We start from the raw sequence: 69,254 nt of genomic DNA, 5'->3' as shown, positions 1-69,254 counted from the left end.
TTGGAGTTAGTGAGTTATGAGTTGCTCAAAGTGGGTACCAGGAAGTGAAATCTTATTCTAAAGAATATCAAGTGCTCTTAACCTTTGAGCCACTGCTCCAGCCATAATAGATTTAATAAACTATATTTGCATATAGATTTTTTCCAAGTTGTTCTATACCATTGAAGTGCTTGCTTTGGGGTGCATTTGGGTGGTTATATATTGTTATGGAGAATAAGATATCTTCAGTGGTTGAGCTGTTTTGTTGTTGCTTAATTGTGCTTTCATTTTCAAGTAAAAGAGAAAGGATACTGTTTGCAGTGTCCTGTTAGGACATTGTGTTGTATTTACTAGCCTTAGGCTACTAAACATTCAGAAGCTAGATAAGAAAACTTAAGCTACAAATATAAAATTAGAAGTCATTAAGGAGCAGATACTATTTAAGGACCCAGTGGATGGGATCTCCAAAGGAGTGTGGAAAGAAATAGTTTGTGGTCTAAAAGTTCTACAGGCAAATGATGTGTTAGAACTCACCAAATGCTGACAATGAAAAGACATTGTCGAACATTGGGGTTTTAATGTTGCCTGAAAGACCAGCAACCCACAGGAAGTTCTAATAAGTCATAGTTTGGGCAAAAACCACTCAGCGATTCTGAAATCAGAATTGCTGGGAGGGAAAAAGAATCAGCTCTGAAACATGATCTGGTAGCAATCCTGGCTACTTCTGAGGCAGAGGCAGAAAGATCACAGGTTTGAGGCCAGCCATGGCAAACGGAAAAGGTTATGGGATGCTGGTAATGTGGTATCTACAGAATTTCAATCTCCAGCACTCCTACAAACTCAAAACTTTCCTCTATGGCATATTTGTACTCCAGAGCTAGAGAACCAGCTGGTGTGTGTTTGTATAATCAGTTATACAAACTTTTTATTATATTATATTATACTGTCAACTTTTTACGGATCAGTGAGATCACAGAAAAGAACATTGTGTCTTAAGCACAAAGCCAGGAAAATGTAATTTACTAATTAATGTCAAAACTCTCAGAAACTCCAATCTATTCACTGTACACAAAAATATGAAACCTGACCTTTACAGAGTAGGTCACCCATGACAAAGAGATTACTTGTATTCTTGGTGATGGGAAGTTTATAACCCTTCTTGACAAGAGTACAGCGCTTCAAAGAGTTAAGTGGGTGGCCCTGAAAAGGGCCTTTTGTAGAAGAAAAGGGACAAAGACTTAACCGCCGAAGCCGTAGAGTGTGCGGCCCTGGCGCTTGAGCGCGTAGACCACGTCCATGGCGGTGACGGTCTTGCGCTTGGCGTGCTCCGTGTAGGTGACGGCGTCGCGGATCACGTTCTCCAGGAACACCTTCAGCACACCGCGGGTCTCCTCGTAGATGAGGCCGGAGATGCGCTTCACTCCTCCGCGCCGGGCCAGGCGGCGGATGGCGGGCTTGGTGATGCCCTGGATGTTGTCGCGCAGCACTTTGCGGTGGCGCTTGGCGCCGCCTTTACCCAGCCCTTTACCGCCCTTACCTCTGCCAGACATGACTGCACTCAAGACAGCTCAGAGCAGAAATGCTGACAGGGAGCCTGAGCGCCGCCTTTTATACTGCAGTGGGCGGACCGAAATGAGAACCGGCAGGAGGAGGCGGGAAGTTGCGTCCGCAGCCGTGGGGGAGGGGAAGACTTACAAAAATGAAAAAGGGCGCCTTTTGTTTCCCTGTCCGTGCTTTCTAAGGCAACTGGCTCCTTATGCTGTTTTAAGAGTTTGGAGAATCGAGCGCACAATCAGTACACGGATTGTACAAAATACAGAAAGCCAGGCGGCCCCCTAACAATCCGTAACCCCGTCCAGAGAGGATACTGCAGGCGGCTGCTAAGGCGCTTTGGTGCTCAGTACACACTTTCCAACGTGCAAACCGTGCTCTGAATTACCTTGTGTTCCTTCTCTATTGTAACCGCATTTCAATTTTTGTTTTTTAGTTCAAACTTACAAAAAGCCATCATAATATCTGTATTATTCTCTTGAGAATTTTTCATAAAAGCACCAATCGGTATTACTCATTTGCATCGCTTGGTGAATCCTTTTAAGTTTAAAGTCATTTTTCACCGTTAAGTGAATTTTTCATCACTATACTTACGGTCACTTCTGATATTTCTATTGTGACCATATTAAATTTAAGCTTATCTATTTTGACATTTCACCGTTCCTATTGCCAACCTCGTTTCTCAAAGATTTTGTTTGTTTAAATACTTTCACTAATATTTTCAAGAAAATATCCAAGTGGGTTTGTGAAGTCTGAACAAAATATTTGAGGACGGGGCTCCATCTGTGACTACTATGCACAATACTCTCTGTACAGTACAAGTATAATGAAAAACACTTTTTTTTAATCTCCTGAAACTTTTCTGCCACATCTACTAAATTAGAATCTGTCAAGAAAATTCATGGAAAAAGCTATATTTGCAAAGACTGGTTGATTGACAGGAACTACATGTATGAGAGGTATAAAAACTTAACAGTGAAATTGGAGTGTCACAGGTTCTACTGCTGGTTGTCTTCTTGGTCACACTGTATGCTCTGAATGTGGTCCTCTATGTCTAAGAGTTTGTGACTAATAGATAAAAACCTCATTTGTAACCTCAACATAGCAGATCAGTAGTTTCCACCAATCCAAAAGGCAAGAAAGTCATCAGAGAGTGTCTGGGATCTGGAGAAAAGTTTCTCCCACATTGCTGCACATCTCTCCAATATGTTTAAACCTATCTTTACTTTGTTTTATAACTTCATAAGACTCCTTCCATGTTGGAACATGAAATTTGGAGAAACCTCTAGTATACAGTTTCTTATTCTCTTTCAGGTGAGAGGTGTGTGGATTTTTTTGGTTTTGTTTTTCTATCTGTCTCTGTCTGTCTGTCTGTCTCTCTCTCTCTCTCTCTCTCTCTCTCTGTGTGTGTGTGTGTGTGTGTGTGTGTGTGTGTGTGTGTGTGTGTGTATTTCAACTATGCAGGGATGATGACGCAAGTCAAAGTCAGAAAGGTGGGCAAGGATAAACCATGAAGAGTATTAGGGCTGTACCAGAGAGCTGTGAAGAGGCACAGTTAAGAGCCTGTCATCTCCACTCAGTAGAAAACACAAGTACTACACTGAAGACTGGCTTGAGTGCCTGTGAATCCTGGAAGAAAGCCAATGGCTATTTTAGGAACCCAAATAAAATGATGAGTTTGTCTTGAACCCGTATGCTGGGACTTTTCTCCAGATGTCCTGGAGGTGTTCCCATGTCTCTGAGGAAGTCTCATGAGAAAAAGACAATTAACACTAAAAAGTGCCAAAGGAAGGGTTTCTTATTCCTCTGTGTTTCAAATCTGTCATTTGAATACAGTGGAACGTGAAGATTTGACTATAGGATACCAAGCAGGCTGGGAGGTCCAACAGGATGTATAAAGGTTTTTGATTGTTGGTAGATCCTGGCTTCCATCAAGCTCCACATGTCCAAGACTGATGTGTGTTTGGTTCAGTCCGTGTAAGTGGAGTTTGGCACAGGATATAACAAAGAGTGGGTACTCAACCTGTGAGATGAGAGGGAGACAGAGACCTGCAATTCTAGCTTCTCTCTGCCCCAACCCTAAACCTGATGTTAGCTAGGAATTAAACTAGAGAACTCTTACAGGATCAGCAATCATCCTTAACCACTTGGCCACTCCTCCAGCCCCCTAAATGCCTTTTTCAAGGTAACTGCTATCCATATATACTCCAAATTGTTTTCACATAACATAACTCTAGTAATAGATTTACTACATCAATCTTCAACCTTCATTTCCATAGTTCCTTTTCGGCTAATTTCTCCTACTGACTCAGAATAGAAATATACTGAATTGTGTATCTTCGGCATTTAAGTCTGTTGCCAGCAGAGGTTTTTTTTGTTGTTGTTTTGTTTTTAACATTTTCTTTAACCTCAGCCTCCTTAAAGTTTGTGCCACCACGGTAACCTTTATCTTGCATGTAAGTTATAAGGTGTTTACAAAAAGTATCCTCTGCAATGTAACAGAAAAGGTTGAAAGGGGGTATAAAGCTGAAGAGATTCCCAAATTTAAAAAAAAAACGAGACGTCATCCTGTATAGGCTGAGGGAACTAAGTAGTCCATAAACTGTAATTTGCTTTGTCCTAGAATGCACTACAGGAAGATACAAGCAAACTTCGTGGCCTGAAACATTAAAATTAAATTCCACACTGGATTGTATAAGACTAGGACTAGGTTCACGTAATTTCAATGTTGCACTCATTACCCAATAACCAACCAAAGTAGCACAACTCCTCCAAGTGTTTTTGTAGGTGGCTCTGAAAAGAGCCTTTGGTGGTTGTCGAGGGTTGCTTTCTAACAAGGGCCTCACTTCCCCTTGGCCTTGTGGTGGCTCTCGGTCTTCTTGGGCAGCAGCACGGCCTGGATGTTGGGCAGGACGCCGCCCTGCGCGATGGTCACGCGGCCCAGCAGCTTGTTGAGCTCCTCGTCGTTGCGGATGGCCAGCTGCAGGTGGCGCGGGATGATGCGCGTCTTCTTGTTGTCGCGGGCCGCGTTGCCCGCCAGCTCCAGGATCTCGGCCGTCAGGTACTCCAGCACGGCCGCCAGGTACACCGGGGCGCCGGCGCCCACGCGCTCCGAGTAGTTGCCCTTGCGGAGCAGCCGGTGCACGCGGCCCACGGGGAACTGCAGGCCGGCCCGGGAGGAGCGGGTCTTGGCCTTGGCGCGAGCCTTGCCGCCCTGTTTGCCGCGTCCAGACATGGTAGAACCTAGAAAGTAAGCCTGCTCAGTAAATTGTAGGAAGTCAGAGCTGACAGTATTTATAGTCAATGCAGGGCATGAAAAAGTAGCAATTTCATTGGCTACATAGAAGCACTTTACCTAGACCAATAACAGAGTTGCATTGAAAAACCCTTGCTATGATTGGGTATTTGGTGGATGACGACTGCTAATTAGCGATAACCATAGCCACAAGTTTGTTTAAAAGGCAGCCTGTGCAGACACACTTTACATTTCCTTTCTTTCTGTCTCTTTAGATTTGTGGTCAGTTCCCATCATGCCTGAACCCGCTAAGTCCGCTCCCGCCCCGAAGAAGGGCTCCAAGAAGGCCGTGACCAAGGCCCAGAAGAAGGACGGCAAGAAGCGCAAGCGCAGCCGCAAGGAGAGCTACTCGGTGTACGTGTACAAGGTGCTGAAGCAAGTGCACCCCGACACCGGCATCTCCTCCAAGGCCATGGGCATCATGAACTCTTTCGTCAACGACATCTTTGAGCGCATCGCGAGCGAGGCGTCCCGCCTGGCGCATTACAACAAGCGCTCGACCATCACGTCCCGGGAGATCCAGACGGCCGTGCGCCTGCTGCTGCCCGGGGAGCTGGCCAAGCACGCGGTGTCGGAGGGCACCAAGGCCGTCACCAAGTACACCAGCTCCAAGTGAGTTCCTTTAACTCACACTCCTAACCCAAAGGCTCTTTTCAGAGCCACCTACACTTTCAGTGCAAAAGAAGCTGTTGCGCATGTCTGTTCCTTGTAGTCACTTTGGGGTTCCTCTAACTCACTCCAAAAGCAAAGGCTTTTTTTAGAGCCACTCACTTTACTGGAAGGATGTGCACTTTGTGAGATATTTGCTTAGAAATATAAAGGCTTATGGAAGGTGTCCTTTCCAGAGGCTCAGTCAGGTTCATAACTAGGCAGAGAAATGTTAAGTTCCCTTCCACACTAAACTTAACTGGACTTATAACCTATATATATAGGTAGCACCTATTCCAAGCCTATTTGAGTACAGTGTTGTGTAAGCGGTCTTTTTTTCTTTTCCCCTCTTTGCATTAATTTAACAGAAGTAAAACATACACTCATCTTGTCCTTATCAGTTAGTGGCTTTATTAGCCAATTGCTGCGCTGTGCGGTCAATTTCAAATTTAAGCGCCAGAGATAGTGGCGTTTGTTTCTCCACCATTCTTAGGGTGCTTCCCTTATCCACTGTTTCTGATGCTTAGAACAAATTTAAAAGGAAAAGTCAGGCCTTTGCCTGCTGTTTCCTTATTCTCACCTTAATGGGATTTTCAGTTTAAATATTGCAATAGATTAGTTGAAACATTTTTTTAAACTGTAGAATAGAGTTTATTTAGAGACAGAAAGACAGGAGGAGGAGGAGAAAGAGGAGGAGCTAGTTGAAACATTTTTAAATCTTTCTGGAATCTACACGAAATCGCTCCAGTTCTTTTGGTGGTACATTTTTATATGATTAGTGTATTCCAGTGACTCTCAGCTCATAAGCAACAGTTTTGAATTTTTTGTTTGTTTAGGGGACACGGCATTCTTTCAGACAAACTAGTAGAAATAGTTACATGTTTCTTAATTTTTTTAAAATGAATTAATCGAGATAAATTAACAATACATGTCATATACAGAAAAAAACAGCTGAAATAAATTTCAGGCATGTTTTAGGAGGTTCACATACAATATCATTTAATAAAATCAAAACCAAATTAGTTTTGAAGTTCATATAAAAATGTGTGATTACAAACTAATAATATTGATAACTGAAAATCAAAAATATTACACAGAGACTATTTGAGCGATAAAAGTTGGCTCAGATGTCTGGGAAGCACAGAGCCTCTGAAAACTTTTTGGGAACAGAAATTTGCTCTTGCATGTTTGATTGCGTGTGTTTCCTATGTCATCTCTGTTGTCACATACTATATGATAGCATAGATACAATAGAGAGAGAAAGAACCTGTGTAAAAATTCTAAACTTCATGACATTTTTCATAAAGAAAGATTTATGAAAACCTTCTCTATTTGTATTTTCTTTTAGTATGAAGAGGGATAGAGGCCAATAACAAGGCTCATGGGTTTAGGTCTGGGCTAAAATTATGTGTGAAAGATCAGGGCTAAGAAGAGGAAAGGACTCAGCTCATGTGGGAAGCAGAGTACAAAGGCTTTATTCTAAACCATAAACTGTCACAGCTCTGGTTACAAACTAAACAGTGCATAATGCACCAAACTATAATGGTTGTGGGGGGAGGGGGGTTGTACTATACAAAGAATACTTTTTTTTTTTTTTTATGTTACTAATTGAACCTTTTCAGAGAAAATAAATTAGAAAAACATGACACCTTGTCAAGGAAATTCTGGAGTGTGAAGGCAGTAGGCTGCCATAATTATGCAAACATCCTCTTGTTTTCAAAGGATGGCTAGCAAGTGTATTGTCTTGGCCTGACATCAATTCAGCAAATTTTCATTTCCCCTTTTCTGTTTAATCACATTTTGTAATATAATATTGAATATGGATGATCAATATTAAATTACTTTTGATGGTAGGAGAGGTGTTTTGTTTTTGTCAGACTAACAAGCAAATAATCAATATAAACATCCCAGGATAGGAAGAGCTTGCAATCTTAAGTGGATGAAATGGGTTTAATTGACCCAAGGCACCAGTAATTTATTAGGTAGGTATTTATATCTACCAATGATTTATCACCACATAGTTCATACAATGGTTGTACAAATATGTAATATGATAGTATAATTTAATATTTCCTATTTCAGACTACGAAATGTTCTAACCTTATCTCAAGGGAATACGGTCTCATTCCAATGCACAGGAGAAACAGAATTGAGCCACAGTCCAATCACATCTTAATGACAATTGCCTTTGTCACTAAAAATTAGGTCACCTAACATTATCACAGCTAACTCTAAGTCAGTGATTTCAGTGTACATCTACTATCTATCTCTATGACTTTGCATGGTTCAGAAGTTTCCTGAGTCAGAATGAAGTCTTAGAATATAGTGTACTTTTTGAATGCTTTGATGTAGAGCTATGACAGCAGGGGCAGCAGTGGTAGTGATGGCAGTTATTCCTGACACGATGACAATCATCAGCCCTTTTCTTCATTTGATCCAATATATGATAAAGCACAGGCATGAAAGGAGATCCATCTGTACATGTATCCAAGCACCAACCGAAGCTCAAAGTACATAAATTCTCTGGGAGCTCAAATTAACAGTAGTTCTAGCATTTAAACAAGTTTATAAAGAACAACTGAAACAAGACATATTTTTCAAACTGATTTCATGTAATCTTCGAGTCATGAACAAACAAGGAAGAGAAACACATGCCATGGTAAGATATATTCTTTTAAAAAAAGAAAACATAGTCTCATGGTTAATAGTATTCTTCCACATATTTATTTCTAGGCCAAAACTTGTACAATGCCAATAATAATTTCCAAAGATATTCTTGAGTAGCTCCTCCCTCCATATGAGCAGAGGGAGAGGACCCACATGTCATGTTAACCCCTCAAACCCATTACTATGGATGGATGGTGTTGCTGTTATTACTATAGAACTATCTTAATTCTTTGCCTTCCTGTTGGTGTTAGCAAAACCTACAGGGCTACAGTCTATGATACTGCCATAAGAACTTGCACCTCTGGTCCTCTACTTTGTTACCAATGTATCCATTCCGGTAACTCTGAGACAGACAACAGGAGTGTGGCAAGGAGAAAAGGAGGTGGAATGAAAGGTAGTAATGTTTCCTTTAAACCCTTCAGCAACTAAAATGAACAGTTTCTTCCTTTCAGGTTTTGTTCCATTTCAAATAATAGGTAACATTTTCTAGATATATTTTTCTTTTTTTTCTTTTTTCTTTTTTCTTTTTTTTTCTTTTTTGAGACAGGGTTTCTCTGTATAGCCCTGGCTGTCCTGGAACTCACTCTGTAGACCTTGTCTGGCCTTGTAGACCAGTCTGGTCTTGAACTCAGAAATCTGCCTGCCTCTGCCTCTGAAGTGCTGGGATTAAAGGCGTGGGCCACCACTGCCCGGCTTATATATATTTTTCAAACAAGGAACCTCATGTCCAATACAAATATGAACTATTTCCAGCCCTATTTCATATGATGAATTCAAATGTAAATCCTCTTCATTGGGAAATAAGGAACCTCTCCTCTCAGGGTCCTACAATCCAAAAGAGGCGTTAGCTTAGGTGGCCTTCCTGGAGGCCTTGCCCAGCACGGAGAGGGGAGCTTTGTTTCATTCAAGATTATAAACCATCTTTTCTCCTGCATTGGCTAATTTTTTCAACTGCCCCCAGGTAGAGAACATGCTATCCACAATGGAAGGTAGTGGGATTAGCCATGTGTTGAGAAGGCAAGTCAGGGACAAACTGGTTAAATGTGGATTTCTCAGTTTCATCTGCTTTTCTGGAAACCAATGATCACCTGACTCTGTAGAAACATACACATACCCTTCCTCATTTTTATAACAATTTTTTTCCATTCTAAGAGTCTTCCTCATTATACCAAGGAGGTTGTAGTATTCCCCTCAACACTTTCTCCAGTGACAGCCGAGTTTTAGTGAGCATAAGATCATCATTTTTACAATTCAAAAGGTTTAAAGTAAATACTGAATCTAATATGATGTTTCTAGCATTCAGGGCCATCCTTCCCCTTCTGTTGAACATCTCCTTTACTATTCTGTGGGTGTTTCAATGCTGGCCTGTTCTGGAGAATCCCAAGGAATACTCATAATATGCTTAAGATTCCAATGTTGTAAAAATTCTTTAAGGTTCTGGGACGTATAAACTCGTAGCATTCACCATTTTATTTTGTTAAGGATCACTCACAACATTAACAGCTTCTTTTAAGTGTAATATAACTGATAAAGCCTGTTCATTACTTAATGCAGTGGTCCACTGAAATGCGGAAAATGTATTTATAGAATTATGTAAATACTGCAACTTCAAAAAATTTAATGTAGATTACATCCAGTTGCTATATCTTATTTGCTATATTACCTCTAGGACGTTTACCAGAAGGCAATCAAGGCCTATGGAATATTTGACAAGTTTCCCAATTTAAAGTTAATACTTTGACCATTCCTTGAGTTACAGGAAAATTTCTTTGTAAAGCTCCCCAATTAGCATGTGCAGGTTCTTGAAACTTAGTGGCTTCAGGAAGAAAAGTACAAGAATATAATTGATATATATTGATGTACTGGCTGGTTTTGTGTGTCAACTTGACACAGCTGGAGTTATCACAGAGAAAGGAGCTTCCATTGAGGAAATGCCTCCATGAGATCCAACTGTAAGGCATTTTCTCAATTAGTGATCAAGGGGGAAAGGCCCCTTGTGGGTGGGACCATCTCTGGGCTGGTAGTCTTGGTTCTATAAGAGAGCAGGCTGAGCAAGCCAGGGGAGGCAAGCCAGTAAAGAACATCCCTCCATGGCCTCTGCATCAGCTCCTGCTTTCTGACCTGCTTAAGTTCCAGTCCTGACTTCCTTTGGTGATGAACAGCAGTATGGAAGTGTAAGCTGAATAAACCCTTTCCTCCCCAACTTGCTTCTTGGTCATGATGTTTGTGCAGGAATAGAAACCCTGACTAAGACAATTGATTAAATAATCTGAGAATTGATTAGCATTGACCAAAGAGCCAAGGAGATTGTTGCACGCTCTGATATGCATAATAAAATATGGGTTAGTGTGACCATTACTAGTTGTTATAACTGTGAAAATAAATGTTTCTATATCGTCATGGTAAAGAAAAGGAGTGCAACATGTTGGGCAGTGTATGCTGCATACTGTGAGGCTGTAATAATGTTTAAGGGTATGGAAACAATCTGACAAGACCATAATAGCAGGAAACTTTGCCTATTGCACAAATAAGTATGGGCTTTGTTATACTTTAGAAATATCTTTTTTATAAGAATATCCAGCTGGGCAGTGGTGGCCCACGCCTTTAATTCCAGCACTTGGGAGACAGAGGCAGGTGGATTTCTGAGTTGGAGGCCAGCCTGGTCTACAAAGTGAATTCCAGGACAGCCAGGGCTACACAGAGAAACCCTGTCTCGAAAAACAAAACAAAACAAAACAAAACAAAACAAAACAAAACAAAACAAAGAATATCCCATAATTCTAAATTATTAGCATCAGTATATACAGTATTTAAAGTATAGACAATGCTCAATCAAAAGGTTCATGCTTAAAGATAGGACCAAAAATAACATATGTTAATTTTAAAAGTTAAATACACTTGTGTTTGAATATTGATTATTCCTAGATCTGGCAGGGTCTTGGTGGGGACAGAATGACACAGTTCCTGCCCCTAGGACAGGACCAGCAGGCGTGGCCCTCCAAGAGTGTCTGTGGAAAGCCTTTTGGGCTGCGACTTGGCAGGAGTCTGACATTGGCCAAGGACAAGGAAATGGGCTTCCAGCAGGAATCTGACCTTGGCCACAATAAGGAAGTAAGCTCTGGTAGGAACCTGACATTGGCCAAGGACAAGGAAGTAAGAATCTGTTTTTAGGGTAGAACAAAGAAGTAGGCTCAGATATCTCGAACATCGTAGAAACAGCTATCACCAGAGTGATCATGGGCTCTGTGTTTACTGTCTAACTTGTTCCTTGGCTATTGACCTTGTTAGTTCCTTATTGTATTGCTCACCCTAAATACTTGCATGTAATTAAAATGGTATAAAAAGCAGATTGGGAAAATAAAATTGGCCTTCAGTCTCAGAATTGCCTGGAGTCATGCTGCTACAAAGTTGTCTTTTTTCTTTTTAATCCTCAATCACAGCGCTGGAGAACCTGTTGACTGACTGAGCCGGCTTGGTCAAGTGAGATGGCTGGCTGCCTTGGACTTAAAACTCATTTGTATAATAATTGTGCATTATTATATACATATTTCCACATTCCTCCAAGCAAAGTCCTCTCTGTTAACATTAATGAGTCCAGTAGGCAAAGTTGTGGCTAATGTCACAACTTACTTAGCAAAATGGTAAACACTGGGACCTTCAGGACAGCCCTGAAGGCTGTGGAAAAGAACTCTTAAAACATGGATTCAAAAACATAATTTCTCAACTATACAAAAATATAAGCATGCAATGTGGATTGTATGAGGAGCTTCACAGATCTAAAGGAACAAAGGCCACTACTCTAAGAGCCAGCTTGTCAGGAAGATACAAAGACAGACAGATTCCTAAATTCAAGGTCAGCCTAGGACACAACAAGGTTATGCCCAGGTGAGGTAGAAATGGTAATTTCAGGAAGAGATCCCGCCCATCTAGTTTAGCATCAACGTTTAACAGAGGCTTGCAGATCCCTGGATTCTTTTGCAATATTACAAGAAAATGTGTGTTTGCTGTCTCCTAAGAGCCTGGGGTTGTGGGAGGTCGATTCTTAGGATAATCAAAAGGAAACCTGGAGTGAATGACCACATTGAAATACTGGACGTGTGACCTGCAGGAGATGAGCTATCCAAAGAAAGTTTTTAGAATAGCAAGAGAGAAAAGCACTTGGACAACTGTGTCCAGTAGAATAAAAAGAAAGGACTGACTGGAGGTCTCCAGAGAGAAATCTGATCAGAGAGAAAGAAAGCAGAACAGAGAGGAATCAGGCTGGAAAGATGTCTCCAGCAGAACATAGGCTGCTAGCTTGGACCAGCGACTTGACTTAGAGTCGCTTGTTTCGCTGCTCCCAAACACCCTGTCTCTCAGAACCCCTCTCCAAGCCAAAGCTGGTCCTTGTCAGATTATTAACATTTTATATAATCACTTAAAGCTATCTGCCAATTTTCATGAATTTTCCGAAGATCCTTTTGTTACCCTCATAGTCTAAAGAAGAGATGCAATAAAAATCAGAAGATTTAATGGGCTTAATAAGTTAACTTTTTGTTATTGATTTTACAGACTTTTTTTGTTTTCTTTTGTTTTGGGGTTTTTTGGTTTTTTTTTTTTTCAAGACAGGGTTTCTTTGTGTAGCCCTGGCTGTCCTAGAACTCACTTTGTAGACTAGACTGGCCTCGAACTCAGAAATCCGCTCGTCTTGGCTTCCCAAGTGCAGGGATTAAAGGTGTGTGCCACCACCACCCAGCCTACAGACATTTTTAACCATACACAATAAACTTACAAATTCTGAGGTAAGTTTTTATTTTAAAAAGTGTTTTAGAGGGTTAAAGCCAAGAAAATGAGAGTTAAAGACAAGAGTATGAGATAAGCAAAGGTAATTTCTATATAAGGGTCTGAAAATCTCTGAAGGAAGAGCCCAGACTCAGATAGTATCCATAAACAAAGAGTGTGTATTCTGCAGAAACAACCAGCCCTCAGGGTAGAATAGGGGGTATCAACTGATAAGAGAGGTTAACTCCAAGAAAGGCTTCCAATTGGCATTTCAGGAGATTAGGCCTAAAATCCCAGACTCCAGTCAGCTATTGAGAAAAATGCCTCACCACCTAGCCTGAAGCAAGGACAATGGGTCAGCAGTTTCCAGACAGCCCCAAGCCCTTTAATGGAATGTCCTTAGGGATAGAGTAAGACAAAGCCCACCTACCTTGGGATTCCCCAAAGGTGCTTTAAGTCTGGCCTGTGAGCTCACTTTGGGAGAGGGAGGCGCTGGTTTCTATCTTGGTATAGGAGATTCTATACCAAGAATAAAACTGGACTTGTGCAGAATAAAACACAAAAACACTCGTTGTGTTTACATACTATTTAACTAAGGGGTATCATTCTTCAGTGAACCATGGACTCTTACACAACCATTCTTTAAATGGAGACCACAGACCAAGCCACAAAGGCCTTCTTATAGGAAACTGGGGAACTCTCTAGAAGGATGAGGTAATCTAAAATTTCATTGATGGGTGCTAGGGGTCGCAGGTGATCTGTGGTCTACATTCCTGTCATGAACATTCAACCAAGTTTAAAAAAAAAAATAGGGCTACCCAGCTCAGAAGTCCTATCCCAAAATAAGATATTCTCCACCCACCCCCAACACCCCACCCCCGACACCCCACCCCCACCTCGGTTCTGTGGTTCTCCCCAGGCTGTGCTTTGGGAGAGGGTTTTATGATCTTGTTCTGGATTTTATGGTTTGTTCCTGAAGCTGGTGCCTCTTTTGAAATCAGTCCTGGTCCTCAAAATGGAGACAAATGGGGTTTGAGAATAATCTACCATGTGGTTTGGTGTGGTTTGGTTTTGGTTTTGGTTTTTGAAACAGGGTTTCTGCCGGGTGTGGTGGCACATGCCTTTAATCCCAGCACTTGGGAGGCAGAGGCAGGTGGATTTCTGAGTTCGAGGCCACCCTGGTCTACAAAGTGAGTTCCAGGACAGCCAGGGCTATAAAGAAAAACACTGTCTTGAAAAAAACAAAACAAAAGAAAGAGAGAGAGAGAGAGAGAGAGAGAGAGAGAGAGAGAGAGAGAGAGAGAGAGAAAGGAAAAGAAAAGAAAAGAAAAGAAAAGAAAAGAAAAGAAAAGAAAAGAAAAGAAAAGAAAAGAAAAGAAAAGAAACAGGGTTTCCCTGTGTAACTGTCCTGGAACTCAGTCTAGAGATTAGGCTGGCCTGGAACTCAGAGATCCATCTGCCTCGGCCTCCCAAGTGCTAAAGTACATAGTGAGTTTTCCTGGGCTGTTCTGATGTTTTGTTTTGTCTCTGTCCCAGAGTCAAATGGCCTTTTGACCCCAGGACAAAGATTTGAGGAAGCTTTTTAAACAAGCAAACTTAGGTCTGGAGAGAGTGGGCCACAACCCAACTCCAGAGCCACCTTTTTAATAAAATAGAGCTGCATAAAACAATATTATCCATACCCAAAATACACCTGAATCCCTGCAAAACTGAATCAAGTGTCCAGAGAGAGGAATGAGTACAAAGAGAGGACAATGAGGGCTCAGAGATGAGACTTTGTGGGACTTAAACATTTAGACTTGATTGAGCAAGCCAACTAGAGGGACAGAGCCTGATCATGCTTCAGGAGGGAACTGGGAGACGGAACTACAACACTTATCCATACAGACAAATACAGGACAACACAACTACATATTAACAAATACACCTTAACAAATACAAACAGTAATAATAGGACAAGCAATGGCACTGACAACCAAGTGCATCAAGGATTCGAAGTTCCCTTCCCAAAAGTCAACAGGGTGTCCCTGATTTAATCTACAGTGGTAGTAACATTATTTTCTTGCCTTTTCTCCAGCTAAAATACTAGCTTTTGCTACCATGTTTAGAATTGTAAATAGCTCTGGCTTCTAGAAAGGCTCTCATTAACGCCTCCCTGTCATGTGGGGTTAAGCAGTAATTAGAGGTGAGTCCTTGTAAAATTTCACGTAAATGGACTGTACTCCATGAGTAACTACTGCCTGTTTAGAATCTGTAAAAGTTTCATAAGTTAATAGAGTATGACTATAGTGTATTTGTCCTTGAAAATACTGAAAGAGTTTGGGATAATTTGAGTCATAGTTACAGAAAATGCTTTCATAACTTTCGGGAGGAAGGGGGCTTCTTTTTTGTTGACTTTTTTCGTAAGGATTATAAGCACAAGGTCTTTTATTACATTCCTTAGTTTTCGCCGAAATGTGCAAATTATGAGCTGATTATTCAATTTTCATGCTTCTTTCTATTGACTTTCAGATGCTACTATTTCATCTTCTGATTCAGAACTTATAGATTCATTATCAATTTCTGCATCAAGTTAAAGCTTGGCTATTTGCCTGGCTCACGATTGTGGCGCTATCATTGAACTGATGCACACTTATTCTCTTCTGTTCAGAAGAGACTCTGGGAGTCTTTGGAAGAGAAGGTAAAGGCTGCAAAGTAAGAAGATGTCAGCAGCAGACACACGACAGTCACTGTTGCCTCTTTCTCTTCACAGACCCATGACAGTCACTGTTGCCTCTTTCTCTTCACAGACCCATGACAATCACTGTTGCCTCTTTCTCTTCACAGACCCATGACAATCACTGTTGCCTCTTTCTCTTCTAACTATTTAAGCATTTGTCTGATTATTTCTATTATCCCTTTCTTCATATTTAATTTGTAATGGGTTTAAAGCCTGGGATATAAGTGGGCATAGAGGCCATACAGGTATGGAAATGCAGTCTTTTTAGAGACTGTTTAAAGGCTTTCAAAATCTAGTTCCATGTTTTATAATTAAGGACCACCCTTCCACTCAGGTGGAACCAGTAGCAATGTTTATGTGTTTGCTGAAATAATTCTTTAGATGTAGAGTGTTTTACCTTAACACCTAATCCTTTAAATGAGTCTTGTTTGTTTGTTTGTTTGTTGAGACAGGGTTTCTCTGTGTAGCCCTGGCTGCCCTGGAACTCACCCTGTAGACCAGGCTGGCCTCAAACTCAAAAATCCGCCTGCCTCTGCCTCCCAAGTGCTGGGATTAAAGGCGTGTGCCACCACTGCCCAGCCTAAATGGGTCTTTTAATCAATCTATACACTAGTTTGCAACAAAAGAAGAATCCCCATACTTACCTGCCTTTTAAAAACTTTTAAAACCTGTTTCCATATTTTATAATTAAGACCTCATCTTCCATTCCGATACAGCCAGTATCAATGTTTCTTGACTGTTTAAAAAATTGTAGAAACGTTTCATTTTTTTTTTTTTTTACACATCCTCCATGTCTGTTAAGTAAGGCTTTGAGCAATTGTACATATTGATCTTCAACTTATAGAGAATTTCACATTTCTTTTGCCTTTGATGCTGAAAATTGTGCTTACTCTATAGACAGAGTGGAGCATTTACCTTTGCTTTCTGGTGTTTTTCTTTCAGGTGGCAATCTTGGAGGTATTCCTATTTCCTTTTAGGAGGATGAAGAGAAGTAAAATTCTGACAGGCCAGTAACAAGGTTCATAGGCTCTGATTTGGGCTAAAATTAGGAGTTAATGGCAATTTAAAAATATCTCCATAGTCTACAGACTCTTAAGATGCCCCAGGAAGTGCTTGGATTATCCAAACACAGTTTAATTTCCATTGGTTTCTTCACGGTATTTGATGTGTGGAATTTGCGTGGAGGGTATTGAGATGTCTGTTGCTGTAGAGAATTCTAACACAGCTTCTATAGGTGTGCCTGCTCCTGCCCTTATCCTGCAGGCGTCTTTATCCTTTACAGCTCTGTGAAACCTTACGAAACCTTCCAATACAATCATCTTCTGTTCCTGTCTGTACTGGTTGGCTTAGTGTGTCAACTTGACACATGCTGGAGTTATCACAGAGAAAGGAGTCTCCCTTGAGGAAATGCCTTCACGAGATCCAGCTGTAAGGTATTTTATCAATTAGTGCTCAAGTGGGAGGACACGGCCTATTGTGGGTGGCGCTATCCTTGGGCTGGTAGTCCTGGGTTCTATTAGAAAGCAGACTGAGCAAGCCATGGGGAAGAAAGCCAGTAAGCAGCACCCCTTCGTTGTCTCTGCATCAGCTCCTGGTTCCAAGTTCCTGCCCTGTGTGAGATCCTACCCTGACTTCCTTTGGTGATGAACAGCAACATGGAAGTGTGAGCTGTATAAACCCTTTCCTCCCCAGCATCATAATAGTAAAAGTGCCTGTGTCCTATGGCATGCTGCATGACCTAAAAGAGAGAGACATTCCTAGTAAACTAGTGGAACCTCCGAAAGGTCCCAAAACAGGCTGTCGTCTGCTATACCACCACTACTACCCACCTCCCCACCCCCCATCTTTATGGCAGTCCCCTCAGGTGCTGGCAGCCTAGCACACCCCCATAGTGCCAGTGGGATGATTGGCTACTCCAGAGCTCATGTTGATTCCCCAGTTGTCCAAAGGCTGTATAAAAACAAACAAACAAAAAAAAACAAAAACAAACAAACAACAACAACAACAAAAACCTTGCTGCTGTGCAATGAAGTAGATCTGTGCCTCGATGCGAGAGGCTCCAGAGTCTGCCTCCTGGATTTGTGATGCTCCCTCCCTCACCCCCTCCTGGATCCCAGTTCCCACAAGGAAGTAACTGTCAGACTTTGTCCATGCCAGAAGCAGAAAGATGCATGCTGGTATTCACCTTGTTTTCTTCTTTTATTTTTATTCAGTCTAAGACTCAGACCAAACTTGGGTTGGTACAACCCACATTCCAGATGTGACTTTCCTCCTAGGTCAGATGCTAGAAACCCAATCTCAGATAAACATGGGGCAGGCCTCCAAGGCGATTCCAAATGGAGTCCTTCTGAACATAAACAGGAGCCACAAGAATGGCATAGAAGTTCCTTGACATCCTTTAAACACAGTGCTACACAGCTCTGCTGGAAGGCAGTGAACAGAAAGGGGTTAGATGAGAAAGCAGCTGTCATTTGTCACTATTCTAGTGCTGTGGGGAGACACCACAATCAAGACAAACACTTACCAAAGAAAATATTTACTTGGAGGCTTGCTTGTAATTTCAGAGGATGAGCCCATGACCAGAATAGTGGGGAGCACAGCATTGAGCAGATAAGTATGGCCCCAGAGGAGATGCTGAGAGCTACTCACATCTAATCAACAAGGGGAGAGAGAAACAGAGAGACAGAGACAGACAGAGACACACATACACAGAGACAGAGAGAGAGGAGAGAGAATGTGATTCCTCAAAGCCTATCCCCAGTGACACACCCCCCACTCTAAGCCCACATCTCCTAATCCTTCCCAAAATAGGTCCATCAAATAAGTACCAAACACTCGAATATATGAGCCTATGGGAACCATTCTCCTTCCAACCACCATAAAGAGGTAATTTAATTATCAAGTGGTGTTTAGACCAGAATAGTATATAATCAAAATAATGTAAACTCAACATAATTTTAACTAAAAATATTGACACAGAATATGGTCAAGATATGGGGAAGGACTGTAAAAGTGAAATTTTCTTCATTGTAAATTAGTGTACAGCAAATGATTAAATAAGTCAGTAGTAATGGAACTGGGGCATGGTGTCACACACCTATACTCCCAGCATTCAGGAGACTGAGACGAGAGTGTTGTGTTGGCAGGCCTGCTACACTCAAATACCAAACAATGGGGGCTGGAGAGAGCAGTCGACAGTTGACTAAGCATATAATGTTCTTGTAGAGGACCTAATTGTAGTTGCCAGAACCAGGGGATCAGACCCCGTTTTTTCCACTTGCAAGCTCATGAACACACACACACACACACACACACACACACACAATGTAATAATTAGTTACTTTCCTTCTGCTATGATAAAATACCAAGATGAACTCAACTTATAGAAGAAAGGTTATTTTGGCTTACCATTTCAGACGGCTAGAGCCCATAATGGCAGGGACCATGCGTGCCACTTGGAGCTGAAAGCTGGAAGTTGTGACCTCATATATCAACTACAAGAATGAAGCTGAGAGCAAACTCTAAGCAGGGCTGGGCCTTAGGCTCTCTGACCTCGCCCCCAGTGACAACGTTCTCAGCAAGACCTCACCTTCTAAAGTCTGCAGAGAGCATCAGCAACAGAGAACAGGTATACCAGTGACAATGGGGAACAGCTTTCATTTAAAACCACTATAAGTGGTAAGCTCTTTGTCCTTTGTATCTCTATGTCCCATCATTTCTAACTTTTCTAGTTCCCATTTCAACACTTATTGAGTCATGCTCAAAAGTCAGCAGTGGGATCACATAGTCACATCCACCTGCAGCTGACAGACAGTCTGAAATCTAAGGTGGATGCTGCAAGACATGAGCAGAAAGTGACAACGGCTGAGACAGAAATAAACAGGTGCAAGGGAAGGTCTTCTTAGGGCCCCTACATGGTGGCACAGGTTTTGTGAACTCAAGCATGTAAGGTTTGAGGCAAGTCCTGAAGAGAAAGGAGAACTAGAAAGCAAGAAATAGAGGCTCTCCTTTGTGAAGTTGGCCACTTGGCTGTTTGTCTTAGTTAGGATTTTACTGCTGTGAACAAACACCATGACCAAGGCAAGTTTTATAAAAGGCAACATTTAATTGGGGCTGGCTTACAGGTGAAGAGGTTCAGTCCATTATCATCAAGGCAGGAACATAACAGCATCCACAGTGCAGGAGGAGTTAAGAGTTCTAAGTCTTCATCTGAAGGCTGCTAATGGAAGACTCCCTTCCAGACAGCTAGGAGCAGGGTCTTAAAGCCCACACCCACAGTGACACACCTACTCCAACAAGCCACACCTGCTTCAATAAGGCCAAACCTCCAAATACCACTCCTTGGACCAAGCATACAAACTACCACATTCAACAACTCCCCATAGGCTTGTTCAAACACATGAGACTTTGGGGGCCATACCTAATCATAGCATAATAAAATAGTACAAGTAGCCCAGCTTCCAAAGTCTCCATAGTCTATAGCAGTATCACAAAGTTAGAAGTCCAAAGTTCAAAGTCTCTTCTGAGATCCATCCAAACACTTAACTGTAATCCCAGAATCAAGACAGGAAACCAGCTGGGCAAACTCCAAACTCTGCATCTCCATGTCTGATGTCAAAGCAGTTTTCAGATCTCCAGTTCCTTTTTCATCTTTGTTGACTGTCTGGGCTGGTTCCACTCTATGTTAGCAGCTTTCCTCAGCAGATAGGCCATGGCTCTGGCATCTTTAACATCTTGGCATCTCCAAGGCAACTTCAGTGTTACAGCTTCATGTTCCAATGTCTGGGATCCACACATGATCTTCTGGGCTCCTCTAAATGGCTGGCGTCACTTCTCCAGCTCTGCCCTCTGTAGCACTGTAAGCTCAGGTTGATCCACTCCACTGCAGCTGCTGTTTTTGGTGATCATCCCATGTTACTGGCATCTCCAATACACTGGTGTAGCTGTCCAGCAGTCATGGATGAACTGAAAGGGAGGCTGGGAATGAAAAAGGAACTGGAGGCAGGAGGGGTGGGAGGGCAAGAGAAGGATGAAGCCAAGACAAAGTTTCTTATCAAGGCTCAAAGTTTAATTTTCAGCACTTGCAGTTTATATAAGGAAAGCCCACAGACCCCAACCTTTGTTTCAGCAGGATTGAGTTGCAAAGCAAGCTCATCAGGCTGTCTACTCCTCAAAGCTCCTGTGGGAAAATGTAAATGCAGTGAGGCCAGGCAACTCCAATTAGGTTGTAAAACCTTCCCAGGTTTGTTCAGCCTACTCAAGGATGGGGAAAGGGCACACACTGGGGACTTCCACTGCAACTAGGCTTCACCAATAGCCTCTCATAGGCTCTCTTCATGGTGCCAAACCTCAACTTCTTTGCATGACACCTTCAGTCCTGGGCCATCAACTGCAACTGAGGCTGCACTTTCACCAATGGCCTTCCCTGGCCTCTCACAGTACCGAGCCTCACCTGCTCTTCATTACCCCTTCATGCCTTCAAAACCAGTACCACCTGGGTAACTCTTACACATTTTCAAGTACAGGGCTGCAGGAGGTGCAATCTTGGCCATCTCTGAAACACAGCTTCTTTGTGCTCTCAGAAAACACTTCTCAGAAGATTTCACCTCAGTCATGCTGGTCTCTTCTTAATTGCCACTAATTTCTTAGCTCCAGCTAAACAGTATCAGTTGTCCCAGGAGTCCCTTCTGTTCTGGACTCTAAAGCCAGAGACACAATTCCAAAGCTGCTAAGTTCTGCTGCTTGCTGGGGCTGGAACATGGCCCCCTTGTTCTCTTACATAATCACCAGCTTTCTGTTTTCCAACTCCTTCACTGCCTAAGCTTGGCTGTCCTGGAACTTGCTCTGTAGACTGACTGACTTGGAACTCAGAAATGTGCATGCTTGTCTCCTAAACACTGGGATTAAAGGTGTGGTCCACCAAACCAGGATTTAATTTTTTCTTCACCTAGAATTTGCTTTGTTTTAGGCTGGCCTTGAACTCAGAGATCTGCTTGTCTTTGTCTCTGGGAATTAAAGGCTTCTACAACCATGCCTGGACCTAAATTTAGCTGGGTGGAACTTTGCCCCAAGGTCACTAACTCCCTTAATTCAATTTAATATCCTTGAAAACAAGACTCAGCTCTATTTCACTTCCTGGTGTCCCTTTAATATTCAAACTATATATTTTGTATTTTTCCTTCCTCAGCTTGCTACGCTTGTTAAAATGTTCTTCATAAGACCTAACCAAAAAACAAATCTCTCGTGGGTGTTTCTGAGACTTCCTTTGTCAATGCAATTAATCTGAGTCTCTTCACCTCAGCCTCAGGAAGACTCCTTTAGACAGGGCAAAAAGTAGCCAATGTTCTTCACAAAAACAGTCTCTCAGCCACATATTGCAGTTCTTTCCATTGAAACATCTTAGGCCAGCACGCCTAAACAGTTCAAATGACCCTTAGCACCACTGTCTTCCATATTCCTAATTGGTTGGCCAATTAAGCCCCACTTAGAGCATTCCAAGGATTTCCAAATCCAAAGTCCCAAAATCCACATTCTTCCAAACATAAACATAGTCAGGCCTATCACAGTAATACCATACTCTCAGTACTAACTTAAATCTAATGGACATTTGTGTGTGTGTGGGGGGGGGGGGGGGGTTCGTATGCCACTCCTGGTACCAACTTCTGTCTTAGTTAGGGCTTTACTGCTGTGAACAGATACCATGACCAAGGCAGGTTTTATAAAAGGCAACATTTAATTGGGGCTGGCTTACAGGTTCAGAGGTTCAGTCCATTATCATCAAGACCAGGAATATAGCAGCATCCAGACAGGCATGGTATAGGAGGAGCTGAGAGTTCTAAGATTCATGTAAAGTCTGCTAGACTCCCTTCCAGACAGCTAGGAGTAGGGTTTTAAAGCCCACGCCTACAGTGACACATCTACTCCAACAAGGCCACATCTGCTTCAACAAGGCCTCCAAATAGTGCCACTCCCTGGACCTACAATACACAAACCATCACACTATTCTTAGTGCTTCCATACATAGCATTCTGCAACACAACAACTTAGCACTCTAAAATAATAAATTTAACTCAGTCCCAAAACTTTCCAGACTTCTTTTAAATTATATATAAATAAATAGAATAGCATTCCTATGAAGATATATCAATACAAAAAAGAATTCAGAGGCAACATACATTTGCCTATATCCTGTCTCTCTAGCAAATTTAAGGAATACCATTGTGACTCAAGAAAAGAATAATATTTTACCAATTACCTACTTGATATCTAATTTTCTATTTGTTTAAAATACATATAAAAATCTATACAAATAACCTATGGTATTTAATTTGCAACATACTCAAGTTGGTCACTTAAACTCTTAGGAATGAGGCCTTGAGATGGGGTAAAAGGCATTTTACATCTTTGCTGAAAGCAACTCATTCAGAGATGTATCGAAATGAGACATAGAGCCAATTCTAAGGGAATGATCTGCATTGTAGATGAAGGAAAATTCTAACCCCGTGGAATTAATGACAACCGGGCAAGATGGTGCCTGCATTTTAACATATAATTATCCCAGAACTGAGGCTCGGCAAGAATTGCTGTCAGTTGGAGGTCTATGCTGGTCTGTGACACTATCTGAAAGTAATTACAAATATTAATTTTTAAAAGGGCAAAACATTAAGAGACAAATAAAACCCACGGGGACAAAATGAAGCTGCCATTTTCATTGTAGAAAAATCATAGAAACGTATGGCTATGGGAATAAATACGGCTATTTTGCCTTATCCAGACCAGAATACAGACTGACAGAAAAGGAAAAGAAAAAAAAATCGAGCTACCAGCATAGTGTATACACAAGGAGCCAATTCTGCCTTAAGCCATTAAGCCTGCCATGTGGTGAGCAAGAAACCACATTCCCAATCCTTAATAATGGAGAAAAGAAAAGACAGAAAGAGAGGAGAGAGTGAGAGAGAGAGAGAGAGAGAGAGAGAGAGAGAGAGAGAAGGAAAAGTGACTTGAAACTTCCCTGAAACTATTCCGATCATTCCTACCTGTATCACTAGGAAGCCTGGAATGGCCGTGAGAACTAATTACCAATTAGTAGTATTGGCGAGAATTTAACTTTAAAAGTGAAAACGCTACGTTGTCTTTAATACTTAAAACTGACCTAATGTTAAACTAATGTTAAATACAATAAAAGTCCTACGTAGGGGAGTCACACATTAACAAACCTTTAAAACGAAAGGACCGTTCTAGTTCTTCATGGGACTTGAGTGTCTGTGTGGAAGAACTGAGTGAAGAACTGAGAAAAATGGAAGAATTGAGTGAAAAAGCTCCATTAAAAACTGTAAATGACTTGGGAGAGTGGAAATTTGTGCACAGCCTTTGTGCACTCGGACACGTGAGTGGACCAGGGCTTTGGAAAAGATGTCAGTGTTCAGGGTCTGCTTCAAGACCTTCAACATCTACAGCTTACGGCTGCGCTTCCACTTCTTGCTGTTCTGTATACGAGGTGGTCGCCTAAGAGCCCTTCCAGTAGGGCCCGGACTTTCACCAGATATTAAGATGAAAGGTAAACTTTTAAAGTGAGGGGGGGTGCGTAGGACGGTCTCCGCACTGGTTGCGTTTCAGACAACTATGGCGATGAATATCGCGTATCTGTAAACGTCATAAAATAACTGTCCAATCAAGTTTAAAGTTAGTAATAAACCAGCGTACCATTGGTTTAGGTGATACTATAGCATACAGCCAATGAATTCGATCTTTTTCGCGCCCTGCGTTAACTACTGTGTGGAAGCCTCACTTTACACTGACCAAGTTAATGTTACCTACTCCTCTAACAGAGCTTCCACACCAGGGAAAATACCCACGCAGACTACAACCAGCTAGCACATGGAGGTAGGGAAATGAATGTGTGCAATGCAGTTATGTCTCACATACAGACTCGCCGGAGAGCAATTATCCCAAAGGTCACCAGATGACCATAGCACCTAACAGCCATCTTAACTCTTACCTTGTAGACTGTGAGCACCGGAAGTGTTCCAGTTAACTGGCCCAATCGAAACAGACCGCGGAAAGCATAAGTGTGTACAGCTACAATCACAGAGCTCTCTAGGTGGCTCTGAAAAGAGCCTTTGGGGCTTTGTTGCTGTTGCAAGCAAACCTACTTCTTTTTGGCAACAGCCTTCTTGGCCTTGGCAGTCTTAGGCTTAGCTGTCTTAGGCTTGGTAACCTTAGGTTTGGATGCCTTAGACTTCACCGCCTTGGGCTTGGCCGGGCTCTTTGCTGCCTTTTTAGGCTTGGCAGCAGCCTTGGCCTTCTTAGGACTCTTGGCAACTTTCTTCACTCCAGCCGCCGCAGGCTTCTTCGCTTTCTTTGGAGTTTTCTTCACGGTTTTCTTTGCCCCCGCAGTCTTCTTAGGCTTTTTAGGGGTAGCACCTGCAGGCTTCTTTGCCTTGGCAGCCCCTGTCTTCTTAGCCTTGGGCTTGGCCTCGCCAGAAGCCGCCTTCTTGTTAAGCTTGAAGGAACCGGAGGCGCCGGTGCCCTTGGTCTGCACCAGGGTACCCTTGCTCACCAGACTCTTAAGCCCAAGCTTGATGCGGCTGTTGTTCTTCTCCACATCGTAGCCACCAGCAGCCAGTGCCTTCTTAAGGGCAGGCAGGGACACGCCGCCGCGCTCCTTAGAGGCAGAAACAGCCTTAGTGATGAGCTCGGACACCGGGGGGCCAGTGGCCTTGCGCTTCGCCCCGCCAGCTTTTTTCGCTGTCTTCTTCTTGGCGGGAGACTTCTCTACAGGAGCCGGAGCCGCGGTCTCGGCGGGAGCAGTCTCAGACATGGCGAGAACAAAGAGCTGCTAGTTGCTAGAAAACTAGAAGAAATGTAACGCGAAGAGCAAATTTTGCGATGCTCCTTTGCTCAGGCTCCTGGTTTATATAAGCCGGTGCTGGGCTGTGATTGGTGGAGCGGCCAATCCACCGCCCTCTGCCCGCGGCGACTCAAGGTTACAATCCCAAATTGTGTTTGTTATTCCCCAAATTTTTACTTACTGCCGAAAATAATAACACAGAAATTAGCAGTTTGGAGTTCCAAGGGAGAACAGCCTTCGGTTTCACGTACCTGTGTGTGTTTTTTTGAATCACACGGAACTGGCCAAAGATATTTTTAAAAATCCTTCCAGTGTTTACAAAAAATCCACCAAGCAGAGCGCATCCTGAGAGTTACTTGCATATTTTTGTTAACTTATACGAAGTATGCAAGGAACATTACTTAAGAGAATTTGTACAAAGATACCGCCTTTAATTTTTGAAAGAGTAAAACTAATAGTTCTTTTGGTTTGTGCAAAAACGTTGTTTGTGTCTGTAGCAAATAACACAGGCTAGAGTGCCTGGTTGGCTCCAGACTAAAATTAACTACTTTAGATATTTCTCTTTAAAAATGGTTCAAGCTCCTAGTACTTTGTATGCATTGATATCTTTAATGGAGAACGCAATATTTCCAGTGTGAGAGCGACTTCTTTGAAGTAAGGAGATTAGAAATCATTATATTTAGGAGCTGATGGTGTAGCAGTTACCACTGGCTGCTCTTTGGGATTTGGGTTTAGTTCCCAGCACCCACAGGTCAGCTTGCAACTGTCTATACCTCCTGTTCCAGGGGATCTCGGACCTTCTGCAGGACTGGCCCAGTACCAGGCATACAAGTGATGCACATACATACAAGTAGGCAAACCCTCATTCAAAGAAAGCTTTAAAACATAGCTCATACTTAAAAAGGAATCACTAACTTCAGATGACGATGGCCTTATTTCTAAGTAAAAAATAAATTAGATATGGTTCTGAGAAATGGGCTTTCGCCATTTCCTAGGGATATTTGTAGACAGAAAATACATTAAAGAATATTTTACATTGGAAAAATTCTAAAACTTTCAAAAATTTTTCAGGGAGATCCCACCGCTCTCAAATGAGATGGCCAGTGAGATTTTGAAAGTATTTAGCAAACAGCACAGTCACACTCTCAAGTAAATAGCCAATAACAATATTGATATTTTTGCATGTTTAGATGACAAGCAGGCCAATATTCTAGAATACTATTGGGTGACCTATACTTATTCAAATTCAAAGATTTGGAGAAGCTGACACACCAGGAATTTGGGAGGCAGAGGCAGGTGGAACTCTGAGCTCAAGACCAGTCTGAAGTCTATAAATCTAGTTCCAGGACACCTAGGATTACACAGAGAAACCTTGTCTTCAAAAACCAAAAAAGGAAAGAAAGGAAGAAAGAAAGAAAAAAGAAAAATTAAAGTTTACTATAGTAGAAATAGAAGTGAGTTTTGCTTTGGGTGAGGAAAGATGTACAAGATTTGTACTAGTTTAATAAAGGGCATTAATAAATCACAAAGAATTTTATTACTTTGTTTTCCAAAGAAACACAGTCTGGGGTTTTGTTTTGTTTTGGACAATAGCAGTCTTTCTTAAGCATAATTTATTGGGGCACACCTATAATCCTATCAATTATTTAACTGAAGCAAGTTTAGGATTACAGGGTTTTCCATTGCTACATATTCAAGCAAGTCCAACATTGAACACTGGGCTGCTTTTGAGTCCTTATCTATAAATAAATAAAATAAAAGGCGGCTGTCTTACCAGTAAAGGGTGGCAAGGCTGCGAAAGAAGCCAATATATTTGTTACACATACTCTGGGAATGGTGTACAAAACTGACAAGGCATATATGGTTAAAAGAAAATCATGTATGTCAAAGACATTTTGACTCCAACTTTACTTTGTCACAGCATCAAGCTAATTACAAAGGGCCAATGTTAGTACTTAAAAGGGTTCAAGATTGCCAAATTCCAAACCTTGCCCTCCCCCCCCAATCAAGTAATGCTCATTATGCATGCAATTTTCAGATCTAGGGAACACACCTGGGGATTTTGCATTAACTAGTAGCATTATAGTATCCATCCAGAAAGCATGAATCTACAGATCTGCTGTAGGAGTTAACTTCCACACGTTTTAGTTGGCTGCCACCATGAAGTCAGGTTGTTTCAAAGGCCTATGCCTGTAGATGGTAAACTAACCTCACCTATATTGTAGCAGCTTAGGAGGATGTAGCACATATAGTCAGATACTAGAAAACAGATGTTGGACATGGATGTGTACAAACAATACTCATAACTTTACACTAGCTCTTGAGGTGGGTAAACAGCCTCTTTTTGGTGACAAAGGAGGGGGCTCTGAAAAGAGCCTTTTGTTATAACAGGTAGGGGAATCACGCCCTCTCCCCGCGGATGCGGCGGGCCAACTGGATGTCCTTGGGCATGATGGTGACACGCTTGGCGTGGATGGCGCACAAGTTGGTGTCCTCAAACAGACCCACAAGGTAGGCCTCACAGGCCTCCTGGAGAGCCATGACGGCCGAGCTCTGGAAGCGCAGGTCGGTCTTGAAGTCCTGCGCGATCTCGCGCACCAGGCGCTGGAACGGCAGCTTGCGGATCAGCAGCTCGGTCGACTTCTGGTAGCGCCGGATCTCGCGCAGGGCCACGGTGCCGGGGCGGTAGCGGTGAGGCTTCTTCACGCCGCCGGTGGCCGGGGCGCTCTTGCGGGCAGCCTTGGTGGCCAGCTGCTTGCGCGGGGCCTTGCCGCCGGTGGACTTGCGAGCGGTTTGCTTAGTACGAGCCATGTCAATACACCAGAAAGTGAATAAAATGGTGTTGAGAGGAAAAAGCCCAAGTATATATATAACAAGCCACCCTTTTGGATTGGACAGAAAACTGCTGACATCATAGTTCCAGACAGGGGATTGGTCCGCGTTTAAACCGAGTAAAGAAAGGAAAAACGTTGCCTACATTTTATATTTAACGTACAAATTTCATATTTTTACATAACAATTACTCTAGCAACTCCCAGAATTTATCATCTCGTGATAATGTTGGCTTTGGAGGTCAAAAGACCTCTTCGCTATTTATTTAAACAAGAGTACCGTTGTTTGGGGGCAGAAATTTAATGGAAAGAAATCTGAAAGGAAAATTAACAAAAAAAAAAAAAGTTATTCCTGGAGTCATGAGCACTTCTTACCCTTGATTTCGCTCAAGAACTGCTTGCAACATTTTTATGACTAGAAACTTTTAGAAATTGTAATTAACACTGCCTTTCTCTCAGCGGTTGCGATTTTGGCGCGAAAAAAAAATTCAAAATGAGTGAATCTGCAACTTACTGGAGCTTTGAGATCCAGAAGGCTTTGAGATTCTGTTACTATTCTACAGCAACACTGTAGGGGACAGGGGTACCTGGCTGGCATTCATTTACAAGTTACAAAGTTGCACCATTCAAGGTTGAAAGCAAACGCCGGAATTCACAGATAGCAGCCCCACCCCACCCCCCAACACACACACACACACAATATGTATACAGCTTTAGGAGAGACCAAGGCAGCCTTTGGAGTAACTCAGCAAGGGGTGATCTTGATGATCCTGCTGAGCCAGGAAGAAGATGGCAGGCTTGGTGATATTCAGCACGTTGCACATGACTTTTCGGGAGTGCTTGGTGCCGCTTTTACCCAGGCCCTTTCCCCCAGTTAATGTGGTCAAATTTGCCAGAAACAAAAGCAAGAAGATCAGACAGTAAGCATGTTGTTTTATGAACAGGCTTTTTGCCTAATTGGGAATATCAGGCACAAGCAATATTTACTTGCTGTTTACCAGAGAACCTTACCAAGATTATCAGGAAAAAAGAACTGCTGAAACTCCGGATTCTGGAGACGCTTATTTGAAAATAGCTCTATCCACCCCACATTCGGAGCTACCCACAGGTCATCCTTTACGAGTCAGGCTCCTAACCTGCCTTCACTCACAGCATAGTCTTTGTGCTTGGTTGATGTACTCACAGCCTAAGAGGGCTGAAGACAAATGTTTCTGACAATGTCAGATGTGCAAAGTGCTTTCTTTATAACAAAAGCTAAACAGCCTGTGAATTAGAGTGTTAAAGATGTATCAGTGTAGTTGAATCTTAGATGTGACCCTGAGCTCCCACACTTTGCCAAAATGTGTTTTTTTTGTTTGTTTGTTTGTTTTTTTCCATATGTAATTATTTGGAAAGGAGGGATTCAAACACCATCTTTGGGCTGCTTCCCTCTGTGCTTTTCTCAGACTTGCCACATATCTGCTGAAAAGTGATTCCTGTTTTCTTCATTCCAAAATCATTCAAGAATCAGAGTTGTTGCCCCATAATTATTATTATCATTATTATTATTATTATTATTATTATTATTATTATTATTATTATTTGCAGAGGGAGGAGATAAAAAGGACTGTTCAGAACTGGCTCCTGTCCTCTTTCTCTACCCATGGAAAACAACTGCACCCAGGCATTCTCTACCTTACATTTACAAATAAGAGGCACAATACAGAGGCCAAAGATGACTTTATTGCTAGAAAACCCATTTTAAAGGCAACAGTGTTGCTTGGTTCTTGAGACTCCAGCTGTTTGGAAAGAATTACCAAACACCTTTTACTATCTTCTAGAGCAAATGAGTTTTCTCCCATTCTTCTCTTACTTGCAATGTCAGTGATATTTACCTCTAAAATGTGTCAGCGTTTTTGTTACTCTTGAAAGTAATGCCACCTTTAATTTTAATAGCTTGTGTAAGTACATTGTGAAGTGCCCAAGCTTGTCTGTTAATGACTCCATTCTCCAGGGCTTGTAGAGGTTGTGAGTGGTCTTGGCATCCTGCAGAAAAGCCTCAAAAATCTTCTTTCCTTGCAACAATTATTTTAAAACCAAAAAGCATTCTACCTATGGGAAAAGCACAGGCTCTGTGCACATAATTTGAAATTTTATAACACAAAACACTTGAGTCCAATTCTCTTTTTAATGAAAAGAGATAAAAACAGGAAGAAAAAAAAAGAAAAGAAAAGAAACTTCATCTAACTTTAAGCTTGGTACCTGGGACCTGCAAATTGACTTGACAAATGGCATCTTAGCAGGGAGAATGATTTATAAAATATATACAGAGAAAGCTTTGCAACAAGCAAGCTCAAGAAAACGTAAAAACGAAGTTTACTGGCTCTTTTAAGGATCTGGAGAATAAATACATGGGAAGGTAAATACATAAACTAGTAACAGGAGAGGCTAACCAGCAAAAATCCTCAACGATGGACATTATTTTTTGGTAGGTCAGAGCACAATGGAAATTCTCCTTCATGGCACTGTAAAGAAAAGGGAGACTTCTGTCAAGTGTGTCACCATCCCTGTGTTCAGTGTCATCTTCAATTAATCCTTATACCCAAGTGATATATTTGGGGTTAAACATTAAGTTCCCTGTATAAAGTAGTTTGAAACTTGGCCGGTTTTGTTGCCTTGAGCATGTTTAATCCTGTTAATATTCTTCTTGGTGAGGCTGAGTTAATACTGAAAGAGATTGGGCCTGTGAAAGAAATCCCTGGCATTCTACTCTCCTGGATTCTCCTTTGCTCCCAAACATAGGTACTAAAGCCAGAATTCTTCAGCAAAGGGAAAAGTAGAAACTAGGGCTCCACTCTAACCAAAAGCAGTAATGTAGGGACATTCATTCTTTATCAAGAGTCTCATTCGGTAGTGATGCGGAGACAGTTGCTGCATACGAGTCAAGAACGTGGACAGACCAGGCTTGCTGGAGTTTGCCTTTGTGCTAGACCAAATAGGTCAAATCCTGGATACCTTCCAAACGGCTTAATACATATTCATTTTGCCATTAAGAGGTGGACTCTTTTCACGTTGCCAGTTTGCACATCGATAGACTGCTCCTGTAAACTACTTATGTATTGCAATATGGTTGGAAATCAATACAGGAATACTGTCATACCGTGACATGAAGTACAAATTGCTGTTACTATCTACTATTAAACTTTAACTTTTGTAAATCAAAGACTGGCAGATAATAGCCTTTAAAGATTATGGTTTTAAATTTGTAACCTATTTGCAACTCAGAAGTTAATGAAAACAGCCACTTAAGAGAAAAAGCGGTGTTTTTCTCTCTTCATTAAAAAGAGAATTTGGACATGTTACCAAATTGGACATGTTACCTTGATAACACAAAATCAGAGAAACAAGATTCCTTTAATAGAAAAGTAACAAAAAGTAGCAACCAAGAAAGCTTAAGCTCCTTAAAAGACAAAAGTGTTAGCTCTGAAAAGAGCCTTTGTTTTTTTTTTTTTCTTTTTTTTTTTTTTTTTTTTTTTTTTTTGGTTTTTTCGAGACAGGGTTTCTCTGTATAGCCCTGGCTGTCCTGGCACTCACTTTGTAGACCAGGCTGGCCTCGAACTCAGAAATCCGCCTGCCTCTGCCTCCCGAGTGCTGGGATTAAAGGCGTGCGCCACCACGCCCGGCTGAGCCTTTGTTTTTTAAAAGTTCAGGAAACAATTGTCTTATTTTCCCTTGGCCTTGTGGTGGCTCTCGGTCTTCTTGGGCAGCAGCACGGCCTGGATGTTGGGCAGGACGCCGCCCTGCGCGATGGTCACGCGGCCCAGCAGCTTGTTGAGCTCCTCGTCGTTGCGGATGGCCAGCTGCAGGTGGCGCGGGATGATGCGCGTCTTCTTGTTGTCGCGGGCCGCGTTGCCCGCCAGCTCCAGGATCTCGGCCGTCAGGTACTCCAGCACGGCCGCCAGGTACACCGGGGCGCCGGCGCCCACGCGCTCCGAGTAGTTGCCCTTGCGGAGCAGCCGGTGCACGCGGCCCACGGGGAACTGCAGGCCGGCCCGGGAGGAGCGGGTCTTGGCCTTGGCGCGAGCCTTACCGCCCTGTTTGCCGCGTCCAGACATTCTAAAGAATAGGGAAGAACTTAAAACTGCAAAGGCCAAAGTTGGAGGAGCTTAGCCTTTATAGGATTGTCCGAGCGCGAAAAAGAGCCTATACGATTGGCTGTCTTCTTCTTTTCGTCTAGACCAATGGGAGGCGTTTATGCCGAAGATTCTGATTTTAACCAATCAGAAATGTGTATCTCTAAGCCTCATTTGAATAACGCCTTATTAAAAAGCGAAGGGCTCACGGCGCAAGTTTGTAGAGTGGTAGAGTTCTTGACCTAACATGCCTGAGCCTGTTAAGTCCGCTCCCGCCCCGAAGAAGGGCTCCAAGAAGGCGGTGACCAAGGCCCAGAAGAAGGACGGCAAGAAGCGCAAGCGCAGCCGCAAGGAGAGTTACTCGGTGTACGTGTACAAGGTGCTGAAGCAAGTGCACCCCGACACCGGCATCTCCTCCAAGGCCATGGGCATCATGAACTCGTTCGTCAACGACATCTTCGAGCGCATCGCAGGCGAGGCGTCCCGCCTGGCGCATTACAACAAGCGCTCGACCATCACGTCCCGGGAGATCCAGACGGCCGTGCGCCTGCTGCTGCCCGGGGAGCTGGCCAAGCACGCGGTGTCGGAGGGCACCAAGGCCGTCACCAAGTACACCAGCTCCAAGTGAGTTCGCCTGACTCACTCCAAACACGAAGGCTCTTTTCAGAGCCACCCACGTTCTCAAAACAGAGATGGATTGCTTGTTAGGTGATTCTACCTGACTCGGACATTCTAGTTACTATTTTTAAGGGGTTTAGTAAGGGTTTTTGTCTTAAGGTTTTGTTTTACATTTTTATTTTAATCCTAATATTGTTTTTCTGCCCCCAGCTCTCCTAGAATTCTCTTAAATCAGGTTAACCTCGAAAATCGAGGGCTGATCCCTCTGTCCTGAGTACTTGGGTTAAATTCCTGCACCCACAGTCATTAACAATTGTTTCTATTTAATATCCCAGAATCAATGAGGATTGCTTAGTTTAAATTTAGCCTGTGTTGTTAGTGCTACGACCTAGTGTTTCAAATCTGCATTTGAACTCCTGAAGCTAAGACGTCACAATAGATTCTGTTCAGTAAGACAGACACCTCATTAGAGCCCCGAGGTCTACATGATTCTTGCTGAAAACTTGAGATGTAGTCAAGCGCAGCTTAATTTGATCGGGTCCTATTTTCTTAGTCGTTTGGTTTAAGTTTTTTGTTTTCAGAACGGATTTCACTGGTTAGCAGTATATTCTCGAACTAATTATAGCTAGACTAACCTCAAGATTGGACATTCGGCCTCAGTTTCATAAATCGCCGGAATTAAAGGCCTGTACAACCAGACTTGCTCTTACAAGGCCCCAGCTAAGCACCAAGGAAACAAAGCTTTCTTCTTTTTTCCTAAGTGTATTCAACTTTTTAAAATTTCTTCTGTTCCACCTTCATTGTCTACTGGTGTGGTGATGATTGGAATTAGGTTGTGGGAGGAAAAAAAACCTCAAAAGGATATTGATTGCTTGGGATTGTCCTGGAATTTTTCAGAGGATAAAATACTAAGTAAAGATTAAATCAAACCAATTTAAAGACGAAAAAGCCCTTTTTCTGTAAGTCCTCTAGGATAGTAAATGCAAATGGTGATGACTTAGGTGCGAATATGAACAACTCAAAGTAGTTAATTATCAGTGAGAAGTTAGTGTGCCACTGCTAAAAGAAACATTAGCTGTGTATGACTTGTAAGGTCTTACTAAAGCCTAACAATTTTCCTTAATCATCTCCATTAATCTCTATAGAATCCTGTGGAACAAATTCTATTATCTTCCTTCCTTTTAAAGTTGAGGAAATTAAAATGATTGTACGGAAGCTGCAACATAAATAGAGGCTTGTCTGAGTGGAGACCGAACTGTGAACCACCCTCCACAATATGATCCTGAAAAAGAAGTATTTAATACATTATAAAAATAAAGGTTTCAATCTATCCCGATATGTAATAGAGTCTCTTCCATCCCCCCCCCCCGCCCCCGCCATATGGGTTTAGGGGTTTGGGTTTTCCACAGAGGATTGGTAGCTTTGGATCTTTGATTTTGTGTGTGCTCTGTAACAAGGCTTCCCTAGAAAACCTCCTTCCTAGGCCTCACACTGGGCTTACAGGCTTGCTTTAGAGTTAGAAGGAATTCAGACTGAATTCTTGTGAGGGAAAGTGAAGTTTCCTGTCTCCTCTCACTGTGCCATGATTAAAACTGTGGTGGCAAATAGATTAGCCGGAGAAGCTGTGAGACCAAAGCAGAAAATACATTGTTCTTAAGTCTCTATACCTTACAAGAGTAAGTTTGTTTCCCACACCTAATGTATCCTGCAAAGCAGGTCTTTCAATTTCCTCATCTTGTGGCTCCACAATGTATGATGCTAAACTCCTGAACCTGTAATATTTAATTGCCTTTAGCCTTACTAAAATGTTTCTTACCAGATACCTTGATGACTACCCTTCCACATGATGTATTTTCATAACTTATCTACCTCACAGGCAGCCTGGAGCCCTGAGCCCCCAACTCTTCTGTCTTGGTGCGAACAACACAACTTTTCTATCAGTCCTAATGTTTCCTCATAAAAGGTACCTCAAAAGCCAGTGAGGGGGCTGCTCTCTGGAATCTTAACCTTGGGAGAGGCAGCAGGCTTCCCAGTTCTAAATATAAAGCTTACTTTACTCAAGATAGCTGTGGATTTGTCAGGTCTAACAAAGTGTGTAGGTATATTAGATGAAAGAAAACCAAATACCCTGATTAAAGCTGTCTTGACGTTTATATTCCTTCTTAGTGCAGGATGGAAGTTATACAGGCAAACAAGTGGAAAGGAAGTGAGCTAGGGAACAGTCTTGCAATAAACCATTTGTGGCAAGTCTGTATGCACAAGGAGTTGATCTTGAAGATCTCTGCAGATGCAATCTCTACTTCAAACGGTTCTCGGAAGAAAGTCTTGATATTTCAGTAGCTTCTGAAAATTTGTCTTTGGACAATTAGTCTTTTAAGAGAACGTCAAAACAAGTCCCTTCCTGAGTTTGCTGGGCCACGAATGCCTTCATCTGCAGTGCAGCAGGCATAATGTTCTATGTGCATATGAAAAGATGAATACTCCTATTAGGACCCAGGCTGTTAGTCTCCAGCTACAGGGATAGAATCTCCCGCACTGCTGCCTGCGGCAATAAGGAGTTCCCGTAATCTTTGGGAGGGCCCACCTCATTTGCGATCAGTCCCTGGCTTTCACACAGAAAGGAATCTCAAGGTCACACAGAGGACTTGAAGCCAAAGGCAAAACATCTCTTTAAGGCAGCTTCTTTTGTGCAAAACAGTGCCCCAGGCAGAGGACTTGATCCTACCGGCTTTAATCCGAGCACTCGGGAGGCGGGCAGACCTCTGAGTGTGAAACTGGCTCTAGAAGGAGCGCCACAGCAGCAGGAGTTCCATAAGGCTTTTCTGTCCCAAAAAGGAGGGGGGGGGGGCGACAGAGAAGAAAGAGCTCCTGCCAGAACGTAAACTGTGCTAACTAGCCCAGGAGTACAGAAAATTCACTTGGTTTTACTGTAAGGAAGTGGTTGCAGTGTCTTTTCCCCTTCGGCTGGACTCTCACCAGTCTCCTGAATGGCTTGTTTAAATGGAGCTGATGTAAAGGAAGAGAAGAGAAGGGGACATCTGCCTTGCTCCAGGTCATCTTCCTGTTCTGGGAATGTATTGGAGGTCAGGGAATGTGACTTCTCTGTGGAAACAAACTTTGTTCCTGGTGAAGTAAAAGATTTGCATACAAGTTATGCAAGGTCTTGAGCATTAAAGGTATAATATATTTATGGAATAGTGGGACTGGAAAAGCCAGCTAGTTTGGATTTTTAAAAAAAAATCACAATTATGAGCCACCATTAAAAACGAGTTGGGAGTCACTTTTTTTAAAATGTTACACAATATTTATTTATTTATTTATTTATTTTGTACTAGTAGGGTTAAGAGAAGGAAACCTGGATAAATTTTTAATATACTTAGTATAAAAATGTATAAGTAGACTTTTGACTTGAGAACAGTGTGCCTTGTTATGTTTGTCCCTGTAGCTATTTGTTATGACTTCACAAGGTATAGTAGGGTTTTTTATTTGATTTAGTTTCTTTTATGGGTGTGGAAGAAGTGGGGGAGTTGGTTTTGGAATTTGGTGTGTGTGTGTTCTTATGTATTTCTTTGGTTGGTTGTTGGTTTGTTTTGGTTGTTTTGATTGCTTGGTTGGTTAGTTGGTTGGTTTGTTTGAGACAAGGTTTCTTTCTCTGTGTATCCCTCCCTGTATGTTGTAGAACAAACTCCCTAGACCAGGCTGGACTCAAATTCAGAGATCCTCCTGCCTATGTCTCCAAACTACTGGGATTAAAGGCATGGACTACCACCACCTGGCTGTATAGTTCAGTTTTACTTTGAGGCATTAAATCATTCAGTCCTTAAACTATATCTGTATAGCTAAATATTAATACCCAAATGGTGGAAAGAATATAAATGAAAATGCTATAATTTTTTCCTATGTACATTCAGTAATAAATTTTGTTTTATAAGGCTGTCAGTCATGGTCTTGTGCATTCACACAGCAGGGAATGGGTGGGCTGGTGAGTTGACAACATGGTACTGGTTGGTTCTTGGTCAAGTTGTCAGGAACTGTAAGCACCTGGAAAAGGGGGAAACGTCCAGTGAGGAATTGTCTCCACGACATGCGTCTGAAGGGGCGTCAGATTGATGACTGATCTGAAGCTCATTGTGGGCAGTCCCACTTTACCCAGGTGGCCCTAGGTGGCCTGGACAATATGGCTAAGTATGAAGAATTGACGAAAGCCAGAAAGCAGGATGCCTCTTCAGACTTTGCTTTAGTTTCTGCACTCAAGTTCCTACTTAGAATTCAAGATCCAACTTCCCTCAGGCATGACCTATAACCTAGAAGATGGGAACGAGACCTTTCCTCTGCCAAGCTGCTTCGGTCATGGTGTTTTATCACAGCAACAAAATCATTCTTAAGTCTCAGGATAAATATCCCTGGGATGGAGAATTAGCAAATAGGCCTACAAAGCCAGCTTTTAAGATCCAGATAGAACCGGGCGTGGTGGCACACGCCTTTAATCCCAGCACTCAGGAGGGAGAGGCAGGCGGATTTCTGAGTTCGAGGCCAGCCTGGTCTACAGAGTGAGTTCCAGGACAACCAGGGCTATACAGAGAAACCCTGTCTCGGAAAACCAAAAAAAAAAAAAAAAGATCCAGATAGGACGACTGCTGTAAATATAAGGGCAGCCTGGGCTAATGGAGAGACCCCAAGAGCTCAGCTGGTACAGTGTGGGCTTAATATGCAAGAAGTTGGATACCTAGCTAGGGTTTTACCACATAACACCCTGCACCATGGCTCGGGCCTGTAACCCAGGACATAGGAATGAAGACAGAAAAGTGGAAGTTCAAGGTCGCTCAAGCTACCCGAGGTCCTCTCTCAAAAAGCAAACAGAAAAGCAAGCCCAAAGGCATGGGCATCTTTTTTATCAGGAGTGATGACCTTCATAGGACACCTGCTTCACAGTCAAACCCACAGACTGTACAGGAACACACTGGGTACAGTTGTTCTTTGACAGCACTGGGTACAGTTGTTCTTTGACAGTGGGAGGTCAGTAAGGAACTTTTCCGAGCAAGTACAAGAGATTCCCCCCACCACCAAGTTTCTCCTTGGCTAGGATGCAGCTCAGCTGGCAGTGATTGTCCTAGAGTGCTCTTGCCTAGCATTGCTAAGGCCCTGAATTTAGTGGAGGTGGGGCTGAGCCAGGGGTCAGGATGCATGCCTGTAATTCCAGCACACAGAAAGCCTATGCAGGAGGATAGCTGAGAGTTAGAGGCCAGCTGGGGCTACATAGTAGGACCATACCTCAAAACAAAATGAAGCCCCCCCCCAATAAAAACAAACAGAGAACACTCCACTTCTGAATTTACAAACATATTACACTTGCTGAACTAATGGAAAACAGGAACAAAATTCCATTGCTTTCTTACTTGTCTGTGTTAGTAAACTTGTTTTGGTTTTGGGGGGGGGGGCAGAGTTTTGCTGTGTAACCTTGACCGCCTACCTCAGTCTCCCAAATGCTGACAAGAGCCACCACATCTGCTGTCTCTTCTTAAAAAATATCCTTTTCATTTATTTTTATTTCTGTATATGGTTGTGTGCCTCAGTGTATGTATGTCTATCATGTGCTTCGGGGACTCAAATGGCTCAAAAGAGCGCCTCTGGTCTCCGAGACTGGAGTGACAGCAGTTGTGTGTCACAATGTGGGTTCTGAGAACTAAACGTGAGTCAAGGAGCAGTAAGCATTCTTGACCCTGAGCTATTTCTCCAACCTTCTTCTTAGTTTGAAATCTTGTTTTCTCTTTCAGCAAAGTGTTGTACCTTCAAGAACACATGTCTTCTTGACAGGGCAATGAGAGGTCCACTTAGTTGGTCACACATCACCATGGGCTTCCCTGTGCAGCTTTTGTGTCCTTCCTTAGATGAGACTAACATTTACCCAGGGAAAGAAGAAGGTCTTCCTGCGAGGAAGAGGGCCTCATCCGACTGACTGCAGAGGCAAATAGGTCAGAAACAGATCCTCCACAGCGAGGTGGCCTTGTCTCCTCTGCCACTGATTGCTTTTAGCATGAGACACTGTTTTCCCATATTTAACCTCAGACTGAAATCTTTTCAGCTCTTTCTAGGGCTTGAGCTGGAGCCCTTTGAACTGAAAATCTACCGTTGACTCCCGCTTGCTAACTGTAGGTGTTGTGAGTTGTCAGTCATGTATGTAGATACATGCATATATTCACTTGATATTGGTTTTGTTTCTGACTAATGAAGTGGTAAATGTCCCGTCCAGCAGGACCTAGTTATTCCGTGGGTTGAGGAGGACTGAGTCCTGCAAGAGAAATGAGCGGAGAAAGGGAAGCAAGACCAAGCAAAGAGTTGTCAAGGTCTGTTTAATGGAGGCTGGGAGCCTGATTATAAGCACACAGTGAGAGAAAATAGGGAGGGGCCAAGGGGACATAATAAAATGCAGAGAAATGGATGGACATCTGGGGCAGATGCTGATTATCTTGGAATGTTGGCCCCCTAACGATCCCGGGCGGCCTTCAAACATTCTGCAGTTTATCTAGGAGTGCCACAAACAGTCCCAGGCACCAAACGGAGACATGGAGGAGGAGGTGAAGCTGCCTTAATCTAAGCAGTTCTAGGCGCCAAGTGAAGGAGGGAGTGAAGCTGGCAGTCTCAGGCGCCAGGTGGAGGCGATGAAGGAGGGGGTGACATAATTCCCTTCAAAGGGTCAGCCAGATCTTTAGGGTGAGAGTGACTGCAGGATCTAGTTTCCCACAGTTTGGTCTCTCACAGGTAAAGACAGACTGGTTAGGGTGAGGTGGTAGGGCTATAAATGCCTTTATAATCTCTACACAAAGAAGGCCCTAATTTAAGTTTTATTTTTCCCCCTCCATAAATATTTTCTCTTTGAAAAGACAACCCATCTCTGGAGTCCCTTCCTCTGTACCTGAAATTCTGGGAGAACAGGGACTCATTTTTCCCACAACTGTTGCATGCCTAGTCCTCAGATGTATGTACCTGCTGGCACCCAAACCCAAGCCTTTCTGCTTACCAGACAGATACTTTAACCAACTTAAACCACAAGGCCTCACAAGCCATGGTCTTAGATGATATGCTATGTTATAAATTTCCCTCCCTCAAACTCCATCTTTATTCTGTGTCCTCTTAGTGAAGCATGGGAGAATGTATACCAGGTCATTTATTCAGGGTTTTGCTGTTCTCACAGCAAAACACTCTCATCTTCCTTAACTCGGATTTGGTGTTGGCATGGCATTCTTTAAACCAGATTAAGAGGCGGGCTTCCTTGAGTTAAATTTCTTGGGTAGGAAATGTCAAATACTATTCTTCTAAATCTGAATATGCAGCTATTTAAGATGAAAGTACATGTCCCCAACAAAAGCAGATGAATCATAAAAACCAAAACAGAATAAAGCAAAACAAATAAACAAAAACTGTTCATAATGGTACATCTGTAATTCCAACACCTGGACACAGTAAAAACATTCAACTCACAGTCCTTGCCTAGCTTGCTCAAAGCCCTGGGTTTGATCACGGCCTGCTGGCACACTCCTGTGCCAACAAGAGAGGAGCAAAAGCAGGAGGACCTCTAAGCTCCAGGCCAACCTGGTGTACATATAGCATGTGGTGGACCCTCCTGTAATCTCAGTCCTGTGGAGCAGGAGGCTTTCCAAAACCCCCATGCAACTACACCATCCCCGCCACCCCCCCCCCGTCTCCCCTTACCCACCCCCACCCCCACACACAGGTGGCTTTCCTTTGCATATCAAGGAAAAGCAAAGATTTATTGTATTGGAGGTAATCATGAAAAACGATTTCTTAAAATGAAGAAAAAGCTTTCAGTATTATAATCGCCATAGTTCAAGGAATCTTTGCGTTGGTTTATGCTCTTGAATAGAGAATGATCTGAAATGATCCTTAAAGATCTGCTAGCTGTACTGGGATGGCCAAGTGGTTAAGACGTTGGACTTAAGATCCAATGGGCGGATGCCTGCGTGGGTTCGAACCCAACTCCCAGTATCAGTGGCTGTACTGTTCATCTAGTTGCTGTGGTGCTTTTGGAGTTTATCCACCCCATGAAGGAGTATTTTTTTTTTTATTTACTTACTTACTTTTATAATACACCCTGGTAGCACGGGCTGGCTTCCCTATTTCCTTAGATCTCCCAAGCATAGGGCAATAGTGGCTCCATCTTCACAGACAGTGGTTTGCCGATGGGTTTCGACAATAGTCTTCTCAGGTTTCCAACACGAGGAAAACCTATCCACCAGTATTGGTTTTCCTGAGCTTTTAACATTCCAAGAGGATTGGCCAAACCCTTGCACTTGTTGTCTATATGGAAATGTACTCGGGTTCTCTGAACTTTGCAGACCCAGAATTCCCTGAATGAAGAAAAGGCCAGGACCCATGATGGGACCTTGCTAAATTAAAATATTCAATAAAAGTTTTACTGTTAGCCTTTCCCCCATTGTTCCTCAGAGGGAACCTATATCCCTACACTAGGGTAACTGTATATTTAGGGAAAGAAGCAATTGAACTTTCTAGGGGCTATTTAATACTGGTTCTGAATTGACATTGACGCATGTCCCCCTTCAGTTAGAGTAGGGACTTAGGCCGAATGGTTAATGGAGCTTTGGCTGAAGTCTAACTTACGGTGGGTCCAGTGTTCCTTGACCCCTCCTGTAATCATTTCTCCAGTCCAAGAATGAATAAATGAGATTGGCATACATAGAAGTTGGCAGAATCCTGATATTGGTTCCATGACCTTTAAAATGAAGGCTCTTCTGGTTGGAAAGGTTAAGTGGAAGCCATTGGAGTTGCGTTTGCCAAAAAACCTAGTGACTAAAATCCAATATTGCAGACCTGGAAGGATTTAAGAAGTTAGTGCCTACATCAAGAACTTGAAAGATACAGGGTGGTGGTTTCCAGCACATCTCCCTTTAACTCTATCTGGCCTGTGCAGAAGACAAGTGGATCCTGAAGAAATGACAGTGACTGATCACGCACTTAATCAGATAGTGACTCTACTTGCAGCCACAAATCCAGATGTTGTATCCTTACTTCCACAGACCAACGCATCTCCTGGTAAATGATGTGTAGCCATTGATCTAGAAAATTCCCTTTTCTCAGTGCCTGTCCACAAGGACCACCACAAGCAGTTTGCTTTCCATTGGGAAGGCCAGCAGTTTTCCCCCAACGATGTATTAACTTTCCAGCCTGTGTCATAATTTAGTTAGAGAGGATCTTGCCTATCTGTCTCTTACACAGAACCTCACAGTGGTAGATGACGTTCTGCTGACTACATGCACAGGAGGGTTTGTTGGAAATACATACATGCACATGAAAGGATGAGAAATAAAACCCAAAACTCACAGGCCTTTTACATCCTGTTCCAAAGAAAAACAGAAGACCGGCATCCTCAGGCAGGTAGGAGAAAGCTCTCAGAGTCAGGCCCCCACAGTGACACACTTCCTCCAGTAAGGCCACACCCACTACAACAAAGTGACTCCCAACCACAGCAGTTGCTGATACAGCACTGTTGCCTAGGGTGGCCATTTAGAGAGCTGGGGGCAGGTTGACTGCATTGTACCACTTCCTTAGGGGAAAGGACACCACTTTGTTCCTACTGGAGTAGGTTTTTATTCTATTATGGAGTTGCCTTTCCTTCCTGTAAGGCATTTGCCCAAACCATCATCCAATGGCCTGCAGAATGCCTCACGCACTGTCATGGGGGTCTATACAGCATTGTTTCTGACCAAGAAGCATGGCCGGGGAAGCGAGACCATGGGTCCACACTCATGGAATCCACTGATTTGATCAAGTTTCCCACCACCCTAAAGGAGCTGGCTTGGAGCGGCCTTTTGAAGACACAATTACAGCATCAGTTAGAGGGCAATAGCCTAGAAGTTTGTGTCAGGGTACTCCAAAAAGCAGTTTGAGTCAGGGTCAGACATGTGGTATGGTGTCTCCCATAGCCAGGATCAACAGGTCCAGGAAATAAGGGGTGGATCTGAGAATGGTTCCACTCACAATCACTCCTCAAGACTCAGTCTGGACATTTTGGCTTTTTGTTCCCATGGCCTTAAGTTCTGCTGGCCCAGAAGTTATGGTTCCAGAACCATGCATGGTCCTGCCAGGTGACACAGCAGATGATCCACTGAGCTGGAAGCTGATTCCTTCACCTGGGGCCACCTGGGGCCAGCATGACTCTGTCAAAGCTCAATGGCAAAATATCAGTGAGCCGATGAGGTACCTGAGAATGGCATTCTGCTACTAAGAAAAAGGGCTTCGAGCATTGTGAAAGAAATTTCCTTTGGGTCAGGGAATGGGCTGGACCGCATGCTTTCTCCCTGAGGTAAGCTTCACTTCTAAACTGTTCTTGATACTAAGGAAGTCCCTACAGACTCTGTTCAACCTGTCTTGGAAGAAATGTCACTATTTAGACGTTTGGGAAGTTATTGATGGTGGGAGGAAGGGCTGGGTTATGTGAGAGTCTTTTTGTTTGTGTGGATGGGGGTCAGTTTTCAGGACCGCTTCTAGCTATGAAGCCCTGGCTGTCCTGGAACTATGTAGACGAGGCTGCCTTTAAACCAGACGTCCTTCTGCATCTGCCTGGCATTCAAGGCATGGACCCGTCCATATTTTGAGATTCCAGCTTGGAAGGGAAACAAGGGGAAGGGAAGAGAGAGAGAGAGAGAAAAAAAAAAAAACTCAGCGGGAGAAGGAATAAAAGAGAAATAAAAACCAAGAAGAGAAAAAAACAAGACAAACAAACACAAACAACTGAGAACACAAGTTCGCTCGGCTGTAGGGGAAGGTTGATTATTTGGGTGGCAGATTTTTTTATCCAAATCTTTCCCAAAGTGTCTCAGCAGAAACAAACAGGGCCCATAATCTCAAGGTCAAAGCCTTCCTATGGAGGTGGATTTTGTTTTGTTTTGTTTTTTTGTTTGTTTTGCTTTTATAATTTCCTTACTTATTTTTTTGAAGTGCTTGCAAAACTCCTGTTCACTTATTTCAAACACAGGCAAATATTACTTGGGAAGAGAATAAATGCTGCATTTATTTCAACAAATTAATCCTGTATCTTTGGAAGACTAGAATAGACACTAAAGTCGAATATGACCTTGTTTCTTTTACTCATAGTTGGAATAAGAGAGTCACTGACTTCTGCCTTGTTGTAAATCTATGCCACATAGACTCTTGCTTCTTGCTCATTAGTTCCTGTCAGATCAGTTCAGGCAGTGGTCCCATGCTGTGATTTCCTCTTTAAAATAGTCCATATTATCATAACTCAGACCATTCATTTTATGCACCCTCCTTTCGAAATCCAAATTAGATTCCTGGAAATGCTCTGAGAAGCAGCAGCAAGTGATAGGACAGGAGAGGACAGTGAAGCAGAACCTCGAGGGCCAGAACTCCACAGACACCACCCAGGTGGGGAAGGCAGGTTGACAATGTTGACAAAACAAAACAACAATCCCCAACAACAACAACAGCAACAACCAACTCCAAACATGATAGGAAACAGCTAATAAAAACATCTCTTTATAGCCAGTACAAAGGCATATGTAAAATTAATTTGAACTCTGCTATCAATAATGAATTTTATTGTTCCATTTTCTTTTCATTCCTTTAAAATTGGAGAAATTTTCTTGTCAACTACTTTCTGTTATCAGTCAGAGTCACACAGGTTGTTCAGCCTCTATTTGGTGACCATGTATTTCGAACATTTGTAGTGAATGTGATAGTGGTTGTTTTATTTATTTGGTTGTTTTTGAGACAGTGTTTTGATGTGTCACATCTGTTGTCCTCAAAATCATAGATTCTTCTGCTTCAGACCTCACAATTCTAGGGACACGGGATTTGGCTACCTTGCCTGGCAGATAGTTGCATATTGATTGTTCAGGCATAAGAGTGGGGCCACCCACCTGAGCACATGCATAGTCTTGAAGGAGAGCCACCCCCCTCCCATACCGTTTGTTCTTATACACACTTTCACGCACATATTCGCTCCTATGCACATATACATACATAATACTCTCATACATTGTCATCCTCACCTTTTCTACCCTCACTTTCCTCTCCTTTCTGATTTTGCTCCCTCTGGAGTCTGGATATTCTCTAGCTTGATAGACTCCATACGACTCTCGCTGGCTTTTGGCCGGCAGAAAGCCAGAAGATAGCATAAGGTGGAGAGTGAACCTTCCAGCGTGTTCCTCAGCCTTTGACCAGCTTGGCTCCGAGAAGCTGAGATGAGGTACACGACTGTCTAGCGATGGTGGTTTGAGCAGACATTGAATTTTTTGGATTAGGAGACGGTTGGCCTCCCAGGTCATCAAAGCAAACTCCAGGCTCCTCATGAACCTCTCTCTGGTGGATAAAGTGCTCCCTCTACCGCCAGCCACCTCAGCAAACCACTCAGCCACCAAATAAAACTTCAATCAATGCCCAACTCGGAGCACTCTGTTGGATTTACTTCATGGCAACTGTTTTTGCAAGTGGTTTTTCTCCAGTTGTAGCAAAGTCTGATTGCGAATTGTCAGGACACTTCCATCCTTCCGTCAGTCTGTTTGTCCATCTGTCTGTGACATATATATGCCCAAAAAAGATATATATATATATATATATATATATATATATATATATATATGTACATACATTACTGTGCACACACAATAAAGCTTAGATATATTACACAGATATATATAAATATATACATACATACATTTATGTACATATATAGATTGAGCAGGAGGGAAAATTACAAGCTGCTAAACTCTGATGGAGACAAAGGAAACGGTTCTTAGATGTGGTGGATTTCAGACTCACATGGGGAAAATTCTGTAGCTTCCCTTCGACACAACCAGCCAAATGTGAACACACTAGTACATCCATTTTCCAAAACCAATCAACACCGATGCTGTTGGGTAGACGGCCAAATTGTACCACTGGTAGAACTGGGAGCTGGACCCTCAGCAGAGGCTCTGAGGCCTGCAGAGATTGTTCTCCTGCTGTCTCTAGGACCACTCTCAGACTCCTGCTGAGAACACACTGTAAGAAGTACTGACCTGGAAGAAGAAGAGGGAATCCAGAGGCTTTGTCTTCTTCCTGGATATGGAAGGAGACAGGTTCCTTCAGCCTACACCCTTGCTGGCTGTGTCCAGGGATAAACCAAAGCAAACCAAACCAAAGCAAACCAACCAACCAAACAACCCACTCCCTTTAACCACATATGTTTAGTGTCTTCCAGAGGTTTGACTTCTTCCAGGGTAGAGCCTTCTATAGCCGAGAGAGAGAGAGAGAGAGAGAGAGAGAGAGAGAGAGAGAGAGAGAGAGAGAGAGAGAGAGAGAGAACCTCCAGGATGGCTGCCCAAGAGTGGGGGTTGGGGTGGGGGTCAGGCTGGGTGGCTTAGAGAGGAACCTTTCTTCCCCCAGGTGAGGTCTTAACCAAAATAATGAAAATACAGGTGCTCAATACCACTTTTGAGACATAAGTGTATCATTCACTTCCAGGGAGACGCTCCCAGCTTTGGGGCAAGAAGTGCTCCGTGAGTGGATGCACATTTGGGAATGAGAGGACTGAGTCAGTCAGAGCCAGGCTGACAGGCTACAAATGGGCAGTTTGGAAGTCTAGGCCTAAGTTTCTGTTTCCCAGAAACGAGAACCTGGATCCTGGAACCTGTGGTCAGCCAGCCACAGCCTCGGGCAGCCAATCCGAGGATACCAAGTTCTCTGGCCTGGAGCAAGGATAGGTAGCTAGAATGAGTAAAGAACCATCCTGGGAAGACTCCAGAGCCCTAACCAATTTTACAATCAGTCAGACCCCTAGGGACAGAGCTAACTAATCAAGGTAAAAGTTCACACTCTGTCCCTGGAATTCCCCTAATTTACAAGAAAAGCTGGGCCTTTGAGTCCATTCCCAGAATGGGAGACCCTGCATTCGGGAAAGTCGGCTGAAAAAGCACTCTTATCTGGTGCATACTACGTGAGTAGGGCACCATTCTTCGTCGATTCTCAAACCCTGACATGAAGAGATGAGGGCATAGTGTAAAATGAAATTGGGAAGAAAGCAGAATGACTTTAAATCAAACTTGACAGAAGCTATCCTAAGCTCTGGGACGATCATAGCAGAAAGTTTATAAACCTGGGGTGATTTTTGAACTCCTACCGTGAGTCACTCCTGGAAAGACTGGAGCTAAAACCAAAACAGTCCTGGCCTTCCTTAGGACATGATGTGTGGACTAGAGAGGTGAGTTTATGAAGCAAGAGGTGGACTTTGAGGCGCTGTGAGAAGGGGAAACACAGATGGGGTACCCAAGCCCCCTAAAAGGAAGCTTGTGCAGAAATGAGGGAGAACGTCTGGAAGGTCGGAGTTAATATTTGAGGCGTGAATGGAGATCTTGAGGAGAACAACGATTGAAACACACAAGGGGAAAGACCTGTTAGTTTTGGTCTGACCTTTGACCCTGTCTCAGGAGGCTGTCATCTACAGAGTTGTCATAGGAGAAATAAGCAATCGTGCAATTTATTTAGAAAAAAAAAACAAGAATAAAAACAAACAACAAAAAAAGACAAAACCGCCCCAAACAAAACCAAAAGAACTCCAAACAACTCGTGTTTTAAGGATGTCTATGGTTTTGTGCTGTGGCTCCTTCACAGTGACTTTCAGCTGCAGAGGTGTTCCCTAACCGAAACCAGAGACACAGCCCAAGAAACCAGCAGCTGTGACTGGACACAGTGGCCTGAGCAAGAGTGGCTGAACCGCTGGGCTCCTTGCTGTGTGGAGACTGGGAGAAGAGCACAAGTTTATTGCCTTCACGTTAGGTACTTGTCACTTCTCAGGTACAAACGTTCTTTCTGATAGGGGAAAAAAAAGGCATTTATTTAGAGCGCACGCACGCACGCACGCACGCACGCACGTGTGTATTGTTTTCCGGGTATAAGAAGATGCCTGAAACGTAACCTTTCTCACTCACACCATAACGTGGGTTCAAGAAACGGGGCAGGCTCCCTGCAGTGTTGATTTCTGACCATGGGTCTCCTTAGACATTTCTGAAGGCTGACAAAAGTGTTGGTTGTGGACACGTGAGGTGCGCGGTTTTAGGGGTTAATACTGGGACATGTGTAAGTTTCAAGGAATGAAATTACTTGATAATGAAAAACGTGAGATGCTCCAGGAGGATTTGAGCTTGGATCCCTGGGTTCAAAGTTCAGAGCACTAAACCTCCCACTGTGGGATCAGCAAGTATGTTGTCCCAAAGAGATTTTCCTGAGGGAGCTAACTCATCCCTGACACACCTCTGACTGCCAAATTTAAGTTATTTGAAGTGGAACTCTACCGCCCTCCTGTGGCACATGCTGACAATACATGGAGGGTTTTCCTTGTTTAGAGCATTAAATCGACTTCCCATTTTGCAGGGCAAGCAAGGTCAAAGAGGCTAAACTTCTGTGGAGCTGAAGACAGTATAATGAGTATAATCTAAGAAAATATCTCAACATATATTCTGTAGGATTCTTTTGAAAGATCTGGTAAAGCCATTATTATTAATATCAGTTTTATTATTTGAGAAGTTCATACAACATGTTTTGATCATATTTACTCCTTGCTCCTCCCCCAACTCCTTACAGATCCACTTCCACATTTATACTCCTGACGTTTTGCCTCCCCCCATAAAAACTAACTTGAGAGGTTCTCTAAGATGTAAAAACCTTGGGAATAAACTTTTTGAATTCCCCGAGAAGCACACTGGAGTGCTCAGGGGGAGCCACTGACACTGAATCTTTAGTCCACAGTGACCCTGAACTGGGGAGGATGGCTCCAGAGCTGAGTCAGCTCCTGGGACACCTGGCCAGAGGAGATGACAAGGCCAGAAAGAGCTGGTTTCTGAAATTCCCCAAGGTCTCACCAAATATAGAGAAAGTAACATGGTAGCCAATCAGAATTGTACTAATGTCACGGCCTTGTCCCTACCATTCATATAAGAGGTTACCTAGCATTTCTGGAAAATTCCCCTAGCCCTGCCTAAAAAGGGACCTACAAGCTCATTGGATGGTTGCCATTGGCTGAATGGTTCACCTCTGAATGCTGGGTAATTTCTGCAGAACAAGCCCTCTTTGCTTTGCACACTTTTTGAGTCTGGGGTCTTCCCTCAGTGATTCTTGGACCCTAACAAACCTATCCAATCTGTACTTCCCATAGGCTCCTAGGGGTGGGGCCCTCCTTGGAGTGGGGTCCCCCTACCACCCCCTTAAAGAAAGGTATCTCTTTCCCAGGAGCTATCAACTGTTCATGCCTCCTTAGGGGTGAAGGCTCACACGTCACTTTCCACTCGGTTCGATCTTGTTGTGCAGGCAACCACAGCTGCTGGGATTTCGTGCGGGTATTGGTCCTATCATATCCAGGAGACACTGGTTCACTGTACTCCTCCCTGACTTTTGGCTTTTACATTCTTTCTGCCCTCTCTTCCATGATTATTTCTGAGCCCCAGTGATGTGTGTAATATGAGGGAGATGTCCCACCTGTGACTGAACACTTTACTGACACAAAACTCTTTGTACTGGGACAACTTGTTGAGTTTCAGTGTTAACCAGCATCCACTGCTGCAACCTTGGTCTTCTCTACCTGGCCTCTTTGCTCCCAGCACAACCACTCTGAGAATTAATTAAATAGCAATAAATGCCTAGGCCACGAGCTTTGTCTCGTCCCCCAGCTAGCTTGTAACTTATACAACCCATTTATTCTAGACTATGTCTGCCATGTGGTTGGTTATCTTTCCTCAGATGTAAAGAGAGTCTCTTATATACTGTGTAGAAACATCACTTACCGATAAAAAAAAGTTGGTGGTCTATCAGCTGAAGCAGGAAATAGAAGGTAGGAGTTCTGGTAGAGAGAAATTGGAACTCCAGGAGTTAGGTAGAGGCGGGAGATTCACCCTGAATCCTGAGGAAGTCAGATGCATGAAACTGAGAGGTACCCATGTGGCAGACATAGACTAGAATAAGTGGGTTGTATAAGTTACAAGCCAGTCGGGGAAGGAGCTGAAGCTTATGGTCTAGACATTTACTCATAAAGAATTAGGTCACAGAGTTGTTATTCTGGGAAAGAGAGAGGCCGGTACAAAGACCACGATTACACGCCGCACAAAGAAACTTCTCTAATGACATCTGGGGGATGCACCAGCCTATGGGTAGGAAGGTATGAGTTTAGAGGGCAGCTTGGTTATGTCCATTTCACAGAAATATAGTATAGTGTTGGGCATGTGGTGTGTTTCTTCTTGTGGAGGCAGCCTTATATCTAATCAGAAAATGGGTGATTCTCTCCGTAATATTTTTGTATGATTACACCCACGGGCGAATCTTGCTATACAAGTCATTATTATAGTTCACAGAGTTAACAGCTAAGTAACATTGTTGGTTACCCCAGCACCCTCCCAAGCCAGCTAATCAGGAGGAAGAGTTCTGGTCAGTACCATCTTGATTTCTCCACGCCCCATGTCCAAAATGTGTAGTGTCGTTAGCTTTGGGGTCTTCCCATCAAGTGGTGGTGGGTAACCAAAACCAATAGCAATGGCTGTTATTTTTGAGGGGTACCTTTGGTACATCTCTGACCAACAACTCAAGTGGCGGTATCCCACATCTGGTACTGGGTTTTTAATTTTTAATTACCTATGGCTTCTGGGAGGAACATAACACCCCCCCCCCCGTGTACTTTTCCTATAATATCCATTTCTCCTTTATCCGTAAAACGTACTCACTTCCCCGCTGTAGAAATTGTCTCACTTGAGTAGTCATCAAGCTTCTGGAAGCAGGATGGTTCTCCACTCCTCGGCTGCAGATAAAGTAGCAAGTTCAGTTGACTTATCGTCCATGATCATCTAGCAGCCAAAGTGCCTTCTGCCTGAGTACTTGTGCGACTGCCCTCTGTGACCTTGAACCCTCAGATGTCTGCTTTTTGTCACCAAGGGTCTAAGCGTTCTATCTTCTGCTTCGATTCATAGAGAGGCCCAAGAAGAAATGAGGGCCCAAATTTGGAGGCTTGGATTCCTCTGCTTAGTCATGCCTGTGGGTGTCTTGTCTTCCCCCTTGCTTCGTGTACCAGTTCCTACATGTATGAAAATATTCTTCTAAAAATGTTAAGGCCACATTCTTCTGTCCGTACAGACACTGAGATTCCAAGTGAGTATAGACTTCGGGGTCTGAACTGTGCTCACGTTTCCAGGTTCTGAGTGAGTTATAGGGAATACTACTCAGGGATGCAACGTTGTGGCCTCAAATGTTTGTTGTGTTGGTTTTAAAATTAAGTCTTTTTCCTCCTTCAGATGTGAAGAAAGGGCAAAGAGATGGAATTTGGTTATACTTGTGGGAACTACACCTATACGTGTACACACGCACACACAATTTCAACACTGTTAGCCTGTTTTCAGACATTTAAAAAAAAATCACGATTCTAAAAGTAAAAGGATATAGACAGTCCAATTTTAATGATAGATACATACACACATGACTGTAGTTGGCATACTTACCATCTCAAAGGTTTATGAAGAGTTAGAAAATTGTAGTGTATTACGGTGAGCTGGCTATTGCTGAGACAAGTTATAATCACCTCACAGAATCATAAAAATGTTCTTTAGTACAGAGCCTTTTTTATGACACTCTCTTTTAGCTTTTAGACTTTTCCTTATGATCCTCAGATACAAGCATCCCAGTAAAACCTACTTGGTCTGTTTGGTAGTTGGGTCTTTCCTTTTATTTACATGTGTGTTTGCCTGTGTGACCAGTACGCCACGTGTTTGGGTGTCCTAGATCAGAGGTGGGTGTTGGATGCCCTGGAGTTAGAGTTACCGTTGATTGTGTCACACCTGCCAGGGGTGCTGGGAACCGAACTCAGGTTCTTGTGAAACGTAGTAAGGGCTCTGAATTGCTGACCTGTCTACCGCTCCCGCTTCTTCATTACTATTTCCTGTGGGCATCATCGATATATTTCTCAGAGGCAAGCATCCTACTAGAGTCGGCCCTCTGTATCTGATCATTACATGCAGTTTGTGGGGAAAAAAAAAAAAAAAAACGCTGAAGGAAACATTGCTGAGGAAGGTACCCTGATGGATAAGGTCAGATTTCAGGGCCTTGTTTCTGAGCTATACTGGTTTCTCCAGAAATACGTGTACAGTGAACATAATCCCATGGGAGCAGTGTAGGAGGTGAGGCCTTTTGCACGCTTCTAGTTTCTGTGGATAAACACATAACAAGACACTGTGTCAAAAGTGGGGTAGGAGGCAGGAGAAAAAAAAACACATTTATTTAATGTTCTTCTGTCATTAGGGAACTCATGGTCCCTGCGCAGGTTCTTGATTTCATCTATAAAAGTATTTTAAAGTTGACTCAGAAGGGAACTCTATGGAATTTGATTGACTTTTGAGACAGGAAACACCAGGTTTGGCAGCTATAGGGGAGACAAGATAAAGTAAAAAACCAACCAACCAACCAACCAACCAACCAACCAACCAACCAACCAAAACCCCAAACACCTGGAAAGGCTCACCAGTGGAAGTCTGTCTGGGTGAGGTGGAGGGACAGAAGGCCCTTTAATGGGTCAGGCCAAGGGGGATTGGGATTTTGATTCCTGACAGGAAAAGGACGATTTACCAGTGAGTGTAAGCCATTCTGTTGAGGGAGGGAGGGGGTTTTCGTGGTACCTATCTCCTAAAGGGGATACTTTCGAATTCACGAAAACAGACACAGGCCCACGGTGCTACTACTTGTAACTACTTGTCACTGCCTTGTGTCTTGAAGACACTCATCACAGATCAGCCTTTAGACAGGCGGTGATGACGAGCAAGCGTTCTGAAAGTTCTTAAGCCAGTTTCCACTCATTAGCCGTGCAAACTCAAGCAATTAACTGTCACTGAACACGTGCCTTGCGACCTGTAGTTTAGGCACAAGTGTTAATTTACCTTAAAAGGATGCAAGGGGGATGCAAACTGGGGGTAGTGGCACTCACCTTTAATCCCAGAACTCAGGCTGATCTCTGAGTTCAAGGGTAGTTTGATCTTCAAAGTGACTTTAAAAAGCATCATATGGCATAAGAATGAATAACTAGCTGAGCGGTGGTGGTGGTGGTGGTGGTGCACGCCTTTAATCCCAGCACTTGGGAGGCAGAGGCAGGCAGATTTCTGAGTTCCAGGCCAGCCTGGTCTACAAAGTGAGTTCCAGGTCAGAGAGGGCTATACAGAGAAACCCTGTCTCGAAAACAAAACATAAACAAACAAAAAAACGAACAAAAAGAAATACATAAATAAATAAACTAATAAAAATTAAAAAATAAGAAGGTTCAGGTGACAAATATTATTACCAAAAAAAAAAAAAAAAAAAAAAAAAAGAATAAATAACTATTGTGAAAAGTTACCTTGGCGTGTGTTTTTCCACCAAAGACAAGGCTGTATTGTAATTTGCTATCCAACAGATTACTTTTGGTCTTTTGAATTACAAACTGTGCTGGGGAAAGAAACAAAACAGGTAACTAACTGTGGGGCGGAGCCGGGAAGGAAGGAAGGAAGGCAGGCTACCAGCACTGGATGCACATTTTACACATTTTGCAGAACCAGTAAACTTCCACCTGTAGAATTTCAGGCTGTAAAAGATATTTCCATATTTAACCACAAACGGATATTACTCAATTTTCCTTCAAAGTTTTGCCAATTTACAGGGTATGATTTTGCTTTCTTATCCTAAGCTTACTAGGCAAATAACAGATATCGAAAGCAATGTTAAGTTTAGGAAAACACAGGCGGCTTTGGTGCGGGTGAGAAAAACATTAAATCTTTCGCTTTACTATCGTGAGAAATCACGAGTTGGAAGAAAGTGAGATGTTAAGTTGTTGGTCCTTTTGAAAAGAAACCCGTGATGTCACTTGGTGTGTGATGTGCTGACGTAACAGCACATTTGTTCTACAGATGCATATCCAGTCGATACTAAAGCTGGGGCCTAAGGTTAGTCTTTCCATTCCTAAGCCAACCTAAGTTGTAAACGGAATTTCTTCAGTTTTTACGTATGCAACTTGCTAGGTAAAGCAATGGAAAAAGCATCTTGATAGATCTTTTCTTGGCTAAAACATGGACATCCCTGAGCATGTTCTTACCCTAGGAATAGACACCCAACGGACCAACTCGTTTATTCCCCGATCGAGCCCTAGAGCAAATTAGGGCAGGAATACACGGACAGGGTATCCCGGTATGCTCAAGGAAGGCACACAAGTATTGATCCTTCAGGACAGTTTCGAAGCCTTTCGCTGGGCATCCCGGATAAGGAGAATGACCACAATCGCCTTCTTTGCCCTACCCTCTTGTTTAGATGAGGCTTGCTAATAGTTTTTAATTATGTCTACCGGCTAAACCGGAAGACCAGGAACTTACCACCTACTTGTTCTCCTTCGCTTCTTTGGACAGGTAAACAAGGCGGAAGAGGCTCTCTGCAAAACACAAGGAGCTGCTTCTAAGGTGCCTGCGGACCAGGACAGGGTACCCGCACCCACACAAGAAACAAGATTTCCCACGTCCACTACCCCAAAGTGAAAGGGAAGGGAAGGATACCTGCATGTGTAACAGCTTTTTGCGCTGAAAGTGTGGGTGGCTCTGAAAAGAGCCTTTGGGTTAGGAGTGTGAGTTAAAGAACTCACTTGGAGCTGGTGTACTTGGTGACGGCCTTGGTGCCCTCGGACACGGCGTGCTTGGCCAGCTCCCCGGGCAGCAGCAGGCGCACGGCCGTCTGGATCTCCCGGGACGTGATGGTCGAGCGCTTGTTGTAATGCGCCAGGCGGGACGCCTCGCTCGCGATGCGCTCGAAGATGTCGTTCACGAACGAGTTCATGATGCCCATGGCCTTGGAGGAGATGCCGGTGTCGGGGTGCACTTGCTTCAGCACCTTGTACACGTACACCGAGTAGCTCTCCTTGCGGCTGCGCTTGCGCTTCTTGCCGTCCTTCTTTTGGGCCTTGGTGACGGCCTTCTTGGAACCCTTCTTCGGGGCGGGAGCGGACTTCGCGGGCTCAGGCATGACGAGACTGGAACTCTGGAACTCTAGCACGGAAGCTACTCGGCCCTGTCTATTTGATGAGGTCTTATTCAAATGAGGCATGGGATCGGGCGCCTATGATTGGTTCATGATGTACATGGCGACATCCGAAGTCTTGTCCAATTGACGTGCGCCCGGGAATGCTTCCCATTGGTCTAGAAGAAAAGAAGAAGTCAGCCAATCGCATAGGCCCTTTTTTACGCCCAGAGAAAACTATAAGGGCCAAGCTCTTGCTCTTTGCAAAGGTACAGTTGTCAGAGGCTGTTTACTTTCTACCATGTCTGGACGCGGCAAACAGGGCGGCAAGGCTCGCGCCAAGGCCAAGACCCGCTCCTCCCGGGCCGGCCTGCAGTTCCCCGTGGGCCGCGTGCACCGGCTGCTCCGCAAGGGCAACTACTCGGAGCGCGTGGGCGCCGGCGCCCCGGTGTACCTGGCGGCCGTGCTGGAGTACCTGACGGCCGAGATCCTGGAGCTGGCGGGCAACGCGGCCCGCGACAACAAGAAGACGCGCATCATCCCGCGCCACCTGCAGCTGGCCATCCGCAACGACGAGGAGCTCAACAAGCTGCTGGGCCGCGTGACCATCGCGCAGGGCGGCGTCCTGCCCAACATCCAGGCCGTGCTGCTGCCCAAGAAGACCGAGAGCCACCACAAGGCCAAGGGAAAATAAGACCAGCCGTTCACTTACCCCAGAGGGGAAAAAAAGGCTCTTTTCAGAGCCATCCACAGCGTCTTTTAAAGAACTGAATACTTACGTGAGATACTTAAATGTCATTTTCTATGCGGTTTACAGGTGAGCGTTTTAGAACCAGAATAATTGAAGACAAACGTTGTGGTTTCTGCCCACGGGAGACTGTCATACATGAACCCAAGAACTAGTTTCCCTTTGAACTGTGGTGTTAAGTGCTGAAAACTGGCCACTTTTAGTGCTTAGGGATCCTTCCGTGTTTCCAGATGGGGATTGAGTCTCCCTAGATGTCCTAGAACTCGTTCTGTAGGCCAGTCCAGCCTTCAACTCCTATTACCCTGCACCTGCCTCTGCCACTGCCTCCTTAGTGTAGAGTTTAAAGGCATGTGCCATCACCACTGCCATTTGAGTGTTGTATGTGCGAGGGGGCATACATTATTCAGATCTGGATCCTCTGTCTTCTGTCTTGGTGTACTTACTCCTAGATAGTGTTAATATAAAAGCGACATTTTTTTCCTTTGCATACTATAACTTTTGTTTCATAAGGACGTAGCGATCACATTTAATGAACAAGGTAAAGGCGCGCGCGTATGAGTGCGCACCTGCATCTTGCGTTGTTTGATGCACGTAAGTTTAAGAAAAAAGAAAAGAAAACTCTGCTAACGAAAACCTGAAGCGCAGGGAGTTGATGGAATTAGCTTCCTTTCCATATAAAAACCTATTGTGTTAAATTTGCTCTACGCCCTTCCCCCGGCCACACCCACTTCCACTGAGCTCCTGTTTTCACTCCGGTCCGCAAGTTCCCTATAAGAGGGACGCGCCTTCTCCAGAAGGCCGTCTGTTTCTTCTTAGAGCAGTACAGCCTCGTCTTCATCATGTCTGGTCGTGGCAAGGGCGGGAAAGGTCTCGGTAAAGGCGGCGCTAAGCGCCACCGCAAGGTTCTCCGCGACAACATCCAGGGCATCACCAAGCCCGCCATCCGCCGCCTGGCCCGGCGCGGAGGAGTGAAGCGCATCTCCGGCCTCATCTACGAGGAGACCCGCGGTGTGCTGAAGGTGTTCCTGGAGAACGTGATCCGCGACGCCGTCACCTACACGGAGCACGCCAAGCGCAAGACCGTCACCGCCATGGACGTGGTCTACGCGCTCAAGCGCCAGGGCCGCACCCTCTACGGCTTCGGCGGCTAAGCTCACCTAGAGCCTCTTTCTCAACTAAAGGCCCTTTTCAGGGCCATCCAATTAATCCTCGGAAGGGTTGCAACATTAGTTACAGTACGGGTGAAGTTTTTCTAGTGAGTCTCTTTCCAGCCACTTCCCGTGGGGTTGGGGGCTACGGCGAGGGCAGCCTTAAGTGAAAATGGAGTTCACCGTGAGCCTTCAGTCGCGTTATGTGGGTCCGTGGAATCGGGACGGTTCCTTTGAGAGGAGGTAGAGCTCAGACGCTGGGCAGTAGCAACTCCTATAACCCACCCCACCCCTGCCTCCTACATAGAGGTTGGCTTCAGGACTACCACGTTCCAAAAGACTTAACTTTCTGTGGCCTCGATGTACCTTGCTCTCTAGTTTATATGGCTGTGATGGTAAACACAGCCAGGGCTATGAGACAGTGAGGCACAGTCTCGTGTCTCCGGGGGTTGGTTTTTCGAGACAGGGTTTCTCAGTGTAGCCCTGGCTGTCCTGGAACTCACTTTGTAGACCAGGCTGCCCTCAAACTCAGAAATCCGCCTGCCTCTGCCTCCCGAGTCCTGGGTAAGGCACAGTCTTAAGCCAAAATAAACAACCTAGAGAGTCCTGATTCTTACATTCTGATGTAATGAAATATCATTACACCGATGTAGCAAAGGAAAATTTAAAGTTTGTTTTTATTTACTACTAGCTCGGCATGGTGGTTAAGCCCAGCATTTGGAAGGCAGAGCAGGAGGATCTCCGAGTTTGAGGTCTATGAAGCCAGTATCGGGACAGTCAGAGCAAAGAGAAAAAGGTCTGTCTCAAAACAGACCTTTTTTTTTTTTTTTTTGGTCCGTGTATCTATCTGTAGGCAGGTGTCCATAGAGACAAGAACGGGGTGACAGATCCCTTAGAACTTAAGTGACAGCAAGCTATGACTACCTGACAGGGGTGCTGGGAACTGATCTCAGGTAGCAGTAATGCTGTTACTTAAGCCAGCTCTCCAGCCTCTTAAGAACTTTTATGTGGGGGGAGGGGAATGAGGGGTGGAGGTGGGCTTTTTCTAATTCAAAAACCACATTTTGAAATAATGGAGCAATAAAAGTACGTTATATCTCACTCATTGCTGGACTTCCCAAATGACCGTAGACAGGCCTTGTATTAGATTGCTTGGTCATTTTACAGAAGACATTTGTAAATACTCATGTACAATTGGGAAAACTGCTGTTGCATGTTGTGTATAGAAAGGGGCAGACAAACAAAACCAATCAACCAAACAAAATCCCCAGGAAATGTAGGAAAATTCATCAGTATAAACTCATCGATAAGAATGTAAACCCACCCCACCCCACCCCACCCCACCCCCCAAAAAAAAGAAAAAAAAAAAAGGATGTTTACCCATTTTCACAGTGGATAACATTCCTTCACTTATTAAAAACATCTCAAGCTGGCCTGGTATCTATAAGTAGCCAATGCTCGCTCACCTTGAAGCTTTAAGCGTTTTTATCTGGTTATGGGGTTAAGCCCATGGTTACTAGAGCCACTGGATCTCCTGGAATTAGAGACACAGGCAGTTGTGAGATCCCCCTTCCTCTCCAAAGGTGCTGGGGATTTAACTTGGGTCAGCGCAGAGAACGATGCAAGTTCTTAACTACTGCAGGCCGCAACCTTAGAATCTTGACCCTCCTGCCTCTTCATTCAGAGTGCTAGCATTACCACCGTGAGCCGGCGTACCCACCGTACCCACCGTACCCACCGTACCCACCGTACCCACCGTATATGGCCTATGCAGCTCTGAATATCCAACTCAGGCCTTTATGTATGCTAGGTAGGCAGACACTGCCACTTGAGCCCCGTGACACATACATACTCATAATAAAGAGCAATATAAAAAATGCAAGCAAGGCCGGGCGTGGTGGCGCACGCCTTTAATCCCAGCACTCGGGAGGCAGAGGCAGGCGGATTTCTGAGTTCGAGGCCAGCCTGGTCTACAAAGTGAGTTCCAGGACAGACAGCCAGGGCTACACAGAGAAACCCTGTCTCGAGAAACCAAAAAAAAAAAAAAAAAAAAAAAAAAAAAAAAAAAATGCAAGCAGATTAAATTTGCTCTTATGTGGTTTGGGCTTTGTTTGTTATTGTTGTTCATTGGCTGTGGTTGCAATACATTTGGGGGATAACCAGAAACCCTGGGAAGTCAGTCGGTGTCTGTCTGCCGTGCCCATCCTGTATTACCTAACTGGAAAACACGACTCCACCTCACTACGATAATACACTTTATTCAGTAAATTAACAAGACAAATTCTGCTGTTACCAAGAAAGGATTCTTCATTGCCATGGACTTACCAAAGGGTCCGTACCACAAAACACTGACCGGTCATTGAGTTTTCCCGAGCCATCAAAGTAAGACTCCTGAGAGATATTCATCAAACTCAGTCTTTGAAATAGTTTTAGATTTTGTAGGTCATAAGAGAGACAGGGCTTCAGCCCAAATCACTTTGTTTATTTAGGAAGGAGCAGATTCGCCCACACCTAAGCTCACCTTAGGAGCACAGGCCTTCTCATCCAACACACTTTCAGTTCCTTTCACTTTCAACCTGTCCCCTCAAACTTTAGAAAAACGCTCTGTGAAACTTTGTCCAATATGTCAGGGACTTTAGAGCAATGACTTTGGCTGGGAGTGATGGTTATATACCTTAATCCCGGCCCCTGGGAGGCAAAGGCAGGCAAACTTCTGAGTTTGAGGCTACCCTGATATTAAAATATAGTACGGTCAAGGCCAGCCAAGGCTACATAGTAAGAATCTCATTTGGAAAGAAAGAAGACAGCAAGCAAGCAACCAACCAACGGAGCAACCAAGTAAGCACAGGAAAGGGAAAGGGAAAAAGGGGAAGGGGAACGGGAAGGAAGGAAGGTAGGTGGTTTGGGGTTTCCCCAGAGAAGACTAATCAGACATGGGTTTAGCCAGTAGAAAATCTCTATTAGGCAGCTGGCTACCACACTGGGTGTTTGGTGTAACAGTGTAGTGCCATCCCTTTCTCAAGTGAGCTTTAAATGCCAAAAACATGTACGGAGTTGTTATACTTCTGTTAACAAAAACAGGCAGAATCAGAACTATAGAAGCCAAAAAGCAAGGTTACTACATTTATAGACTTTCCCAGAACTATGGGCTTTGATGAATTAGGCCTTTGTTTTAGTTTCAGCAGGTGATATTGTCTATGTGCTCAGTTTTACAGCCTGAATGGCACTTCCACCATGGAATCGGTTACATTGGGTTCTCTGGGCCTACTAAGGTCTGAAGCCCTGTTACAAAAGGAAGAGAAAGAAATGAGAGAAAGAAAGAATAGTAATTTGGTAGAAAATGTATAATGTAGGGGCTAGAAATACAGCTCAGTGGTTTAAGAACATTTTCTGATCCTCTGGAGAATCCCGAGTTCAGTAGTCAGTGACCCCCACGGCAGCTCACAACCTTCTGTAAGTCTAGTTCAGAACAGCCGCTGCCCGCTTCTCCCCAACAGCGGGCACATGCGCACACGTGTGGCAGACACACCAACAGCGGGCACATGCGCACCCGTGTGGCAGACACACCAACAGTCACAGAAAATACCCATTGGCCCGGTCCACACAAAAACAGAGCAGTAGTAAGTGTATTTTACCCAAAAGGTTTTGTTAAACCCCCTTACTTTTCACAGGGATGAATTTGTTCCCATGGATTACAATGAATGACTCATTCTTAAAACAAGCCACACCTTCGTCAACAGTGGCAAACACCTTTAATCTCAGCTATTGGAAGTCAGAGGCCAGCCTGATTTTCATTGTGAGGTCCATGGTAGCCAGAGCTACACAATGAGACCTTGTGTATTGTGCTTACTACACAAGCCTGATGATGTGTGTTCAGTTCCTGAAACCCACGGAAAGGTGGAGGGGAAGAAATGACTCCTTAATGTCGCCTCATCCATGAGCTCACCACACACACTAATAAAGTGTTTTAAGACAAGCAAGTTGTTTATCACTTGATAACCGTACCATTAAAATAGAGTACAACAAACCTCATGATAGATAAGACAATATTCTAAAACACTTAGTACAGACAAGGAGTAAGTTGTACTTGTGGGTTTACATATGTAAAAAAAAAACAAAATTACCATTCATAAGACACTATTCATACATGAAATTCCAGAATGTTAAATATGCAGAGGCAGGGGCAAGGGCAGGGGCAGAGGCAGGGGCAGTGGGGCAGAGGCAGATGGGCAGAGGGGCAGGGGGCAGATGGGCAGACGGGCAGAGGGGCAGAGGCAGATATTTACGTTTTGATTTTTAAACAAGCAAACTAGCTAAACGTCAAATTTTCAGTCCAAATAAGACACATCTACACTCCATACTTGGACTACAAGATTTTTCCTTTAGCTGTACCTTATCCATGTTATAGTAAATTACTCCTCTTTTGAGAAAGCACCAAAGACAGGCATTCATAACCAGTGTACTGGCTGGTTTTATGTGGCAACTTGACACAGGCTGGGGTTATTACAGAGAAAGGAGCTTCAGTTGAGGAAATGCCTCCATGAGATCCAGCTATGGGGTATTTTCTCAATTAGTGATCAAGGGGGAAAGGCCCCTTGAGGGTGGGACCATCTCTGGGCTGGTAGTCTTGGTTCTATAAGAGAGCAGGCTGAGCAAGCCAGGGGAGGCAAGCCAGTAAAGAACATCCCTCCATGGCTTCTGCATCAGCTCCTGCTTTCTGACCTGCTTGAGTTCCAGTCCTGACTTCTTTCAGTGATGAATAGCAATGTGGAAATGTAAGCTGAATAAACCCTTTCCTCCCCAACTGCTTCTTGGTCATGATGTTTGTGCAGGAATAGAAACCCTGACTAAGACAAATTGGTGCCAGGAGTAGGGGTTATTTTTGTGACAACCTGACCATGTTTTGGGGAGGACTGTGGAAGGACTTTGGAACTCTGGGCTAGAAGATCCATTCGGTGTTAAATGCTCTGTCAGACGATGTATAGGAGGTTGGAAGATAATGTTGAAAACAGTGCAGAAGATGGAGGCCTGGCTTGTGAAATGTCAGAGGGAAAATTAAAGACTCTTTTCAGGGCCATTGCTCTTGCCTCACTGCTGTAAGTCACTCCATCCCATGTTTTTCTTACCCAGGAGTGCTTTGTGCTCAGTCTGGAGCTCTCGGATATAATTAGTGAAGCCCCTGCCTATCCACTGTTACTTTAAGAAGGTGAACTTACAGCATGACTGCGTTCCTCTAGTGCAACTTGGGCCACAAATAAACAGGCCCCACCGGAGTACATTACACAACAGTTGTGTGTCAATCAATCGCCTGATAATAAAAGTCATAAGCTGTAAATTGGGAGAGGAAAATAAAACCAACCCTCGGAAAATATTATTATGTAGCTGTCTAGCTGCCACGGAGAACTGGGTACCTGAAAGGGAGGCTGGAAATGAAAAATGATAGGCGGGCAAGAGAAGGATGAAGCCAAGACAAAGGTTTCTGATCAAGGCTCAGAGTTTAATTCTAAGCTCTGCGTTTATATAGGGAAAGCCCCAGACCCATCCTTTATCTTGATTTGGATTATGTGTTAGGCAAGCTCAGCAGGCGGTGTGCTCCTGTGGAAAGTGCAGGTGAGGCAAGGGGGAGGCCTCCACCTTAGGTCTGTTAGGTCAGTGGAAGACCAATTGTGGCAAACAATTCAGGTCTGTTTAGCCTGCTCAAGGCTGGGGAAGGGCACAATTCCCCCGTTTTTGTTTTTGTTTTTGTTTTAAGATGAGCTGGACTTGGGAGGTGTGCAGGGAGGGAGGGGTGGGGTGGGAGTGGGGCACAAGATTTACTTGTTGTCCATGATCCCCTCTAGAGTATAGAGTGGCTAGGCGGCCATGTCTGTCTTATGCCCTTGTCTATATTTCTCCTTCTTACCTATCGTAGAGAACAAACATGGCTTTTTGGTGTTTGTCTCTGTCTTAGGTCAATAGGGGCCCAAGAACAGGCCTTCAACAGCACATTCTTTCCCATTCAGACAAAAGCCACGAAGGACATATGAACATGCACTCAATGCATGTCTTCATAGTGATAAATAACTGCCACGGTGAATAGCTGAGCTTGCTGAAAGTGATCCTGTGTGAATGCAACCAATCTGTTTAAGATACAAAGTCCAAAAGTTAAAAGCAACAACGTTAAAGTTGTCTGTGGGAGTGTCCCAGGTATTCAATTCAGGTGTTAATTGGCAAAGATCAAACACAAAGTCTGGCCACCAGGTTTATAGGGGGTGGCTTTGAGAATTGATAGAAAACACTCTCTCTCCATTAAGAGTGGAGACTACACTGCAGGTTAACTCAGCTAGCTGATAAAGACTTTGAGCCATCTTCATTGTTGGTATCATAATCATTAGCAGGCTTGTGATCTGTGTCCACTTGATAAACAAATCTTTCAGGAGCCATTGGGATCCATTTTCTTTTTGTGAAAAAACATCAACAGAACCTTGCCCCCATATTAGATATGTATGTCAATCATGCCGTACGCCAGTAAGAGGGTCCTTCTATTTCACCTAGGCGTAAGTAAGCCCAGTTGTAGGGTGCCATAGACACGCAGCAGAGAGTTCTTTGGAATCAAAATTTAAAAAATTTTAAAACAAAAAGAGCCTTTTTAAAATAATGTGGTGTACAGGGATATAATTCCCCCATTTTTTAAAAGATGATATTGTTTTAAAGTTCCACAATACCTTGTATTTGAGAATTATAAAGAATCACCGTAATATGGGTAATATTAAATTGTCTACAAAACATTTCAAATGCTTGACTGTAATAGCCAGTTCCATTATCTGTTTTATTTTTATTTTTTTCAAGGTTTATTTATTTATTATATATGAGTACACCTTAGCTGTCCTCAGACACTCCAGAAGAGGGCGTCAGATCTCATTACAGATGGTTGTGAGCCACCATGTGGTTGCTGGGATTTAAACTCAGGACCTCTGGAAGAGCAGTCAGTGCTCTTAACCACTGAGCCATCTCTCCAGCCCCCTCCATTATCTGTTTTAAATTTGATTTGGAACACAAAGCTTAGAAAAATAATGCAGGCAATGACTAATTGCATTTTTAGTTGGTTCTCCTGTTAAAGCAGTTGCAACTAGAAAGCCTGAAAAGGTATCAGTAGTCACATGTGTATATTTTACTTTTCAAAAATCAGAAATATGAGTAACATCCATTTGCAACAATTGATTAGATATAAGTCCTTGTGGATTAACACCATTATGTGGTACAGGTAGAAATTGAAGACATTGAGGTCAACTCTTTACAATTTGACTTGCACATTCTCTAGAAATACCAAATTGCTGTCTCAAGCTACTTCTATTTTGATGATGTAAAGAATGAGATTGTATGGCCAATTGTTCCGGTGTAAGGCCTATAATTGGCATGGTATACAAATCTGCTGAGGCGTTTCCCTAAGGGTCTGTCCAGGCAATCCAGTATGAGCTCTTCAATGTCCAAAGGTAGTCCCTTAAAGGAGCAGTACTTTTCCTGAACTTGAGTTGTATTTGCATAAACAATTGTAAAATTTGAGAACTAGCAGTATCTAAAAAAGGAACAATTTCAAGCAATTGCAAACCATGATCTGTATATTGGTTACCAGTATACAAATTAAAAGCTTGATTTTTCAACATTTTAAAAACAGTGGCTACAACATGTAATTCAATTATTTGTGCTGAAGTGGAGGGAAACTCAAGAGAATAAACATGTGATGCAATCACGTTTCTCTCCCATAGATGAGCTGTCTATTAATATAGTAGTAGATGCATTCTTTATGGGATGCATGCATAAATTTACAGGAAATACAAAACCATGCATACAGGCAAATTGTAACAACTTGTCTTTTGGATAATGGTTATCAATTTTGCCTAAAAAGTTTGCCATGCAATAGGCCAAATATCATTATTCTGCAATAACCAATTTAATTGTTTGAATGAGGATAAAATGTTTCATCAGGTTCTTAAGACATTCTTTCCAAAATACTTTTATGATTCTATCCTACAATTCTGTATTAACACAGCAAGAGCTTCATAATAGGGTGTTCAGACTTTACTTGGAGAAGAAGAAAGATGAATCCACACTAATAGTCCCTTTTCCCAAAGAACTGCTGTGGGCACATGAGTAGCAATAACATAAACAGCCAACAATTAATCTATAGACTATAATTTCTCTGTTGTTGGCGAATGCTTCCTCTACTTTCTGCAAAACTATTCATCCCTCACCAGTTAATCTGCATCCCACTTGAGAATATCAGAGGTTTAAGTCCTCTTGTGGTGAGCTTAAGGTGAGGTCTTAGCCAACTAACATCTCCTAGAAGCTTTTGAAAATAATTTGAAGTAAGTAAATCATCTTTTTTTCCTTGGATTTTCTGTGTCACAACTTGTCTAGGATACAACTGAGGCCCCAAGTGTTGAAAAAGATATTGCTTTTGAATCTTTTCTGGAGCAACAACTACTCCAAAATTTTAAAGTCTATTGTATAAGAGCAAAGGCTTGTAGAAAAACTCCTTCAGAAAACTCAGCTAACAAAATACCCTCCATATAATGAATAACTTACACTGAAGGATTCAGTGCCCTGACTTCTTATATTGAAGCAGAGTCAAAAATTTTTTATATAATGTAAGGCTGTTAGCCATTCCTAAGGCAAAACTTTCCAATGATTACAATCTCACTAGAAGCAAACCCTTTACAATTATCAGGATGCAAAGGAACAGTATAAAGCAACCCTCCAAGGAGTAAACACCTGTAAGGAGCCGTCCTCACATTCGCCATTATAAGATGGCACTGACACCTGTGTTCTAAGTAGTAAACAAACCATCTGCACATGCGCTGGGGTAGTTTCCCACCCCATGTGCTCTGCCTTTCCCGTGATGACAACTCTGGCTGATGGGCTGCAGCCGATCAGGGAGTGACACGTCCGAGGCGGAGGACAGTCCTCCATAAAAGGGAGGGGGCTCCGCCATCTCTCTCTCTCTCTGGCTCTCTTCTCCACTGGCTCCTGATGGGGTAAGCAATAAAGCTTGTGCCGCAGAAGATTCCGGTTGCCCTGAGTGTGTTCTTACCAGGGGGAACAAAAGCGGTGGGCAATAAATGGTGCCGAAACCCGCGAGCTACTACATCACGGAGAAGGAGCGGTTAATGAAGTGTTCCCGCAAAACAGACTGTTGAGAAGGATCCGGTGTGGATTCAGAACTCTTCAGCTGGGGAACTGTGGTAATGAAGTGTTCCCACAAAACAGACTGTTGAGAAGGATCCGGCGTGGGTTCAGAACTCTTCAGCTGGGGAACGGATGCGCGTTCGTTACAGCTTTACAAGGTATGTCTGGTCTTGAACTTTCTCTAGTGTTAAAAGCCCTTTTATTTCTTTTCACATGTCAACAAGTGGTTAAGGCAGGGTGGAGAATTCTGGACAAAATTCAAGACAGTCTATCAGAAGTAAAGCGGGGAGAGAGAGCAGGAGCAAAGAGGAAACATGGCGCGCCAAATAAGTATACAGGCCTTTCCACGGGTCTTGAACCCAAGGAAAAGTTAATGTCAGGGAAGAATACCTGGGGAGAGATTAGAAGGAAAGAGGAGAAAAAACAAAGGAAAAAAGAAAAGTTAATGTCAGGGAAAAATACCTGGGGAGAGATTAGAAGGAAAGAGGAGAAAAGAGATGAGTTTAAAGAGCCAGTTCTTAGTAGCTGTAAATCAGATGAAAAAATTAGCCCTTCTGAGAAAATAGACTTGGAGGAGGGAGCAGCTCATTATGAGAGAGAAATGCGAGCTTATAGGTCAAGAAAGAAGCCAAAAGCGGCTGGCAAAGGCCAGCTTGCTGCTCGGCCTCTGGGCAGTTGGCTTCAAAGTCATAGTGCACCTCTGCCCTATGCGGAGCCCCCACCCTGCGTAGTGCGTCAGCCCTGTGCAGAGAGGCAGTGCGTGGACTCGTTCATTTCAAGAGAGGCACAAAGGAAGATACAACAGGCATTTCCTGTCTTTGAAGGAGCTGAGGGTGGGCATGTCCACACTCCAGTAGAGTATTTACAGGTTAAAGAGCTTGCTAAGTTGGTCCGTAAATATGGAGCCAATGCTAATTTCACCTTGGTGCAGTTAGGCAGGCTTGCTGGCGAGGCATTAACTCCTGCCGTCTGGCAAATGATTGCAAAAGCCGCTCTCCCCAGTGCGGGCAAATATATGGAATGGAGAGCTCTATGGCAAGAGGCTGCACAAACGCAGGCCCGAGCAAATGCTGCCGCTTTGACTCCAGAGCAGAGAGATTGGACCTTTGACCTGTTAACGGGTCAGGGAGCTTATACCGCTGATCAAACAAATTATCACTGGGGAGCTTATGCCCAAATTTCCTCCACGGCTATTAAGGCCTGGAAGGCGCTCTCCCGAACAGGTGAAGCCACTGGAAAATTAACAAAGATACAGCGGCTGAACGTCATTGTTCAGAGCCAGATAGGCCCAAAGAGATGGTTAAATGGAAAGATGTTTTAAATAACAAATGGAAAGGCCCAGATCCTATTTTGATAAGATCCAGGGGAGCTGTTTGTGTTTTTCCACAGAATGAAGACAACCCATTTTGGATACCAGAAAGACTCACCCGAAAAATCCAGACTGACCAAGGGAATACTGATGTCCCTCATCTTGGTGATGTCCAGTACGATAACAACAAAGGGAGAGCAGCGTTGGGAGATACAGAATTGGACGGCTAAATTTGAACAGACCCTTTGAAAATTGAGACTTGCCCCACGCACTTGGACCTGTCCCTGACCTAAGGACTATCTTTTCAACATTTTCCTTCTTTAAAGAATGGGTGGGGGTGGAATTATTTGGAGCTGTTCTTTGCTGTGGATTAGTGTTGCTTCTCTGATTGGTCTGTAAGCTTAAGGCCCAAATTAGGAGAGACATGGTGGTTATTGCCCAGGCGCTTGCAGCACTAGAACATGGTGCTTCCCCTGATATATGGTTATCTATGCTTAAGCAATAGGTCGCTGGCCACTCAGCTCTTGCACCCCACGAGGCTAGTCTCATTGCACGGGATAGAGTGAGTGTGCTTCAGCAGCCCGAGAGAGTTGCACGGCTAAGCACTGCAGTAGAAGGGCTCTGTGGCATTTATGAGCCTATTCTAGGGAGACATGTCATCTTTCAAGAAGGTTGAGTGTCCAAGTGTCCTTCCCCCAGGAAAAACGACACGGGAGCAGACCAAGACCCCTTCGGGTGATGAGCCTGGGAGGAGGTTTTGTGTAAAGCCCCTATTTTACACACTGGGGATTTGACCTCTATCTCCACTCTCATTATTATGGGTGGCCTATTGCTCTTAAATAAAAGAAAAGGGGGAGATGTAAGGAGCCGTCCTCACATTCGCCATTATAAGATGGCACTGACACCTGTGTTCTAAGTAGTAAACAAACCATCTGCACATGCGCTGGGGTAGTTTCCCACCCCATGTGCTCTGCCTTTCCCGTGATGACAACTCTGGCTGATGGGCTGCAGCCGATCAGGGAGTGACACGTCCGAGGCGGAGGACAGTCCTCCATAAAAGGGAGGGGGCTCCGCCATCTCTCTCTCTCTCTGGCTCTCTTCTCCACTGGCTCCTGATGGGGTAAGCAATAAAGCTTGTGCCGCAGAAGATTCCGGTTGCCCTGAGTGTGTTCTTACCAGGGGGAACAAAAGCGGTGGGCAATAAACACCTTTCTAGGGGCTGGTCAGTAGGACAAAGACAAAAGGAATGCCACACAAGCCTCTGCTGAGGCTGCTCTAAACTTTGCATTAATTAACTCAGTTGTAAATGTTTCTTAATCTGAGCCTATTGCCTGAGGCCTGGCTCAAAGATTACCCCTCCTGCAGCAAGGGCAGATTGCAGGGGAATGATTCTGCTGCCTGTGTATGCCTCTAATTTTTGGAAAATTAATAATTTTCCTAAAAAGATTTATGCCTACATTCTTAAAACATTCCTTACCACCTCAGTGCTGTGAAAGTATTGCTTATACTGTAGTCCCCTGCAAGGCAGCAGCCATAGCCAGATTCTGATTTTATGAGGGTCCAACTTCTGTACAAAGACGAATGTACCCAGATAAGTCTGTCTTTGCCTTGTATGACCGGATGTCCGCATGGCAGACTAGATTCATAAGACAATTGTATAGTAGAAGGAACTCCTGCCAAAGTCTCCAAAAATTCTCCCAGCTGCTTCTAGCAGTTCCTCGGGACCCTGTTAGATTAAACTCCCACTGAGAGCTCATTTCCAATCTTGGGGGGAGGGGTAAATTTTGCTTCTACCACTGTATCCAATAAAGTTTGTATAAAACG

General features: G+C 43.6%; 10 protein-coding genes and 1 non-coding gene across 11 annotated transcripts; 5 read left to right on the top strand and 6 right to left on the bottom strand.

The window, feature by feature from the left end:
- Nucleotides 1-1,179: 1,179 nt before the first annotated feature.
- On the bottom strand, nt 1,180-1,549 carry LOC110308658 (histone H4). Its single transcript, XM_021181080.2, has one exon. The coding sequence runs from the start codon at nt 1,527-1,529 to the stop codon at nt 1,218-1,220; it is 312 nt and encodes a 103-aa protein (XP_021036739.1). The 5' UTR covers nt 1,530-1,549; the 3' UTR covers nt 1,180-1,217.
- Nucleotides 1,550-4,103: 2,554 nt separating this feature from the next.
- Nucleotides 4,104-4,788, bottom strand: LOC110308465 (histone H2A type 1-B). Its single transcript, XM_021180927.3, has one exon. It carries the CDS (start codon nt 4,763-4,765, stop codon nt 4,373-4,375), a length of 393 nt encoding a protein of 130 aa, XP_021036586.2. The 5' UTR covers nt 4,766-4,788; the 3' UTR covers nt 4,104-4,372.
- Nucleotides 4,789-4,984: 196 nt separating this feature from the next.
- Nucleotides 4,985-6,928, top strand: LOC147001063 (histone H2B type 1-F/J/L). The gene has a single exon (XM_085831262.1). It carries the CDS (start codon nt 5,061-5,063, stop codon nt 5,439-5,441), a length of 381 nt encoding a protein of 126 aa, XP_085687388.1. The 5' UTR covers nt 4,985-5,060; the 3' UTR covers nt 5,442-6,928.
- A 17,599-nt stretch (nt 6,929-24,527) lies between these two features.
- On the bottom strand, nt 24,528-25,546 carry H1-5 (H1.5 linker histone, cluster member). The gene has a single exon (XM_021181073.3). The coding sequence runs from the start codon at nt 25,438-25,440 to the stop codon at nt 24,769-24,771; it is 672 nt and encodes a 223-aa protein (XP_021036732.1). The 5' UTR covers nt 25,441-25,546; the 3' UTR covers nt 24,528-24,768.
- A 1,494-nt stretch (nt 25,547-27,040) lies between these two features.
- LOC110308655 (histone H3.1) lies at nt 27,041-28,294 on the bottom strand. Its single transcript, XM_021181076.3, has one exon. It carries the CDS (start codon nt 28,279-28,281, stop codon nt 27,871-27,873), a length of 411 nt encoding a protein of 136 aa, XP_021036735.1. The 5' UTR covers nt 28,282-28,294; the 3' UTR covers nt 27,041-27,870.
- A 3,622-nt stretch (nt 28,295-31,916) lies between these two features.
- On the bottom strand, nt 31,917-32,409 carry LOC147001062 (histone H2A type 1-B). Its single transcript, XM_085831261.1, has one exon. It carries the CDS (start codon nt 32,393-32,395, stop codon nt 32,003-32,005), a length of 393 nt encoding a protein of 130 aa, XP_085687387.1. The 5' UTR covers nt 32,396-32,409; the 3' UTR covers nt 31,917-32,002.
- A 210-nt stretch (nt 32,410-32,619) lies between these two features.
- LOC110308653 (histone H2B type 1-C/E/F/G/I-like) lies at nt 32,620-34,263 on the top strand. Its single transcript, XM_021181074.3, has 2 exons — nt 32,620-33,037; nt 34,177-34,263. The coding sequence occupies exons 1-2, from the start codon at nt 32,661-32,663 to the stop codon at nt 34,214-34,216; spliced, it is 417 nt and encodes a 138-aa protein (XP_021036733.1). The 5' UTR covers nt 32,620-32,660; the 3' UTR covers nt 34,217-34,263.
- A 6,689-nt stretch (nt 34,264-40,952) lies between these two features.
- Nucleotides 40,953-41,035, top strand: Trnal-uaa (transfer RNA leucine (anticodon UAA)). Its single transcript has one exon. It is a non-coding gene; the product is annotated as a tRNA-Leu (tRNA).
- Nucleotides 41,036-54,637: 13,602 nt separating this feature from the next.
- Nucleotides 54,638-55,113, bottom strand: LOC147001061 (histone H2B type 1-F/J/L). The gene has a single exon (XM_085831264.1). It carries the CDS (start codon nt 55,064-55,066, stop codon nt 54,686-54,688), a length of 381 nt encoding a protein of 126 aa, XP_085687390.1. The 5' UTR covers nt 55,067-55,113; the 3' UTR covers nt 54,638-54,685.
- A 213-nt stretch (nt 55,114-55,326) lies between these two features.
- LOC147001060 (histone H2A type 1-B) lies at nt 55,327-55,801 on the top strand. The gene has a single exon (XM_085831259.1). The coding sequence runs from the start codon at nt 55,362-55,364 to the stop codon at nt 55,752-55,754; it is 393 nt and encodes a 130-aa protein (XP_085687385.1). The 5' UTR covers nt 55,327-55,361; the 3' UTR covers nt 55,755-55,801.
- An 800-nt stretch (nt 55,802-56,601) lies between these two features.
- LOC110289164 (histone H4) lies at nt 56,602-57,012 on the top strand. Its single transcript, XM_021155336.3, has one exon. The coding sequence runs from the start codon at nt 56,648-56,650 to the stop codon at nt 56,957-56,959; it is 312 nt and encodes a 103-aa protein (XP_021010995.2). The 5' UTR covers nt 56,602-56,647; the 3' UTR covers nt 56,960-57,012.
- The last annotated feature ends 12,242 nt before the right edge of the window (nt 57,013-69,254 follow it).

This window comes from Mus caroli, unplaced genomic scaffold, assembly GCF_978045245.1.
Source record: "Mus caroli unplaced genomic scaffold, Mus_caroli_1 scaffold_15, whole genome shotgun sequence".
Classification (NCBI taxonomy): domain Eukaryota; kingdom Metazoa; phylum Chordata; class Mammalia; order Rodentia; family Muridae; genus Mus; species Mus caroli.
Note: the sequence above shows the minus strand (reverse complement) of the source record. Positions and strands in the feature narration are given on the sequence as shown.

Bases quoted from the DNA above. Each gene is read 5' to 3' on its own strand.
- LOC110308658 (XM_021181080.2), bottom strand. From the start codon at position 1,529: ATGTCTGGCAGAGGTAAGGGCGGTAAAGGGCTGGGTAAAGGCGGCGCC.
- LOC110308465 (XM_021180927.3), bottom strand. From the start codon at position 4,765: ATGTCTGGACGCGGCAAACAGGGCGGCAAGGCTCGCGCCAAGGCCAAG.
- LOC147001063 (XM_085831262.1), top strand. From the start codon at position 5,061: ATGCCTGAACCCGCTAAGTCCGCTCCCGCCCCGAAGAAGGGCTCCAAG.
- H1-5 (XM_021181073.3), bottom strand. From the start codon at position 25,440: ATGTCTGAGACTGCTCCCGCCGAGACCGCGGCTCCGGCTCCTGTAGAG.
- LOC110308655 (XM_021181076.3), bottom strand. From the start codon at position 28,281: ATGGCTCGTACTAAGCAAACCGCTCGCAAGTCCACCGGCGGCAAGGCC.
- LOC147001062 (XM_085831261.1), bottom strand. From the start codon at position 32,395: ATGTCTGGACGCGGCAAACAGGGCGGTAAGGCTCGCGCCAAGGCCAAG.
- LOC110308653 (XM_021181074.3), top strand. From the start codon at position 32,661: ATGCCTGAGCCTGTTAAGTCCGCTCCCGCCCCGAAGAAGGGCTCCAAG. The intron at 33,038-34,176 runs GTGAGTTCGCCT...TAATCTCTATAG, and splicing joins ACCAAGTACACCAGCTCCAA to AATCCTGTGGAACAAATTCT.
- LOC147001061 (XM_085831264.1), bottom strand. From the start codon at position 55,066: ATGCCTGAGCCCGCGAAGTCCGCTCCCGCCCCGAAGAAGGGTTCCAAG.
- LOC147001060 (XM_085831259.1), top strand. From the start codon at position 55,362: ATGTCTGGACGCGGCAAACAGGGCGGCAAGGCTCGCGCCAAGGCCAAG.
- LOC110289164 (XM_021155336.3), top strand. From the start codon at position 56,648: ATGTCTGGTCGTGGCAAGGGCGGGAAAGGTCTCGGTAAAGGCGGCGCT.